At 49.8% G+C, this 69,703-nt stretch overlaps 1 protein-coding gene across 2 annotated transcripts; it reads left to right on the top strand.

The window, feature by feature from the left end:
* The first annotated feature begins 10,613 nt into the window (after nt 1-10,613).
* On the top strand, nt 10,614-65,868 carry FAM53A (family with sequence similarity 53 member A). Of its 2 annotated transcripts, none has more exons than XM_068149570.1 (5): nt 10,614-10,699; nt 30,229-30,477; nt 34,636-34,690; nt 37,360-38,159; nt 64,484-65,868. In XM_068149570.1, the coding sequence occupies exons 2-5, from the start codon at nt 30,400-30,402 to the stop codon at nt 64,805-64,807; spliced, it is 1,257 nt and encodes a 418-aa protein (XP_068005671.1). In that variant the 5' UTR covers nt 10,614-10,699; nt 30,229-30,399; the 3' UTR covers nt 64,808-65,868. The 2 variants fall into 2 exon arrangements, with proteins under 2 accessions (XP_068005671.1, XP_068005672.1); XM_068149571.1 differs by lacking the exon at nt 10,614-10,699 and adding an exon at nt 22,022-22,206.
* Nucleotides 65,869-69,703: the final 3,835 nt, after the last annotated feature.

Here is a 69,703-nt window from a genome sequence, read left to right as displayed (position 1 = left end):
TAGGTTGGGTTGGAAGGGACTTTTAAAGATCACCTAACCAACCCCCCTGCCATGGACACCTTCCACTAGATCAGGTTGCCCAAGAGCTCATCCAACCTGGCCTTGAACACCTCCAGGGAGGTGGCATCCACAACCTCCCTGGGCAACCTGTTCCACTGTCTCACCACCATCCCTGAAAAGAATTTCTTCCTAATCTCCAGTCTAAATCTCCCCTCTATCAGATCAAAGCCAACACCCCTCAGCCTATCACTATAAGCCCTTGTGAAAAGTCCCTTCCCCAGCTTCCCTGCAGCCCCTCCAGTTACTGGAAGTCTGGTCTAAGGTCTCCCTGGAGCCTTCTCTTCTCCAGGCTGAACAGCCCCAACTCTCTCAGCCTTGCCCCATAGGGGAGGTTCTCCAGCCCCCTGATCAATTTTGTGGCCTCCTCTGGACTTGCTCCAACAGCTCCACATCCTTCTTGTGTTGTCCTCCTTATCTTAGAAACACAGCATTTTACCATTTTGAGTCTCAAGACCTTTTCCACCACCCCCTCAGCCTATTTTGTGGTTGCACCCCAAGTGAAGCAGAGGCAGCCCCTGGAGCTCGTGTCCAATGCATCTCACGGCACCCGCTTGGGCTTTGTAACTGGGGCCCGTCCTTGGGCTCTAAATCAGGACAGGAGTGAGCTGCACGGAGTGATCCCATTAATATAAATAGAACTGAAGTTAAAAGCAGGCCTGGGTGAAAGGACTTTGGATCCAGTGGCTGCTGTGGCCCTGGAGTCAGCAGGTGGCATTCCAGAACAATCAGACATCAGCAAAGCCTGGCGGTGTCCCCAGCCCTGGGCGCGCAGCAGAATGAGCATGAAGCTGCCTGTTCAGAGCCGAGCAGGACACACAATGGCCACTTGCCAATTAGGGCTGGGACCATTGTCTGCTAAAGGTCAAGTGTTGGCCCTGCTGAAATCCTTCAGAGATGGGAATTTAATGGATTCCAAGGGGCTGGAAAGCAGCCTGGCCCTTCCCCATGTGCTGGGAAACCTCGGGAGGGAGGAACCTGGCTACCACCTCCTGCCTGTGGGTGCTGCAGAAGCGAGCCTGCTGGCAGGGCAGGAGGGAAGGAGGTGGTTTGGCACGGGGGGCAAGGGGAGGATGTTTGGGCCGGGGTTTGTTTCACCATCTCCCAAGAGATTCTCTTTGTGAGCCGGGTGGTACATGTTGGTACAGCTTACTGCCTTCAGTAGCTGTCACTTGAAAAGAAAAGATGGTCTAGATACAGGGGAAAACATCTGCAAGCAGCAACACGCAGCCAACCTGGAGAGAACTTTCCCATGAAACACTCCAGCCATACAGATTCATAGAATCCTAGAATGGGCTAGGTTGGAAGGGACCTTCAAGACCATACAGCTCCAAGCCCCTGCCATGTGCAGGGACACCATCCACTAGCCCAGCTTGCTCAAGGCCTCATCCAACCTGGCCTTGAACACCTCCAGGGAGGGGGCATCCACAACCTCCCTGGGCAACCTGTTCCAGTGACTCACCACCCTCACTGGAAACAATTATCTGGATGTGTTCCTGTGTGACCTGCCCTAGGTGATCCTGCCTTAGCAGGGGGGTTGGACTCAATGATCTCCAGGGGTCCCTTCCACTCCCTACTATTCTGTGTGATTCTGTGCTGGTGGCAAGAGCCACAGGCTGGCACTGAGCATTGCCCACATACCTGAGCAGTCACCTCTGAGCTGTGTGACTTTGGGAGGGTGGGCACTGACCCGGAGCTGGGCCACAGCCCCAGGTAGTGGTGCAACACATGGTTTCAACACGCTCATGCCCCAGGTCTGCACTACCTGTGCTCTGTGTGTGTGGTCCTGAGAACTCACCAGTCTACTTGCAAAGAAAAGGAAAACCAACAACCAAAGACATTTTATAACATTTGCCCATTTGTTACCAAGGTGATGAAGGAGTGTGGGACAAAAGAAAGATCTTCTGGTTGCCCCAGGCCTGTGAAGGAGCAGAATCAGAGAGAGGTGGTGAGAATGTGCTGTTAATTGTAACCAGAAACTCTACAAGGAGTCAGCCACCATCCTGCAAAGTGTTCCTCAAACCCTCTTTCATCTCCTGCCATTGCAAAACACAGCTGGGTGACAAAGCACAGGACAGCTGGACCTCCATTGTGCCAGGCTAGGCTTGGCCCATAAATTAAGCAAAGTGAAAGTCCAGCCTTGTTCCCTCAAGGGATTCATTCTCCTCGTTATCGATAAGCTGGCATGGGCAGATCTTGAAGGAAATGTTATCTTGGAGCTGCCAGGACTTGCAGGGGTGCTGGAGGGGGGAGGCAGAGCTGCTGACTCACAGAGATAACAGGTGGAATGCAACAGGCCCTGCTTTTGTCTGCCAGAACTTCCAGCTTCAGTTCTGCTGGACCCCACATCTCCAGTGTTCTTCACTGACCAAGAAACACCAGAAAAAAGCCATCAGCTTTTCTTTATGCTCTCCTAGCCTGGTGCTTTTGTACAGCAGGAGCAGCAACATGGCATTTTAGAATGGAATGGAATGGAATGGAATGGAATGGAATGGAATAGAATAGAATAGAATAGAATAGAATAGAATAGAATAGAATAGAATAGAATAGAATAGAATAGAATAGAATAGAATAGAATAGAATAGAATTAATCAGGTTGGAAAAGGCCTTTGAGGTCATCGAGTCCAACCTATCACCCAACACCACCTAATCAACTAAACCATGGCACCAAGCACCCCATCCAGTCTCTTCCTAAACACCTCCAATGATGGTGACTCCATCACTTCCCTGGGCAGCACATTCCAATGGCCAAATACTCTATCTGTGAAGAACTTCTTCCTAATATCCAGCCTAAACCTCACCCTGGCACAGCTTGAGAATGTGTCCTCTTGTTCTGGTGCTGGTTGCCTGGGAGAAGAGACCAACCCCCACCTGGCTACAACCTCCCTTCAGGTAGTTGCAGAGAGCAAGAAGGTCACCCCTGAGCCTCCTCTTCTCCAGGCTAAGCAACCCCAGCTCCCTCAGCCTCTCCTCACAGGGCTGTGCTCCAAACCCCTCCCCAGCTTTGTTGCCCTTCTCTGGACACATTCCAGCAAGTCAACATCTTTCCTAAACTGAGGGGCCCAGAACTGGACACAGGACTCAAGGTGTGGCCTAACCAGTGCTGAGTACAGGGCAGAATGACCTCTCTGCTCCTGCTTGCCACATTATTCCTGATACAGGTCAGGATGCCATTGGCCTTCTTGGCCACCTGGGCACACCGCTGGCACTGTTGAGCCTACTATCAACCAGTACCCTGTACATGTATCGATATGTACAGGATAGATGTGTGGAACCATCAGGTGGGAGGCTGAATCTGTAGGTGTCACATCGCCATTGTTCACAGGCCTTTGCTAAAGCAAAGGTCAGTCCCATCCTCAGTCCTAAGTGTTTAGGAGTTGAAGAATACCCCAGGACTGGCAGAATGCTGCAGAGAAGATCTGCTCCTAAGCCCTACTCAAGAGCTGTTATGAGTAACAGGCCACAGCACTTCCCATTGTTCTATTTCAGTCCTGTTTTAGAGACTCAAAGAGTGAGGTCATAAGAGGGAGAAACTTGTTATGGACACAGATGCAAAGCTGAACACAAGGAGAAGAGCTGTGATAAGGGCTTTGGATGCAGAGATGGGTAATTCAATCAGGGGAGAACATGCCGGATGAAAGACTTTGTTGGCTCTCTTTATACATGTCTCAGAAATCCTACCCCTGTGCAGAGAGGCACACACTGGGCTGCAAGCAAATTGCTGCAATTGCCATCATTCACCCCGTTGAGAGTGGCCCTTTTGGTCTTGAATCAGACAAAATGTGAGCCCAAGAGGAAATGAAGCAACCAAGCACAAGCAGGAAACTCCCTCGGGTGGCTTAGCCAGGGGAATGCCACTGCTGTCCTCAAAGTGAGACTCCAAAGGGGCTGAACTGCAGGCAGATTTCTTCTCAGAGCAGCTTAATGTGCTTTTAATTTGTGTCTGCAGAGGAGCCCAGCAGAGGCATCGCTGCTGTGAAGTTTGCTGTGAGTTGTTTTTGCATTGGGCCTCAGCACACACACACTCACCACACACACACACACACACACATCTGCCATCAGCTCAGAGATGCACCCCTTGCAAAGGCACTCGAGCAGCTATCTTGATGAGAAAGTTTGAGATGCTGGTGATAAATGAAGTGCCCACTGGCTTTACAACATTCAAAATGGACTGAAACAGGAAACACACACAGACTGCTCTGCTTTCCCCCCCAAAAAAAAACAGACTTCATGATAGCTCCTGGGGCAAGGGGGAGGGAAAGATTATTAGGAGCAGTCAGCATGGATTCCTGAAAGGGAAGTCATGCCTGACCAAGCCGATGGCCTTCTGTGATGGTGGGAATGGTTGGGTAGGTGGGCACAGAGTGGTGGATGGTGTCTACCTTGACTTCAGCAAGGCTTTGGACACTGTCTCCCAGAACACCCTCCTAGGGAAGCTGAGGAAGTATGGGTTAGATGAGTGGACAGTGAGGAGGGCTGAGTACAGGCAGCACATGCTGGATATTGCAAAAGGAAGGAGGCACTTGAGAATGTTTGTGGGGAGGACTGGAAAATTGAATTACAGAGAATCACAGAATGGTAGAGGTTGGAAGGGACCCCTGAAGATCATTGAGTCCAACCCCACTGCCAGAGCAGGATCACCTAGAGCTGGTCACACACAGGAACACACCCAGGTAGAGTTCAGATGCTTTGCCTGAACCCTCAGCAATTAAGTCCCCACCAGTGGGACTGTTCTAGGGGCAGCAGTGGAGAGCAGAACAATGCTGAACCAGCTCAGCACCTGGAGCTTGGTTTGCCCTTTTGGAAATCGTGCGGCTAATCTATACCCTGCCAAATGAAGGCTGTCCTGGCCAGGCAGCTCAGCTGAAGATGCAGCAGGTAATGGAGGTGAGAGGCTGGGTGTAGGGAAAGTCAGCTGTGTGCAGAGAGCATGGGATGGAGTCACCCTTCCATGAAAGCAAATAAAACCTGGTCTGGTTGTGATTAACTCAACATTTTCAGACCCCTTTTAAGAGTTCACAGAGAACATAATATCTGGTCTAGGAGGGACCCCTGACTCCAGCATCGCACTATGTCAGCCCTCTGCTTGTTTCTGACTGTGATGCTGAACACTGCTTTGCTTCTCAAATCCACCTGGTTTATTTAGCAGTATCATTGCTTCATCTCAATTATCACAAGCCCTGGAACATAAGGAAATGTCCATTATGCAGTGTCTCATCTGTCTGAGGAGTCTGAGCAAAGCATACCACCACCTGATTAGTGGCAGAATTTCCTCTTGTGCCCAGAACCTGTATGCTCAGCTGTGAAACCGCTAACCAGAGAGAAGGGAGATGTTGTGAAAAGCATCTTTGGTGAGGCTCAGCCATGCTCAGCCGTCCCTTCAAAGCACACAGGATATCACAGGCCCCCTTGATACTTCAGCAGAGTCTTCTCTACCTGCTTTTTGTTGGACTCCAAGGTCACAGAATTATAGAATCACACACAGAATAGTTTGGGTTGGAAAGGGACCTTCAAGATCACCTGCCATGGGCAGGGACACCTTTCACTAGACCAGCTTGCTCAAGGTCCCATCCAACTGCCAGGCTTGGAGCCTCCACAGCTTCTCTGGGCAACCTGTTCCAGTGCCTCACCACCCTTCTGGGGAAGAATTTCCTCTTCAAGTCTCATCTCAATCCAGCTTCTTCCAGTCCAAAGCCATCACCCCTCATCCTGTCACTCCATGCCTTTGTCAAAAGTCCCTCCCCAGCTCTCCTGTAGCCACCTTCAAATCCTGGAAAGCTGTTCTCGGGTCTCCCTGGAGCCTTCTCTTCTCCAGGCCAAACAACCCCAACTCTCTCAAGCCTGTCTTCATAGCAGAGGCCCCTTCCATCCCAAAGCATGCCATGATTGTATGATTCCGATTGCACCTATTTCAGCCTGAGCTTCACTGCAAAGACAGCTTTGTGTCTCACTTTGGGGTTTGGGTTTATTTAAATTTAGAAACCTGTCTACACTGATGTCTGACTGTTTTGTTGGAAACAGATGGCCCTTCCTGGAGACACACAGTTGAGTGAGCAGACACCAACCACTTTAACACATGGTAGCATGTTTGTAATGAGATATTTAAAGTGCTAGACAATTACTATCAAACCTTGTCACGAGGGAAGTTCAGCTCTGTGTTTACCAAGATCTGAATTATAAACTGGATCCCTGCCAAAGCTTTACTCTTGGGTATAAAAGAAAAGAAGACCATGGCTGAGTGCTGAGTGACATTGATTACAGCTCCCACCTGCCCCGTTTCAGACACAGCCGCTCGCTCCCATCTCCCACCCCAGCCCCTTGGGGTTTTGTTGACCGTTGGATGTGATGTGCCCACGGAATAAATTTTGGGATGCAACCAGCTGATTGCAGGAGATATCAGCCCTGTAGCAGCACTAGTTTAAGGCTCAGCTTCCCACCTGCTTTTGGACTACAGGCAGGTAAAAACAGCTCCACCTCTAAAGAAGAGATTATCGGCCATTGTCACAATGGAAAGAAAGCTGATAAGGTTGGGGGAAAGAACAGAAAGTGAGAAAAGAAATCAGGAGAGAAATTACAGGGGAGCATTACAGCAGGAGAGAAAGGAGACTGAGGAGTTACCTAATCCACACCATAATCTATCTGCTGGTAGTGATAGGACTAGGGGGAATGGGATGAAGCTGGAGGTGGGGAGATTCAGGCTGGAGGTGAGGAGGAGGTTCTTCACCATGAGAGTGGTAAAACCCTGGAATGGGCTGTCCAGGGAGGTGGTTGAGGCCCCGTCCCTGGAGGTGTTTAAGCCCAGGCTGGACGAGGCTCTGTCCAGCCTGATCTAGTGTGGGGTGTCCCTGCCCATGGCAGGGGGGTTGGAACTAGATGATCCTTGTGGTCCCTTCCAACCCTGAATGATACTATGATACTATGGTACAAGCTGGGTGGCTGCGTTGATACTGGAAGGGTTTTACCCTAGTTGGAAGTATCCAGCCTGTGAAAGCTGAGAGCAGGAGCACTGAGTGCTGGGGGAGTGTGGTTGCAGCTCCCTTCAGAGGAGTCACAATCAAGCTCCTTCTGCAAACAGTCCCAATCAAGAGCTCTGCTTCAGCCACACAAAACCACTGGCAGCAGAACCAGAGCAGGAGGCTGGGGGAAAGTAGTGGGGCTTAATGGATAGAAACATCAATGAGTCACAGCTCTAAGAATGGTTGAGCTCGTAGGTAAGGAAAAACCAGTTTTGCCTCAAAATCTGAGGACTCCAGTGGAACACTCAGCTACAGTGGTTGTGAAAGAGAAAATTATCTTATGACTTCATTTTTTTTTCCCCCCCCTAAAAACTAAATTGTTAATTCTCCATCGGGATAAGGATTTAGCAATGAAATGCTCCAGGGGGAACTTGGGTTCGGTGGAGAATTCTGGGCGCAAAACTGATTACAGGATGGAGTCAAATCCCTGCCAAGGCTCAGGAAAGCAGATGAACGACGATTTCCCAGGCACTAGAACTCACAATAAGGCCAGGAGCAAAATGAGCACAAGCAGAAAGTCATTCCAGAGCCAGGGCTGAGCTCTGGGAGCAAGCTGTGTGCTTTTCTCTTCACGCCTTTAATCGCTCACAAGATCTCTCCAAAGGAAGGTAGGTGTTGATCTGACAGGGAACGACTCGTACGCTCATTTAAATATTCATTGTATAATTTGGGCAAGGTGTCTTGGAGAACCATCTGAAAGAATCTCAGCCTAAGGTTTAGCAAAAAAAAATAAACAGCCAAACACTTGCAAGAAACTGGCGGCTGCTGCTGCTGCTGTTGCTGCAAGGCTGTACAGGGTGCGAAAGATGAGGGGACAGCAACGAAGACCAAGCAGCAAAGCCCGGGAACGCTGCTTTCAAGGAAAATTTGGTTTGCTTTGCCAGTTTCTTAAGGTTAGAATCTGAGAGCCTAGAAAGTCAGCAAGCCAAAGTAGCCAGCAACACAATTTTGGGTTGCACAGGCACAAGCCAACCTCATGAAGTTCAATAAGAGCAAGGGCAGGGTCCTGCATCTGGGTCGAGGCAATCCCAGGCACAAATCCAGGCTGGGCAGGGACTGGCTGGAAAGTAGCCCTGAGGAGAGAGACTTGGGGGTGCTGGTGGACAAGAACCTCAACAGGAGCTCTCAGTGTGCACTTGCAGCCCGCAAAGCCAATCAGATCCTGGGCTGCATCAGGAGAAGTGTGGCCAGCAGGTCGAGGGAGGTGATCCTCCCCCTCTACTCAGCCCTGGTGAGACCCCACCTGGAGTACTGTGTCCAGTTCTGGAGCCCCTATTACAAGAGGGATGTGGAGGTGCTGGAAGGTGTCCAGAGAAGGGCCACAAGGATGATCAGAGGGCTGGAGCACCTCTCCTGTGAGGACAGACTGAAGGAGTTGGGGCTGTTCAGTCTGGAGAAGAGAAGGCTCAGAAGTGACCTAATTGTGGCCTTCCAGTATCTGAAGGGGGAGATTCAGACTGGATGTGGGGAGGAGGTTCTTCACCATGAGAGTGGTGAGACCCTGGAATGGGTTATCCAGGGAGGTGGTTGAGGCCCTGTCCCCGGAGGTGTTTAGGACCAGGCTGGATGAGGTTCTGTCCAGCCTGATCTAGTGTGGGGTGTCCCTGCCCATGGCAGGGGGGTTGGAACTAGATGATCCTTGTGGTCCCTTCCAACCCTGAATGATACTATGATACCATTTCGGCTTGTGCTCTGCATTGCAACGTTAACTCAGGCACCTTCTGCAGCATCCTCTTGTAACTCAGCAGAAATCTTACAGAGTAGTAAAATAAAGTCAGCTGAAAACCTTCTGGGTCACAGGAAAGGTGAGGGAGTGAAATACAACTCCATGTGCAAACACTGAGGAACAGATTGCAGCAGGGTGAAATAACAGATGCTTGTGAAAGGGCTGAGAAGCAATAGTTACCATTAACAAAAAATACCTGTGCCTCAGTAACGTTAGGCCTGTAGGCAACAGTAAATCAGGGTTTGGTTTCTCATGATGTTAAGCATTATGCATCCACACAAAGCAGTTTCTGCCCTGACAAGTGTACAAGGTAATTGTTGTCCAAACATATCCCACTTCCTCACCAGAGCTGACTCATAAATGCTTTTGAGAAACTCCCATAGGAACATTTCTCGCAGGGTAAGAAGCAGATGTTGGGGTTGGGTTTTTTTTTTGGTGGTGGTTGCTTTTTATTAGTTTCCTCTCCCCCCCCCCCTCCGCCCCCAGCCTCCATTTTGAGAGACAAGGGGAAAGATGGCACCAGTTTGGGTCCATGCAGGAGCCCTGTGGGAGGTGGAGCTGAGGTATCTACAGCAGCTGGGTCAGGAGGCTGCCAGCTGAGAGAGTGGGGAGCAGGCAAGCAGAGGGCAGTGTAACCACACGGTTAGCGCAGGGCAGCACCTCCAGCAAGGGAGCTGGGGAGAACCTGCTCTGGGGAAAGCAATGCAGGCAGTGGGAGCTGCTTAGACCACGCTGATGGCTTATGGGGGAAGCCCCAGCTGCCACCCCTGCTCCCTCTGGGGCCACCACAACAGCCCCAGGTGCCTGCAAATCCTGTCAGCCTTTCTGTGGAGAGAGGTGCTGCCAGCAGCGCCAGGTTGGGTGCAACCAGCTGGGCTGGGCCAGCTCTGAGCAGATCTCACCCACACACCGACAGGCACAGACTCAGCAGGGTGGCCTTGACTGGCATGGGCTGGGCGAGGGGCAGCCTCCACACCTGGCCAGGCCCCAGCCTCACAACCCTGAGGCGGGGAAGCACTGCCATCACCACAGGGGCCGCCGAGGGAGCTGGGTTTGTTCAGCCTGCAGAAGAGGAGGCGCAGGGCAACCGTCTGGCTCCCTACAGCTCTCAGAAAGCAGGCTGGAGCGAGGCAGAGCTTGATCTGCCTAGGAAGAAGTGATAGCATAAGAGGAAATAGCCTCAGGTTGCATGAGGGGAGGTTTAGGTTGGGTATTAAGAAAAGCTTTTTCTACTGGGTGGGTTGTCAAGGCCTGGAACAGGCTCCCAAGGGATAGGAAGGTGCTCCCACCCCTGCCGGCACAGAGAGGCAGAGCTGCGATGCTGAGGGACATGGCTTAGCACCAGCCTTAGCAGAGTCAAGAGAACGGTTGGACTGAATGATCGAGCCCAAAGGTCTTTTCTACCCAAACCCATCCTGATGCCATGACTCCCGGTGCGCATGACCGGGCATCGGGGTCGCGCACACGCACAGCGGAGCCGCCAGGGCTGCGCCACGAGCACGCCCTCGCCCTCCTTGCGGCTCCATCCGGGGACGCGATGACGTCATAGCCTCTCCGCGCGAGGAGCGCGTCTCTACCCTCCCACGCTCCGCGGTCAGCCAATGAGCGCAGACTGGGTCCGCAAAGCCTCCTGGGGGTTGCAGTCCGTGGCATCTTCTCCGCCTCTGCCGGCGCCGCCGCCGCGGGTCCCTACCGGGAGCGAGCCCGCGCCGCGCCCCCTGTGGGCCGGGCCTGCGGACCCCGCCGCCCTATAGCAGAGCGGGTCAAAGGTCGGAAGCGAGCAGGCACAGCCAATGGGAGAGGGCTGGCGGCCAGAGGGGCGGGGCCGGTTGTGTTTTGTTCAATTGCCATTGAGCAGCCTCGGCCATAGGCGCAGGGGAGGCGGCCCGGTCGGGCGCAGGTATGGGTGACCAGCGCTACGGTGAGGGGTGGGGGGGCAACGTGAGAGGCCGCAGGTGCAGCTCCCGGCCGAGGAGAACGAGCGCAGCTGGTAGCTCAAACAGCCGTTCTGGCGGCCCCGAGGCAGTGCCCGAGCGGAGAGAAGGCTGCCAGGCCCGCACCCGTTTCTTTACAAGAGCCCCGGTTGTTGCGGGGACCGGACAGCTCTCGGCGGGCAGGGGAGCGAGCGTCGGCCGTGCCTGCACGGCAGGGGGGACCCTGCGTGGTGAGAGTGTCATCGGGAAGCTGCCCTTCGTCGCGACAGCGGCCTCTGGCTGCCGCAGATCTGCGGGCTGCTCATCTCTTTAATTATGGGATAAATAAGCCTCGGTGTTGCGTTTTTATTGTTGTTATGGGCGCTCAGGCTTCGGGCCGCGCTGATCCATCACGGCCGGAGGCAGAGGTTAGCTGCCTTGCGCCCTGCCATTAGCCGGGGACTCGGTGTGGAAGCGCAGCGGCGGCTCTGCGCAGCCCCGCTAGAAGAAAGGAGAAGCCCTGAACCCCCAACTTCCCGGCGGCAATAATCGTCGCTCGGGCTGGGAACGGGGCCGGCTGCGCAGCGCGGCCGTGTCTCCCAGCGGGGCTGCTCCAGACGAGGGCCCCGGCCTGGCTCGGCGGGCGGGGAGGAAAGGTGCCCGGGATCGGCGGGGCGCGGACGCTGCTTTGTGGCGCTGCCCGGCAGGACACCCATCTGCGGGCGCAAACCCCGGCGCTTTGGGCGCGATTCTCCCCTCCGTTGCCCGAGGATAGAGTTACGTCAGGGTAGGGTAGGTGCGTGGTTTTCCACAATAGCTGCCTGGCACAGAGATTCCGGCTGAAAACGGGGATGATTTTCTGCCTTCCCTTCCCTCAGCAATAGGAAAGTTGGTTCCGAATTTATACCCCCAAAAGTGTAATGACCACTTGGGTTCAAGAGTCCGAAATCGGCAGTGAATGGGCTCTTTGTGCTAGTCTGGCTTATGGGTTTTTTTAAGGGCATTAGCGTGGCTTTGTTCTAATTATTTGGCTTATTAAATGTCTTCCTGGCTGCATGAGGGTTAAACAGAAATATCTGCTGGCAATTTGGGATGCTATTTGAGGAGGTGGCTGTAGGGTCCCGTGAGCCGGAGAGGCTGGCCCCGGTGGCTGATCCTCTGGCACAGCGTTGCGTCAGTTACCTGAATCCTCTGGCAGGGAGCTGCGAGTGAAGGCGTTTGCCTTCAGGATGAGGATCCATCCCTCCTAACCGGCCACAAAACAGCCGAGACAGTGCCCTGGAGTAGCACCGGCGCTTGCAGGCTGCAGGGTTGAGGGTGGCTTGGTGAGTCAGAACAGATAAGACACTGGCTTTTAACCTGCCTTCTAACCTAGACCTTCCAGGCCTCGGGATGAGCTGAGCCAGCTGGTCAGATCTATTTTCTGGTTCACTGTGCTTACATTAAAATTAGCTCCTGAGAACAGTCCTTGCAGCTTTTGCTGTTACATTGCCTCCCGTTCACAAGCCTGCCTGTTAGGAAATATTTTCATCAAAGCCATTTTTGGCAAGAAGCAGGAAGTTTGTGTATCTTGTGGCAAGCTCCAATGTTTCTGGATGTGTTCGAGTTGTGAATAGTGTGTGTTTGCTTCCAGTTGGGCTTATGAAATCCTCAGCACAAGGCTTGCTGAAGCGCTGAAACTTTCCTGATGGAAGCATGGGACTCGGTTTGGTTTTGTTGGAGATGCAGGGGACGTGATGGGGCCCAGAGTGCTTGTGTCTTAGTTATTCTGCTTCTGAAAATACCTGCAACAATCAGGCAGAGAGGCAGGAGATCAGTGTGTGGAGGGAGCTAATGTTTCAGGTAGTTCTACAGGCAGAACTTTAACTCTACATGGTGGAACTCTCAACTAGAAAATGAGGTGTTTTTTCTCATGTTGAATTCGTGGGAAATACATTCATATTGTTGTATCTCTTATTTTCAATCATCCCTATCTGTTTGTTTGGTCAGCAACGAGATGCTGCTCTTCACCCTGTGCAAATGCACGCTGCCAGTTAGACAAACTTAAACCACAGATCTGCGAGCTCATCCCCCTCACCGGAGCCTTGCAGGATGTTCCAGGCTGTTGTTTGTAATCTGCCTGTCCTCTGGTGGCCTTTACCTGCCTGGTGGGTGACCCCCGCAGTCGTTGTCTCTTTAACTTGAGACTTAAAGTCGATGGAGTAATTGTGAAAGGATATCTTACATTTGCTGTCGTTAAACTTGCCTGCTTCCCCTTGAGAAGCTGCTTTCCTGCAGGGTGCTGTGATTCACAAGAAGGAGGAATGAAAGCAGAAACATGACTGAGTTTTGAAACCATTGTGTTAAGTTCAGTGTAGGCACCAGGCTGTTCTTATGAAAATGTGGTGGGCAGATAAACTGAAAGCTTCACATGACTGAGGTGACTGCAATTTATTGCATGGATTGCTTTATTTAAACAACAACCAAAAAAAAAAAAACCACCATGAAGGATTTATTTTCCTATAGGAATTCCTAGAGAGTCTGGTAGCCATTACTGCAGCTCCCTGGTTGAGTTCCTTCTCCTTTTCCCTTCCCTGTTCTTTCTCTCCCCCTTCCTCTCTTGCCTCCCCCCAGTCCACATTCCTTTGTGTTAGCAGTGATGATGGCAGTTCTAGTCACCTCCTGTGGTTTGATAGATTATTCCCTTCAGAAGCATGGTGTACTTAAAACTTCCCAAACACCCAGCCTTTCCTCACTCTTGCACTCTTTATTTGTGTTTTTAATGCTGGTTCGAGTTTTGCTCTAAGAATTTGCCCTTTCTGGTTCTGCTTGGAGTTTTCCTAAAGGCTACTGAGAGGCCTCATTAAAGCTTTGCTGGAAAAAGGTATTTCTGTTATCATTTGCATTCCTTTTTGTGTATTGTGATGGTCAGGATACAAGCAGAAACTTCTCCCTTTTGGCAGCAGTGAGCGTCCCTCTCCCCTGCAAGCTCAAGTCTTGTGCTATCTTATGGAGAACTGTGCTTGCTTTAAGCTTTTATTTCTCTTAACACAAACCTCTTGGACTAATTTTAGATTCCCACATTCTTCAGAATTGATATTTGCATAAGAATATTCACAGGACCTTGTCTTTAGTCTTGCACAATCGAGCTGTACAATAGCACTTCAAACATTGGAGTAGAACAGGGAAGAGAAGTCTTGCATCTGCTAGAAAAATGTTGCAGTTGAGAAACTTCCTGAGTTATAAACCCTGAACTGATAGATGTGGACTGGAGAGGAGGAAGAAATTCCTTGCAGTGAGGGTGGTGAGACACTGGAACAGGTTGCCCAGGGTGGCTGTGGCTCCCCTCTCCCTGGAGGTGTTCAAGGCCAGGTTGGATGAGGCCTTGAGCTGGTGGAAGGTGTTGCAGCCCAGGGCAGGGGGTTGGAAGTAGATGATCTTGAAGGTCCCTTCCAACCCAAACCATCCTCTGAGTCTATAATTGGCCTTCCCCTGTTTGAGCTTGATTATGTTTTAGTGAAATTCAGGCCATAGCTTGTTGGGTGTTAACAGGGAGATCAAGGGTTCTGATTACCTCCTTGGTGCTCTGAGTTTGGTGTGATGACACTGGTTTAAGTTCCTGTGGAAATGAAACTCTGGTGCTGTACAGGGAAAAATGCTGTCAGTAGGAGATGAAATTACAGGCCTAGGGCTTTGGGCATGCAGTGCCAGCGCTGGCAATTGCTCTCCAGTGTGTGGAAGTCTGTGCAACTAGAGCTAGGAGTGTGAAATCAAACAATATTTTGCCTAGAGCTGGCATCAGAAGTGGCATTTGCAAAACTGGCTGGGAAAAGCAAGACCTAAATGATGTTGTGGGGAAGGTAGAAGACAGCCATTTGCTGGGCTGTAGAGTAGGAACCCAGCTGACACAGGAAAGAATCATAGAATCAATAAGGTTGGAAAAGACCTCAAAGATCATCAAGTCCAACCTGTCACCCAGCACCTCATGACTACGAAAGCATGGCACCAAGTGCCACATCCAATCCCCTCTTGAACACCTCCAGGGATGGGGACTCCACCACCTCCCTGGGCAGCACATTCCAATGGCCAATCACTCTCTCTGGGAAGAACTTTTTCCTCACCTCCAGCCTAAACTTCCCCTGGCACATCTTGAGACTGTGTCCTCTTGTTCTGGTGCTGGTTGCCAGAGCAAGAGTTGGGAGTAGCTGCAGCACCTCTATCCTTTTGTGCTTTAGAGTGTGGTCTGTAGTGCTGGAAGGCGGCATCTGAATTCCCTTCTTCTGAAGAATCAGGCTAGGGTCAGAGTGGCTGGAGAGGGGCCAGGCAGAGAGGGACCTGGGGGTGCTGGTCGATGGTAGGATGAACATGAGCCTGCAGTGTGCCCAGGTAGCCCGGAGGGCCAATGGCATCCTGGCCTGCATCAGGAACAGTGTGGCCAGCAGGAGCAGGGAGGTCATTCTGCCCCTGTACACTGCACTGGTTAGGCCACACCTCGAGTCCTGTGTCCAGTTCTGGGCCCCTCAGTTTAGGAAAGATGTTGACTTGCTGGAGTGTGTCCAGAGAAGGGCAACGAAGTTGGTGAGGGGTTTGGAACACAAGCCCTATGAGGAGAGGCTGAGGGAGCTGGGGCTGCTTAGCCTGGAGAAGAGGAGACGCAGGGGTGACCTTATTGCTCTCTACAACTACCTGAAGGGAGGTTGTAGACAGGCGGATGATGGTCTCTTCTCTCAGGCAGCCAGTACCAGAACAAGAGGACACAGTCTCAGGCTGTGCCAGCAGGGCTTCAGGCTGGAGGTTAGGAGGAAGTTTTACACAGAGAGTGTGATTGCCCATTGGAATGTGCTGCCCAGGGAGGTGGTGGAGTCACCATCACTGGAGGTGTTCAGGAGGAGACTTGACAGGGTGCTTGGTTGCATGGGTTAGTTGATTAGGTGGTGTTGGATGATAGGTTGGATGCGATGATCTTGAAGGTCTCTTCCAACCTGGTTTATTCTATTCTAATACACCCTTCAGCCAGCCAGCCTTGGCAGCTGACTTGTTCTTTTGTTAATGCACTTGCATGTGGAAGGGAAGTTAGACATGGGTGGAATTCTACCCTGAAGTTGGGATGGATTAACTTGGAAAACTGAAGCAAGCCCCTTTACTGTCCTGAAAAGACCTGCTGCAACCAGACTGTGGCTTCTCTTCTACTGTCCCCTCCCCTTGAGCCATGAATGGAAATAATAGGAACTTCTGTTGGCCTTATATTAACTTTAAGTCTCCAATTTGCATCTCAAATAACATTGTGAGCAGCATTAATGCCTCTGAGGGCTTTGGGAGGGTTTTTAATTTGTAGGGTAAATGTGTTTTTTAACCTAATTGGGCAGTTGAACTGATGATTGCAGCATGTGTAATTTTTACTCTCTGCAGTTGGTGTTGGTTATCAGGGGCATGAAATCATTCCTTCAGTGCTGGCCACGTGGGTTCTGTTCCACCTTCTCAGCTGTGGCTGTAATGAAATATACTCCATTTCACATAGTTGCTGCTGTGTGATGTTTGTGTTCTCTGTTCCACCCTCCAAAGCTTGTTGGTGGGGAAGATTCTTATTGTAAAGATGCTGCTTTCCCAATGGAAACTGTGCTCCTTTCCTGTCTTCTTCGGTGACAGATTGGACCTGATGATCTTTGAGGTCTTGTCCAACCTTATTGATTCTCTGATTCCTTTAAGATGTCTGTTGATTTGACCTCTTGATTTTAGAGGGGTGAGAAGTGAGCAGGTTTAAGGAGGGATGCAAATGACAGGAGCTGTTTGTCAGCTGAACCATGCTGCTTGAGCAGCTTCCATGCTCCAAAAGCAGTGTGCAGAAGGTGAAAAGGGTTGAAGTTTGAAGCCTCACATGGGATGTAGATGGTGAATCAACAGCTGTGGAGGACTGCTGGGCTCTAGGGCTGCGGGGCTCTGTCTCTTGCAGCTCAGCATTTTAGTTAGCAGGGAGGTTGTAGGTGCCCCCTCCCTGGAGGTTTCCAAGGCCAGGTTGGATGAGGCCTGGAACAACCTGGTCCAGTGGAAGGTGTCCCTGCCCATGGCTTTAGAACTAGGTGATTTTGAAGGTCCCTTCCAACCCAAACCATTCTGTGATTCTATGTGGATGGCCCCTAAGCCTGCAGGTGGGTTCTGTACCCTGGTACAACCCCACTTTGTGTTTATCATATAGGAGACTTCAGTTGTTACAGACTGCCTGAGGGTGTGATTTGAAGTGTGTTGTCTCTATTCAGATCCCCAGGATCTGCTTGGCTGGGCAGTTGGGGTTTTTTTAAATGAAATGACAGAATTGCAATTCTAGTTTGGGGAGGGGGGGGAGGAAGGAATCTTTTTGCTCAATTATCCCAGTCTAATAGCTGTGGCAAATAATTCTTCATTATGTCCTGTTAGGAATGGAGTGTAGTGGTGTGTAAGCCTGCCTCAAGACTCCTGCTGTGCTCCAGAGTGTAATTCGATGCAATATTTAGTAAGTGAGGAGGAGAGTAGCAATGAAAATAGCATTCAATAACTGCTTGGTTGATTTGGGTAAAACACAGGATCTGTTTCTTCTGGTGGGAAGAGGAATTGGGAGCCTAGGACCTTATCTTTTCAAATGTTAAAAGTGAGGTCCTGGGGGTGCATGGTTTAGCTCCAGACTTGGTAAGATTAGAGAATGGTTGGACTTGATCTTTAAGGTCTTTTATCAACTCAAATAATTCTATGAAATGGAAGAGCAAAGTTAAAACTTGATGACTGAGGAGTGTGAGGAACTCAGGGGCCAAGCTGAGGTGCTGTTGCCTGCTGTAAGGGGCTACCAAGGGTTAGGACATGATAGGGTTGCTGGTTGAAAGATGATGCGTGGGAGCAGGACTGAGACTGTTCATGCATGGTAGTCCACTTGAGCTTGGCTCTGTGTGTGACTGCTTACCTCATCCTCTTCCATTAAGACTCCATCCTGACCAGACCTGTCTGGTTCAATATTTGGATAAGAAATTGCTGAGCTTGTGGAGAGGAAGATGGGCTTCTGCTGCTTTCATTTTTGTTTCACAGATCAGAGGGATGGTGTTGAAACAAAGCAAGCAAGTACCTGGGTAAATGCTTGCAGTGCCAAAATGAATACAGAGGATGCAAAAGGAGAGCATTTTGTCTTTGTGTGCATCTTAGGTGTCCTGTTTGTGCTTGAGCTCTTAGGAGTTAATTCTTCTGTGCTTCAGGGACTTCAGGTTTTGCAGCTTCTGTGAAGATGGAACTTCTCAGGCACAGATCTCCTCTGACTGCCTGGAACTACCACTGCCTGCTTCAGCTCCCCAGTTGTAAAACCCTGCATGTCTTGGTTTGTCCTGTGGAGTATTTGGGTTGTGTGCAGCATTTTCCATCCTCAAGAAGTCCAGGCCTGAGGCTATAGCTGTAGTAAAAGGTCGTGCATATGTTGGTGTGACAGTGCTTTGACAGCACATCAATGGCAGCTATTACATCACTGCTCCAGGTCGTTAGAAGGCTGAGCACGCTCCTCTTTCTGAAGCAATCAGCTTCTGGGTTCTGCTGCTCAGAGGAGAAGGATACAACAGGATACTGCTGAAATGTGCCTACTGCCACAGAAGGTGATTGGACCTGATCTATTTCTGCATGAAGAGTGAGGCAGGTGTGACTTTTTGTCCATGGTAAAAGACCCTGAATGTACAAGTTCTGGAATTTTCATTTGAAGCATTTGCAAAGTGGCCTCGGCTTGCCCTAGACACAGTCTCAAGCTGTGCCAGGGGAGGTTCAGGCTGGATATTAGGAAGAGATTCTTCACAGAAAGACAGATTGACCATTGGAATGTGCTGCCCAGGGAGGTGGTGGAGTAACCATCCCTGGAGGTGTTTAGGAAGAGAGTGGCTGGGGTGCTTGGTGCCATGGTTTAGTTAATTAGATGGTGTTGGGTGATAGATTGGACTTGATGATGTCAAAGGTCTTTTCCAACCTGGTTTGTTCTGTTCCAGACTGAGTTGCTCAGAGCCCCAGCCAGCCTGCCCAGGGGCCTTTTCCAGGCTTGAGCTCATCGATTCCTAGGATGGTTTGGGTTGGAAGTGACCTCCGAGATCATTCAGTTCCAACCCCCTGCCACTGGCAGGGACACCTTCCACTGGCACAGCTTGCTCAAGGTCTCATCCAACTTAGCCTTGAACACCACCAGGGTGGGGGCATCCACAGCCTTTCCTGGCACCCTGCTCCAGTGTCTCAGCACCCTCACTACAGAATGCCTATATCTGCCCTCTACATGCACAGGTAGATGAGTCCTGCTGTCAGTGATGCTGTTGGGCAAGCCTGGCTGTGGAGACTACCGCAGAAGCTGGTGGAGGTGGAACTGCTCAGGGTGGTCCAGTGCTTGGCTGTGGGAGTTTTTCCTGTACCAAGTATAATGCTCAAATTCTAGTGCTAGAATCAGTTGCAAAATAACCATGTATCCCTGGGACTAAACTTTCCAGTTGTTAGATAAACAGCCTTACACTTTGGAACTGGTTCAGGAGGACCTTCCCTTCCCCCTCACCCTGTTCTCGCTTGAGCAGGAGATCTGAGAGCGCTGAACAAAACCCAAACCTATTTCTAAATCCTGAAGTAGCTGTTGAACTGATTGTTAAGCCCAGCCCAACTGAAACGAGGTAAATGCCTCTTGCACCTGCAGAGCAAGGCTGCAGCTGTCAGAAGCTTGTTTATCACTTCAGTGCTTGGTGGGTCCAGGTGCTTGGGCGCAGTGACTTCCCCCAGCGTGGTGGTTTGATGTTTTAGATCTTCAGCAGGAAAGATGTCCTTGCTTTATGCAGCAGCCTGTATGCTTAACCTTTGCATGAGTGAAGCTGCCAGGAAGCCAGATGTCATTTCAGAGGCTTATTTTAAAGTGTGCTTAGATAAAGCACTCCTCTTATCAGCCCTGAAAGCTGATTTGAAAGATGGGAAATTTTCAGGTGAAGAACTGAAAGGACATTCTTTTACTGTTGACTTTATCAGGTAAATCTTTACTGTTTTGTCCTTCAACTTGGTTACCAGAAGCTGATCTTGTCAGAATGCAGTCATCTGTAAAGGGAATTGCCCAAGTGGGAGGACACATGGTTCTGTCCTCTTTTGCACTGTTGTTGTCTGCAGATGTTACGTGCTTGACTTGCCTTACCTGCTGCCATTTAAAGCTGCTAGCTTTCTGTCCCAGGCAGTGAAGATTAAACTGGAGGCTCTCCCCCTTCTGTTTTTTTTTAACCTGGTATTTTTATGCTCAAATAAAACTGAGCTATTTTTCCATGTAGTAATTGGAGTGGAGCCCATTTTACTTGGTTACTGACTGACACCTTCTGCCCCTTTGCTGCCCACGCAGGAGCTTTCATAGATTCATTTCCTTGCTACTTGGGCTCTTCTTTTAATGGCTCATGGAACTAGATGGGTGTTGTATAACTGGAGGCCTTTCAGTGTGCCATCTTTTGAGGTGGTGTCTCCTGCCAGATGAATTCAAGTTCCTTGGCTAGCAAATTACAGATGGTCAGCGACGATTGAGAAGACATTTGGGCCTTGAGAGGGAGCTTGGTTGTCTGTTGGGCACCCTATCTCCTATCTATTCAGAGCACTTTCATGCTCTCAAAAGGCAGATAATACAGCAGAAGGCTTTAGCCATGCTATGCAAGCCTGCACAGAACCTTAGTCTTGCATAGCTCTTACTCCAAGTGACTTTGGGGGTTTATGTGAAAATAGGTATTTGTGATGAACTGCTGAAATAAGGATAGGCACAACTGGGAGCTCATTCATACATCAGGGCTGGAGCAGCTCTCCTGTGAGGGTAGGCTGAGAGTGTTGAGGCTGTTCAGCCTGGAAAAGGGAAGGCTCCAAGGAGACCTTAGAGTTGGATTCCAGTATCTGAAAGGGACCTACAGGAAGCCTGGGGAGGGACTGTCTAGTAGAAGGGCTTGTGGTGATAGGATGAGGGGTAATGGTTTGAAACTGGAGGAGGGGAGATTTAGGTTGAACGTTAGGAGAAAGCTCTTGACAATGAGGGTGGTGAAATGTTAGAACAGTTGCCTGGAGATATGATGGAGGCCTCATCCCTGGTGACTTTCAAGGTCAAACTTGATGGAGCACCAAGCAACCTGATCTAGTTGGAGATGTCCCTGCTGACTGCTTGGGGCTTGGACGAGAAGGCCTTGGAGAGTCCCTTCCAACTTGATGCATTCTGTGGTTCAGTGCAGCTGCACAATGCTCTTCTGCAGAGGTAGAATTTTGAGCCAAAGACTGAAAGTTCTCTTGCACCACTAAATTGGGTGTAATATTTTGTCATGAGAGGGAAATGTTAGTTGTAGAATGAAGAATTAGGACAGCAAGGCTCGGGGGAAGTGTATTTCATGTGACTGCGAGCACTGAGATGTATGGATATTTACAGAACACTGCTAAGCACTTGAGCTCTAAATTTAGCTTGAGCTGCAGTTCACCAGCTGTACTATTTACTGAAAAATATTTGGCCTGCCATAGGTTCCTTGTTTTTAATTTCCATAGTTGTACTCAAGCTAAGGTTAGGAAGACTTCCCTGGCTGAGGATGACTGAGCTCATTAGTTCCCTGAAATACCAAGCAGCAGCAGGTTAACTCCAGAGCTTTTCACCTGGCCCGAGGCCTCCAGCAAGAACATGTCACGCCTGGGATCATAAAACCAAACCTACCAGCTGGGCTTTGTATCTTAAACTCTTCAGGATGAACCTGAAAGCAAACAGGAGAAGGTTTATTAGCTCTGTGTGTTTGGGGAGCAGGTTGCATGCGTGCCACTGGTGAGGCCGCACCTCAAACACTGGCTTCAGTTTTGGGCCACTCATGCCAAGAAGGGCATTGAGGGGCTGGAGCAAGTCCAGAGGAAGGCAACAAAGTTGGTGAAGGGGCTAAAGAACAGGTCTGGTGAGGAGCAGCTGAGGGAACTGGGGGTTTTCAATCTGGAGAAGAGGAGGCTGAGGGGAGACACCATTGCTCTCTACAGCTCCCTGAAGGGAGGTTGCAGTGAGGTGAGGCTTGGTCAGTTCTCCCTAGTATCAGATGATAGAAGGAGAGGAAATGGCCTGAAACTGTGCCAGGGAAGCTTTAGGTTGGAGACTAGGAAAAATTTCTTTGCAAGAGTGGTCAGAAATTGGAAGAGGCTGCCCATGGAGCTGGTGGCATCCCCATCCCTGGAAGTGTTGAAGAAACGTGTGGCCATGGCATTCTGTGATGTGGTTTAATGCCCGTGGTGGTGGTGGGCTGCTGGTTGGACTCACTGGCAGCTCATCTGCCTTTAAAAATTTTAGTAACCAGTTTAGGTCTTTATTTTGTGTGTTTCTCAGTGAAGTTGGATGAGTTCTGCCCCCGAAGACTGCGACATCTTGCTCACCAAAGTGGTGTTACCTTTTCTCCAGCACATGACCTGGCTGTGAGTTCTGCAGACTGGAAGCCACCATCTTAACCCAGGATGTTGTTCGCTGCTGCTGCTGCTTCTTGCAGCTTTTCTCCATCTCACTGAGAAGGCTTTTCACAAGGTCTGCTTTTCCAGTTGGGAAACTCTGAGCACTCCTTGTTCCCTCTGACTTGAAGGGATTTGCTGCAATGGGTTTAATTAAGATGGGCTCCCAAGGCTGTGTGTGATGGTTGAGGCTTGGCTTCCTCCTACTCAGAGCACTCACCTCTGAAGTGTGGGAGATGGAGTAGAACGGAGTGCAGGATGCAGCCTGATTTTAGTGATGGTGTCTATTTTGTCACAGCTGTCTCAGGGACCAGTTGCTGTTAGAATTAAGATGGTTTAGGGTCAAAACAGTGAAATCCTGGGCTCCATAGTGATTTGAGGCGACTGAGGCAAGCAGCCCTCGTATCTATTCTTGTCTGTCTCTGGAGGCAGTAACAACCCAAATCCCAGTTTTTCAACCTCAAAAGTGGTGAACTCTAGTCCTGTCTTGCATGTTAACTGAGGGATGTTCTTCAGTAGACACTCTTCAGCTCTTGCTATTCCTGCTTCTGGAGCATGTGGAGTAGCTGAGAAACTTGACTTCAGTGGCCGTCACAATGCCTTCTAACCTATTTTTCTTGTCCCTGTTTGCAGTTCTGTGCTGGACTTGTGACAGCCTTAATCCAGGCTTCAACACCTCCGAAGATTGAGGCTTCCTTCTAATAAACTGGCTTATGAAAGCCTTGTGTGGAGAAAGCTGAGAGAATCTGTAGCTGAAGAAATCTCTTTAGTCTTGAAAAAGAAACTCTGAATTGCTAATGATGGAGCTAACAATTTGAGTTTGAGCCTGTGCAGAGAGTGTTGTTGAGCCTTCCCTTATTTTGTCACAGCTGAACTTTTCAGGGAGAGGAGCTCCTGTTTAAGTTGGCTTTGCTAGACAATTGTGAAACAGTTTCAACAGAGCCACAGAATGGCTTAGGTTGGAAGAAACTCTTAGAGATCATCTACTCCAAGCTTCCCACCATAGGCAGGGATGCCTCTCAACTAGACTCAGCCATTCAAGGCTTCATCTAACCTGGCCTTGAACCTCCTCAGTGAGGAGGCACCCACAACCTCCCTGGGCAGCCTGTTCCAGAGTCTCACCAGCCTCATACTGAAGAACTTCTTCCTCAGATCCAGTCTAACCCTGCTCTCCCTCAGCTTCAAACCATTCCCCTTTGTCCTGTTGCTAGACACTTATGAAAAGTTCCTCTCCAGCCTTCCTGTAGGATCCCTTCAGGTATTGGAAGGCAGCCTGGAGTCTTCTCCAGGCTGAACAACCCCAGGTCTCTCAGCCTATCTTCATAGCAGAAGTGTTTCAGCCTTTGAATCTTCTCTGTGGTCCTCCTCTGGACTCACTCCTGCAGCTCTGTGTCCTTCTTAATGCTGGGGACATAAGAAGTGGAACACAGTATTTGAGGTGGAAATTTCAGTTTGGAAAGGTTTCTTGGACACTGCACAAAGTGCTGGGAGGCCAAAACGAAAACCCCACCCAGCCCACATCTTTCATCTAGGGTCCAGTAGCAAAGCAGATGTAGATCTGGAGTTAGTACAGCAGGCCTGATTAGCTGCTTTGGCTTGCTGAAGCAGATATAATATTTTAAAGGACCTATTTATCCCAGTTGGAATTTTGACTCCAGCTAATCCTTCTGCTGGGAGCTGGCTAAGTATGGGATTGTTGGTAATAAGGGTTCCATGTAGCTCTCTGAAGAGCAGGAAATAAAGGAACAGCAAAGCAAGAACAACCTTGTGTGTTTACACTGGATAATTTTATCATAGTATCAGTCAGGGCTGGAAGGCACCACAAGGATCATAGAGTTCCAACCTTCCTGCCATGGACAGGGACACCCCACACTAGATCAGGCTGGCCAGAGCCTCATCCAGCCTGGGCTTAAACACCTAAAACAATTTTAGTGGAGTAGGCAGAAAGAAATGGGGTTGTGCTCATGAGGAAGCACCTACATTGATGTTATCTGAAATCTTGGGTCTTCTCTGCTTTATCCAAGATGGAGCTGCCAGAGAAGTGTTTCAAGTGTTCCAAACAGCCCTGGAGCAGGCAGCCCAGAGAGGTTTTGGAGTCTCCTTCTCTGGAGACTTAGAAGATCTCTCAGTGCGTTCCTGTGTGACCTGCTCTAGGTGATGCTGCTCTGGCTGGGGGGTCGAACTGGCTGATCTTTAGAGGTGCCTTCTAACCCCTACCATTCTGATTGTGTGAAATTTTCCCAGTGAGCTGAGCTGTTGCTGGAACATTTTGTCCTGCAGGATGCAGAGGAGGAGGAGGAGTGGGTTGGAAATGAGTCTGGCTGCCTTACTTTCTTAGAGCCAAGCAGAGAGGGTTTTTTTTTTGTTGAATTGGCTTTATGTTCTTCATCAGGACTCTTCATCTCTTTGAAAGTAGGTTGTCAAACTGGATGAGCCTCTGACATCCTTTAATTGACTGGGGGTTGGATGATCTGTATTTTTAGTAGTCTTCCCAAAAAAAGGGCCCCAGTGACGTCACTGAGGAGAGAGAGAATTCGTGACAGGAGCATTTCTTCTCTCCCCTTCATTGCAGCAGAGATATTTTTTCCCCCCACTGTCATTACTACTTGTGGCTGAAGTTCTCAAGCAGTAAACCTTCTCTTTACGAGTACTATAGAGATGGAACAAGAAACCTGCGTGTCTCAGACTTCACCATGTGTTATAGAACTGGGAGTGGCCTGCATCAGGAGCAGGGAGGTCATTCTGCCCCTGGACACTGTGCTGGTTAGGCTGCACCTTGAATCCTGTGTCCAGTTCTGGGCCCCTCAGTTTAGGAAGGAGGTTGACTTGCTGGAATGTGTCCAGAGAAGGGCAACAAAGTTGGTGAGGGGCTTGGAGCGCAGCCCTGTGAGGAGAGGCTGAGGGAGCTGGGGTTGCTTAGCCTGGAGAAGAGGAGGCTCAGGGGAGACCTTCTTGCTCTCTACAACTACCTGAAGGGAGGTTGTAGCCAGGTGGGGGTTGGTCTCTTCTCCCAGGCAACCAGCACCAGAACAAGAGGACACAGTCTCAAGCTGTGCCAGGGGAGGTTTATGCTGGAGGTTAGGAGGAAGTTCTACACAGAGAGTGATTTGCCATTGGAATGTGCTGCCCAGGGTTGTGGTGGAGTCACCATCACTGGAGGTGTTCAGGAGGAGACTTGATGGGGTGCTTGGTGCCATGGGTTAGTTGATTAGGTGGTGTTGGATTAGTTGATAGGTTGGACGTGATGATCTTGAAGGTCTCTTCCAACCTGGCTTATTCTATTCTGCAGTGGTGAGGCTGGCTCCATCAGTTCCCATTCTCCAGCTGTGAGCCAGCTCAGCTTTGGCTTGCATTGGGAGTTTCATTTTTACCTTCCATTTATTCCTTATCAGCAGTCCCCAACTTTCAGCAACAGAAGCAGCTTCTCTTCCCCATCACCTCACCTCTACACCCCCATCTTGAGGAGATCCTACTAAGATTAAGGCTGACTCCCATCTTTGGTGGTGTGTGTTTATCTTGGATAGCTCAGTTAGCTCATTGTTCTGCCTCCTCAAGCTCAGGGAAAGGTGGCCCTGGTCTTGTGGGACTTCATCCAACTTGGAGCTCCCAAAGGTGCCTGTTATTACCCCAAGGCTTGGAGGATCTTGGTGTTTGAACTTGCATGGCTTGGCTCAGCTGCTGCCTGTAGAGACTTGGTGACAGCAGAGGTGTGTATCTTTGGAGTGTGCTTGCAGGTTGTGCAGAAAGCAGGGCAGCTACCCACAGTGGTAGGCAAAACTTGCTTGTGCCAAGATCTAGGCCATGAGGCAGATGGGGAAATGCAGGTTCAGCAGGATCTACATTGCCCTGATGTTTGACATGGTCAAATGGTTCCTGTTACTGAAAATCCACCTGGTTTGAAGTGCAGAGCAGTTGGGGAGGGGTTCAGGTTGATGAGCACAAAGCGCATGATAAGGAGAGGCTGAAAATGGAAGTTGGCTGCCTTCAGCCAGCCTTGGGAAGAAGAGATACAGTAACCAGTCTCCTGTCTGTGAGTCCATTAAATAGAGACCAGAAGGTATGGAAACAAACAAAAGCCACACAAGGTTTTTCCATTGCAGAGGAGTAATGGAAGGAACATCCTTGTGTGAAGGATTGGGGGCCAGAAGCTTGTAAGGCTTGGAAGTAATTCTTGGTAGTGTCAATGCCAGCAGGCTAGTGGAGCTGGAGGGACTGCTAAGAATCTCATCTTGTAACAGCCAGTGTGAACTGGGAGCATGGAGGAAAGGGAAGCAATTCCCAGTAAAGGATAAAGAGCTTGACTGGAGTGAACCAGGACTTTGGTCTCTTTGGGTTAAGGTGGTGAGGCTCCAGGGGTGACTTCAAATCATCTTGAGCTGGGAAGTTTCACTAGCCAAAAGAGTGTGCATTGGAGGAGGAAAATAGGAGCAGCTGATGTTCAAACCATGCCTCAGAAGGGGACATCTAATTGGTAATTCTGGTGTGGGACAGGCTGATGCCAGCCAGCTTTCCTCCCTGGCTTTTTGCTTGCTTTCCTCTTTCCTGAGTTGTTGGGCACAGGTGTCCTGGGAAGTTCTCGAAGCAGTGTCACAGTCCCACACCATGCCCACACAAGAGTTTGTCTAGTTCATAGCTAACCAGGCTGGGGAACTGATCCAGCTGGGAAACAACCTTTACCCCAGACAAAAGGAAGTGCTTTGCTTTTATCCAACTGTGCAAATTCCTTGCTCTCATTCTTGGTGTGGCAGCAAACAGCCTTCTGCTGGCATCCTGCAGTGGGTAGCCAAGGAGCTAGAGAGGAAGATGTGCTGGCAGTTGTGATGGCAGCTGAGATACACCAGACTGCAACTTGTATTGGCTTTCATTGGGAGAGTGTGGTGATGGTCATGTTTCTTCATAGAATAGTTTGAGTTGGAAAGGACCTTGAAGATCATCTAGTTCCAACTCACCTGTCATGGGCAGGGACACCTTCCACTAGACAGGTTGCTCAAGGCCCCATCCAGCCTGGCCTTGAACACCTCCAGAGAGGTGGCATCATAAACAGCAAGAAGGACTGCCCAGGAGGAACAGATATTTAGTGTAGAAGAGTCAGTGCTGATGCCCACAGCATATGCCTGATCTGGTGGCTTGCTCTGGATCAGCATTAGCCAAGCACAGGGTGCTGAACAGGGTGCTTGGTGGGCAATTTCTGATTCCTATTCTGGATGTTTAGATCTAGTTTAACCTTCACCAGGTTTAAAAGGGGCTGTGATGATGTTCAGTTGTGCCATGGAAGAAGCTGGATTTAGATGAAACATTAGGAGGAAATTCTTCCTCCTGAGGGTGGAGAGACACTGGAACAAGCTGGCCAGAGCAGTTGTGGAGGCTCCAAACCTGAAGGTGTTATAAAGCAGGCTGGATGGGCCCTGGAGCAGCCTTGTCTAGTAGGAGGTGTCCCTGCCCATGGCAGGGGGGTTGGAACTAGGTGGTCTTGAAGGTCCCTTCCAATCCATGCCATGGTGGTGGTTGGTCCTGCCACTGAATATTGCCCTGTTCCAACCCTTGCCCTTAGCCTTGCAGAGTATTTCTTGAGCCATACTTGGCTTTGGCAGATGCTGACACTGAAAAGGGTGTGTGTAGCTTTTAGTGGTGAGCTTATCAACCCTGAGTGGTTTTGATATTAGACTTGGTGTGAGTTCAGAACAAGATGTGGTAGCAATGCTTCAAGTGGCTGGGTGCTTTCCTGAAAGATAGGACATGCTCAGTAAAAATAGACCAGTGGAATCTTCACATCTCTGGGTAGAGTTATTTGTGGTTGAGGAGCATTTGTAAGCACCTTAGAGCAAATAAAAGTAGGTCTGAGAATGAGGCCAAAACTGGGCAGAGAGTGTCATGATGGGACAGCTCTCAGACCAAGGGAAGCAGTTACACAGCAGACAGCTGTGAAGGTGAAGTGGTTGATGGTTGGTGTAGGAAGATCATGTTCAGCAGGTCAAGGGAGGTTCTTTTTCTCCTCTACCCTGCTCTGGTGAGACCGCAGTTGGACCGTTGTGTCCAGTTCTGGGCTCTCCAGTTCAAGAGGGACAGGGATATACTGCAGTGTCCAACAAAGGCTATGAGGATGATGGTGGGACAGGAACATCTGTCTGAATAGAGGCTGAGAGACCTGGGGCTGTTTAGTCTAGAGAAGAATAGCCTGAGAGGGGAATCTTATTGATACTTGTATCTGAAGGGTTGAGGGCTAGAAGAAGGGGGCAGGCTCTCCAATGGTGTGATAGGACAAGGGGCACACACAAACTGGAACAGAGGAAGTTCCACCTCAACATGAGAGGAAGCTTCCTTAGTGTGAGGGTGCAGGAGCCCAGTGAGGTTGTGGAGTCACCATCCCTGGAGGTGTTCAGGAAACCTCTGCATGTGGCACCTGGTGGCATGGTTTAGTGACCACAGTGCTGTTGGGTTGATGGTTGGACTGGATGGCGTGTCAAACCACCACAGATGGTCTTAGAGGTCTTTTGCAACCACAGCAACTCTGTGATTATGGGAAGGGAGTTGGCTGAAGGTGCTGTGAAGAAATGAGAATGAAAGCTGTTGCAGGGCTTGGGTTTGAAAACTGGAAGTGCACTTGAAAGAACTGTGGTAACTCTGAAAGACTTGATGGTAGAAGGAGGAAAATGAAGAAGTTGAAGTCCTGTGGTTTTGTTCTGGTTCTTGAGAAGTGAAAGAGTGAGGTGGAGTTGAGGAAAGCACAGAGGTCTGTTTGCTGGGGTAGGAATAACCAACTACTAAAGACTGGTGGGAGACAGGAGTGATCCTGCAGCAGCTAAAGGGTTGGTGATGCTGTGGGAGGAGAGGGAGGAGAAGAGATTCTGTAGAGGATGTTTAGGATGGAGAGAGGCAGCTGGTGAACCTGGAGCTTTGGATTTATCTGACTGCTCCCAGGATAAAGATATCTCAGCTTTTGTCAGTGATGCTTTTAGGTGTGTGGTAATCTGGCCTGCTTACACATTTCAGGTGGGGTGTTTGCTGACAGGTAGCAATTATAGAAGCTTTAAAACAGCAAAAAGCACACAGGATCTGTTAGAAGTAGCTGAGGGTTTGGGAAGTGGATGCAGCATTTGAGTTAACTCCCTGCTCCACTCTGCTTGTTAAGAAGGGTTTAGTGATGGAGCAATGTGGTAGAATGGCTGCAAATGGTATTGGACAGGGCAGTGTGGTGGGGGCCTGCATGCTTCATGTGCTGGTCTGGTTTCACCAAATGCCAGGTGGGAGGCCACCCCAAGATCATCTGCTCCAACCTTTCAAGGTGATGGTGTAGTTGAAATGAGCTTGCCCAGCACCCTGTCAAACTGAGTCTTGAAATCATCCCATGGAAGGGATTCCACTGCTTCCTTTGGAAGATGATTCCAGTGTCCAACTCTTCTCCTGGGGAGCCATTCTCTCTGGAGTCCAATGGGAATCTCCTCACCAGGACCTTGTCCTCATCACCACTTGTCTTTTCCATGGGAGTCCTTGTAAAGAGTTTCCACCTTCTTGGTAGCCTCCCTTTCTCTACTGGTGCATGGCAACATAGTATTAAGTTTAGCTGGCAAAGACTTCTGTAGGAGTTGAGGGAAAGCTCCAGTCTTCTGCCCTGGATAATCATCCTAGATAGAATCAGTCAAACAGGAAACAGCCAAATAATATCCTGATCTTTACTGTTTGAGTCCCATCTCCCTCCTGTAATGCATGAGATCTCAACAGGAGTGTTTTTCCATGAATGGAGATGTGGAGGGGAGGCTTAAACTGGAGATGAGGAAGAAGTTCTTGACAGTGAGGCTGGGGAGACACTGGAAGAGGTTGCCCAGGGAGGCTGTGGATGCCCCCTCCCTGGAGGTGTTCACAGCCAGGTTAGATGAGGTTTTGAGCAAGGGGGTTGAACTGCATGGTCTTGAAGTTCCTTTCCAACCCAAACCACTCTGTGAATCTGAGTCTGCAGCAGGAGGCAATGGTCAGAGTGCTCTACCTGCCTGAATGACTGGGCCAAACACTACTGCTGTTACTGCAATGCTAACTGTGAGCTACATAAGAACTTTTCTGACTCTTTTTTTTCTCTCCTGTGTTTTCTGTCCCAATCTTACAGAAAACCAGACATGATACACTGACAGCATTGGGAATAAACCTTGGCAATAAGATGGAAGCATAAATCTCAAGACTTGAAGCCAAACCAGAAAAAATGGCTCATGAGTACTGAAACTGAAGACTGAAGCACCTCCAACACTTCTGTGTGAGCAGTGGAAAAGGAGCAACTACCATGGTAACACTAATAACAGAAAAGCTGCAGAACCAGAGCTTGGATGATCTGACCTGTAAAACCTACAATATCAATCTGGTAAGCATCTGCCAACATACCATTTAATGGCAGTGGGGTGCCAGGGAGAGAGGTGACTGCGAGCTGCACAAGTTCAGGAAGGTAGATCAGCCAGGAGTCAGCTGGTCAAGGCTGGGCTGGAAAATGGGTGAGAATTGTAGCAAGGACACAGAGCACCACACACTGAAGTTTCAGTTCTTAGCCTTTACAAGGCAGGCATTTTGGTGCTGGAGTAGGTCCAGAGAAATTAGTGAAGCTGGCAAAGGGTCTGGAGGACAGGTCTGGTGAGAAGCAGCTGGGGGAACTGGGGTGGTTTAGTCTAAAGGAAAGGAGACTGAGGAGAAAAATGTGATGAAGCTGTTGATGTGGTGCCCTCAGGAAGTGTAAGGATCTGTATGGTGTCCATCTTCCTTGTAGGACAGAATCAGAATCACTTTGGCTGGCAAGTGCTTTAAGATCATCTTGTGCAACCATTCTTTAACTCTCCAAAGGCTGGTGCTAAACCATGGCCCCCAGTACCTCTTTGAAAACACCTCCAGGGATAGGGATTCAACCACCTCCCTAGGCAGCCTGCTCCAGTCTTTGACAACCCTTTCAGGGAAGTATCTTCTAATGTCCAACTGTAAACCTGCCCTGGTGCAACTTGAGGCTGTTTCTTCTCATCTTGTCACTTCTTATTAGTGAAGAGACCAACCCCCCTCACTTCAGTCTCCTTTCAGGGAGTTGTAGAGACTGATGAGGTCTCCCCTCAGGCTTCTCTTCTCCAGGCTGAACACCCCCATTTCCCAATGCACAAGAAGAGGTTCTGCTTTTGAAGAAGCATTTCACCACAGACCCACTTTCTTGCATGAAGCTTGTTTGGTTTACTTTGTGTCTCTCTATCTTAAATGGGCTTTTCTGACCCCAGGAAGCTCTCCAGAGGCACTGGATCTCAGTGGGGTTTTTTAACATCTCTTTTAAAAGCAGGAGATGGCTGTGGCATGACCTCTTGAGTTTGCACTTCAGGAAGACTGCCATGTTGAATAACTTGGCCTTACTGTAAGGAACACTTCCTTGTGGCAGAGGGAGGCAGACTGCTCTGTCAAGGTTCTTCATGACTGCAGTCACTCCTTGAGGGTGATAAAACAGAAAACCCTCTTCATCCAGGAAGCTTCAGGTGGATCCTAACACAAAGGGGATGAGCGGGGGAGGGTAGGGCATAGCCACCCCAGGAGAGCTGATAAACTGGTTCAGTGCCCTGTTAATCATATCTGGAGGGACTTCTGTCATGTGCTGGGTGGATAAAAAGATCCTCCCTTCTCTATAAACAATTTACAGCCTGATAGTCTACTCAAGCTTGGACTTCCAGACATCATTAAAGTACAGCACCAGATAGTGTTTCCAAGTGGTTGTAGTGTGATAGGAAGTCAAGTGTGTATCGTAAAGGAGATCCTTGACTACTTCTCCCTCTTATTTCAGTGCCTTGAGCTTTTACTGGAAACACTGCAGCTTCCTGCCCCTTTCCTTCTTATGATGTCACTTGTGGCATTCTTAGCCCTGGGTTTGGTCTGAATCTCCAAAGAATTAGCCTTCTGTATCTTAAATGGTTGTTGATCCAGAGTCATGTTAAGTTGCAGTGTGTATTGTGTCTGCTTGGTCATGGAGCTGAGCACTGACTTCACCAGGAGCTGATCAGAAGGCTCTGAGGACAGGGTTGCTGTCTGTTACAGAGCACTGTAGCCAGATGGTGTCTGTGATCCCACTTTTTCAATGTCCCCCTTTGGGACATGCTTTAGTGGCCATGGTGGTGTTGGGCTGATGGTTGGACTCAGAGGGCTTTTCCCACCCAAACAGCTCTGTGACTCTGTATTTCTGTAACTGGCAACAGCAGTTGTAAAAAGCAGCCAGTAGCAGTGACTGCTGCTCCTGCTGTCAGGTTGTAGACTTCTGATAGTGTGAGTGATTCATTCCATAAGCTGATGGAGATTCAGACTTGGGGTTCAGTTCAGCTGCTTACTCAAAGTAGCTTTCAGTAAAAGGAAGCTATAAATGCTGCTGCAGATACAAATGCAAAGTGAAAAACAAGTGATTGGTCTCATGCAGATGTTGATCAACCATCTGTTGACTAAAATCCTGTCCTTTCATCAATTCCATTGTTTCCTACCTCTAAAACAGTAGCACCAAGGGAATGTTACCCTGCCTTAGCATTTGTGTCTTGTCTGTGGAGCTGAAGGATATGAAGTTGTCAGCAGCACCCCCTCTGTTGCTATACAGCAGGAAAGAAAAGCTTTGTAGCCCAAGGATGTTTGTTTAAAAATTGACTTTGTCTCTAGGAAGGAAGTGTGTGTGTGTGTGTGTGTGTACAGCACTGTCTGCTCTGCCTGGACACAGAGCAGTGTTCACATCAAGGGTGCTGCTCTCTTCTAAAGCAGCCTTCCTCTCCACCCTGGTGGTGATGGGAGAATGAAGAACTGTTCTTGGGCTCTGATGGAGCCTTCAGCCATTCATGACTCCTCTTGAGCAAGCTCTGTGCTTTGCCTGCAAAACACATCCCATGTAGGAATGCCTTTGTGGTGATATTTTGGAGGTAACCTTAGTTAAGAAAATGGAAAGCACTCTGCACACAAACTTGTCTTGCTGTGCAGCTGCTCCTGGCAAAGCTTCATGGTGAATTCTGAAGCCCTTTTCCACACAAACCTTGCTTTAAGCATGGCTTTTGTTGTTTATTGGTGGTGGTTCCCTCCCCTCACTGTCATTTCCCAAACTGTCAGTCTGCAAAAGGTGATTTTTGGGTAGGAATGATTGGTTTTAGTGGCTCTTTAAGAAACAAGAAAACCTTTTGCTGCACTGAACCTAAGAAAATGTAAAATGCTTGCTAGCAAAGCCTGATGTGGGCAGTGGTCATTCTGGAGACCCTTAGGAGTGAGGGGTTTGGAACACAAGCCTTGTGAGGAGAGACTGAGGGTGCTGGGGTTGCTTAGCCTGGAGAAGAGGAGGAGACTCAGGGGTGACCTTATTGCTCTCTACAACTACCTGAAGGGAGGTTGTAGCCAGGAGGGGGTTGGTCTCTTCTCCCAGGCAGCCAGCACCAGAACAAGAGGACACAGTCTCAGGCTGCACCAGGGGAGGTTTAGGTTGGATGTCAGGAAGGAGTTCTATACAGAGAGAGTGAGAATCCAACCATCAACCCAGCACCACCATCGCCATTAAACCCCAACTGCCATGTCCACAGGTTTCATGAACCCCTCCAGGGATGGGGATTCCACCACCTCCCTGGACAGCCTGTTTCTATCCTGACCACCCTTGCAGCAAAGGCTGAAGGAGCTGAGGTTGCTTGGCCTGGAGAAGAGGAGGCTCAGGGGAGACCTTCTTGCTCTCTACAACTACTTGAAGGGAGGTTGTAGCCAAGTGGGGGTTGGTCTCTTCTCCCAGGCAGCCAGCACCAGAACAAGAGGACACAGTCTTAAGCTGTGCCAGGGGAGGTTTGGGCTGGATGTTAGGAAGAAGTTCTTCCCAGACAGAGAGGTTGTCCATTGGAATGTGCTGCCCAGGGAGGTGGTGGAGTCACCATCACTAGAGGTGTTTAGGAGGAGACTGGATGGGGTGTTTGGTGCCATGGTTTAGTTGTTTAGATGGGTTGGATTGGTGGTTGGGTTGGACACGATCTTGAAGGTCTGGTCTGGTCTATTCTATTTCACAGAAGCCTAGAATGGTTTGGCTTGGGAGGGTCCTTAAAGGTCATCTAGTTCCAAGTCCCTGCCATGGGCAGGGACACCTTTAGATAAGATATTCCCTTCTCTCTGCTTAAGATGAAGTCATTTTGCCTGTTCAAGTTGAAAAGGGCCACCCAATTGTCAGGCTGTAATTTCCTCTCCCCTGAAATGAGGACTGGCTCAAGGATTTTTTTTCATCGGGGTGAATTCTCACTCTTAATTCTGCCTGTTTATTCACATGGGGTAGTGCTGCAACTCTCGAAACCGTTTGGTACTTAGCCATAGATCAGAAAAGCCTCACCATAAGATGCCAGAAAGACGGTTAGAAGGACGAGCTGCTGAGGAATTTCAAAACGACCCAGCAACCCTCTGTCCTAAAGGCGTTTGGAGTGCCCACGCAGGGAAGCTGCGACCTGCCCGCAGGTTCCTTGGGGTGTGTGCGCTCTTTCACACAGTTAAAACTTCTTTTCTTTCTGATTAATTTCAGTACTCATCTGAGAAGCTGAACAAAAGTGGCAGCTTGTTCCCTTTCGAAATCAACGGTAAGTTCTGCAGCAGCCTGAGCTGTGTTTGACTGAGGTAATTGCTATAGCAAGCAGCCTTTCTTTTGTAAATAAGGTGAGGGGGATGGAGCATGCTGCTGTAGAGCCTGCTGCTTTAAGCTGTTCTTTGAACAATACTGGGAATAGCTGGTTGTTAGTTTTGTGCTTGTGATCTGCTTTGCATAGCAAAAGCCCTCGTAACACTTTTTCGGTTCAGTATCTGTGGTGTACAGAAGCAGAGCCATGCTGGTTTGCATGCTGCACATCTCTCTCCTCGGGTTCCTCAGCTGGCAGAAAGCTCTCACATCTTCACACCCCTTAAATGTTTTGCCCCGTGAAACACTCAGCACCGTGTAAACCATAAGCTGAAGTCCAGTGCCTTCAAACCAGTTTGGTTTGCTTTTCCCTCTTCTTGATCCTGCTGGACTGGGTAAATTGTCTGTCAAAAAAAACAACCCTAAAACAGTCAAATCCAAGTTAGTGATAAGTGATGATTTTTTTTGCTGTTTGGTTTGCTTTTCCCTTTCCTTGGTCTCAGTGGAATGAAGAGTAAGTTACCTATCCAAAAACCTTACACATGCCAGTTAGTTGCTACTTGATTAAAGGATGGACTTCAGATTTTGCATGTTCTGTGGGGTTGGTTTTTTTTTTTAAGCATGGAGGATTTGTCTCTGCTCAGTGGGATTCCCTCTGAGTGTGAATCTGGGTTTATGGGAGGTTTCAAAAGGGAAACACTATTTTATCTTAAATACCATTGCCATGTCAACAATGAAAACACAGCCAGCTCTTGGGCTTTTTTTTTTCTTGAACAAACTTTGCAAACCAACCTCCCAGCCTGGGAGAAAGCTTCCTAAAAGGACTTTTTTCTTTACTGTTTTAAATCAGGGCAGCCCAAGCTCGGAAATTGTCCTCCAGCCGACGTTAGGAGTTTCAAACATTATCTGGATCCCATTGTGTTGGCTGTTTTACTTGCATTGAATTATGGATGGTCTCTGCCTTGAAGAGCTTACATGCTTAAGGCAAAGCACAGTATGTGGCTGTACCCATCTGAAAGAATGGAGGAGGAAGGACAGAGGAATTCTAATAAAACATGTTGTTTGAATAGGCCAGCTGTCTGCACAGCTAAATGATTTTGAGACAATAGGGTGTTCTTTAAATAAGGTCCAAATAAACAGGATAATCCACGACATACTTGGGGCATGGAACACGCACAACTATTTGGGTTTGCAGCTTTTCGAGCTGCTCAGCACAAATCTTCTTTATCTGTTGATCACTCCAAAACTGAGTTTAGCCAGAGGAATAGTTAAGTACTTAATGGTTGGGCTGTAGCTAGGTCCTTAATATGCAGAGAGGGGGGGAAAAAAAACTTGAAATGCTCTTTCTTTAAAGCTGGGATCAGTGAAACTTAGTTGGCTAATTGGTTTAAATTAGCAGATTTTCTAACCAAGCATGAAGCACTGTTAGCTGGCCAACGGGGTGGGTGTTTTTCTTTCCCCCTTCTCTTTCCTTTGCTGCTTTTCAATTTGCACATCCAAAGTGCTGTAGCTCTTCTTACACTTCATTGTATAATGTGGAGGAACAGCTGTAAAATGTGCAGAATGTTCTCAAAGAAAGGCTTCACAAAGGAGCGAGGGGCTTCGCTGGCAGCCTGCTTTTAACCCAGCTCTGCCACTTCAGCTGGGAAGTTGGGCACTGTATTCACAGCAAGGCTTGCAGCAGGTTCTTCAGGGATAGTTTTTGTGTTGAATTAAGATTTTTAGGGGGTTAGGGTTGTATTTTTTTCCTCCCCTGCCCTTGGAGGGGGGGGAAATCAGCCTGCAGCCTGATTTCACTTTACACTGTTTGTAATTTCCAGTCCAGTTTTTCACACCACAGAACATGAACTCTTTGTAACATTTCTTGAGTAAGGTGTTAGTAAAACAGCCAAATGAAGGACAGCAGAGATTATCCTGCTCTTTATTTCAAATGGAAAGAAATCAATTCCCTGGTGGGTTCTGGCATGATTGGCTAATCCAATTTGGTTGTCCCTGTTACAGCTTTTCAGTGTCGTGTGTGCTAGGAAGCAGGTAAGGAAGCTGGCCCTGCTGCTCACTAAAACCCTTTCTCTGTAGAGGAGGAAATGTTAACAAGGTACTGGAAATGCCTGGATTGGCTCCTGAAATATTATATCTTCATGGTTTGGGAGTTGCCTACCTCTGTTTGAATGTGGGATTTTGATGAAGCTGAGCATTTGTGGCTCATCCTTCCAGGCAATCATAGAATCAATAAGGTTGGAAAAGACCTCAAGGATCATAAAGTCCAATCTGTCACCCAACACCTCATGACTACTGAACCATGGCACCAAGTGCCGCATCCAATCCCCTCTTGAACACCTCCAGGGATGGTGACTCCACCACCTCCCTGCACAGCACATTCCAATGGCTAACAAGTCTCTCTGGGAAGAACTTTCTCCTCACCTTGAGTCTAAACCTCCCCTGGCACAGCTTGAGACTGTGTCCTCTTGTTCTGGTGCTGATTGCCTGGGAGAAGAGACCAACCCCTTCCTGGCTACAACCTCCCTTCAGGTAGCTGTAGACAGCAGTGGATAAGTGGCTTTACATCGAGCTAGGTATAAAACAAAAGGTCTCTTTCCTTTCTGTCTCTCACCTGCATCTCTCTTGTGTTTTCAGAAGAGAGTCCTTGGAAAGCTTTAAATGGGGGTTGCGCAATCCAGACGGACACAAGGAGTTCAGCCTACCCTTTCCCGGTGTGCCCGTTCAGCACCGGCACGGCCAGCAATGGCGCTCTGCAGTGGCAGCAGGACCCTTCCAGCGCCTCGATGGTGTCGGGATGGATAAGCGAACTCAACCTGAACGAGAACTCGGGCCAGCCCTTGGCCCCACCGACCAAACGTCACTGCAGGTCCCTGTCGGAGCCCGACGAGCTGGCCCGCTGCCGCTCCCCGTGGAAGCCCGGCAGCTCCAAGGTCTGGACTCCCGTGTCAAAGAGGCGCTGCAACAGCGGCGGCAGCGCCACCCTGCAGCGCTGCAACAGCCACGGCAGCGCCACCCTGCAGCGAAGCACAAGCATCAGCCTGCCGCAGAACATCCTCTCGCTCAACAACGTCTTCACCGTCACCAGCTTCAACACCTCGCCGGTCCCCAGGCCTTCCTCCGCCAGCAGCGGCTTCGTGGACAGCAGCGAGGGCAGCACCAGCTCCAGCACCCGCTGGAACTCTGGAGGCCCTTGTGACTTTAACCCGAGGCGCCGCCTCTCCCTGTCCCAGGAGCACATCACGGAGACCGGGAACCTCTTGCCTTCAGCCAGCAGCACTCCCACCTCCACGCCCGAGCTGAGCCGGCGGCAGGGGCTGCTGCGGTGCCGCTCCCAGCCCTGCGTGCTCAACGAGAAGAAGAGCCGGCTAAAGCGCAGGCGGGAGGAGGACGTGCGGTGGAACAGGCCCTCCTTGGACTTTTTTAAAATGACACGGGTGAGATTTTGCTTTCCTTGGTCTGGGAAGGGAGCCCTTGCAGAGAGAGCTCCTCACCCTGCAGAGACAGCCAGCTGCTCCTCTGGAGCTGGGAGCTTCCCTTCTCTCCTTGCGCCGCTGTGCGTCACGGCCTCGCACGGAGCGAGGTTTAACCATGCCCGGGGCTGGGTGCCATGCCTGGGTCACAACAACCTCACCAAGGCTCTGGGCTTGGGGTGGAGTGGCTGGAAACTGCCCGGCAGAAAGACCTGGGGGTGCTGGTTGACAGCAGCCAAACGTAAGCCAGTGTGTGCCTAGGTGGCCAAGAAGGCCACCAAGCATCCTGGCCTGGATCAGCAATGATGTGGCCGGCAGGAGCAGGACAAGGATTTGTCCCTCTGTGCTCAGCACTGGTGAGGCCACACCATGAGGACTGGGTTCAGTTTTGGGGACCCCTCACTCCAAGGACATTATGGTGCTGGAGCAGGTCCAGAGAAGGGCAGTGAAGCTGGGGTAGGGTCTGGAGAGCAGGGCTGGTGAGGAGCAACTGGGGTTGTTTAGTCTGGAGAAAAAGGGGCTGAGTGGTAGACCTCATTGCTCTCTACAACTCCCTGAAAGGAGGTTGGAGCCAGGTGGGGCTTGGTCTCTTCTCCCTATGTAGAATGGAGCTGAGTTGCCAGCTGTGGGATGTTCTGTGACTTTTCACACAGTGGTTCCCTTTAGTGTGTCTGCTTGACTGAAGGTCTGTATGATGGCATCTGTCCTTCTCTTGTACCTTTTTGAGACAACTTGCAGCTGGAAGCACTTTCTCCTTGAGAAATAGGTGGGTACTGTGAAGCTGTGGGGTAGGTGGTTGGTTGGTTGGCCACCTGGGATGGTCTGTAGGCTTCTGACAAGGCTGGTTACCAAGTTCTAGGTGTGACTAGGCACTGAGTTTGGGTTAAGAAGCAAGTTTACTGGTTAGCTAATCAGCTCTTGCCTGTTTCTGTGTTAATCGCTGCTCAGATTAGTTTGCTAATCTACTCCAGCAATATTAGAGGGTTTGCCTTTCAGCTGCCCCTGTGGGCAGGTTTCTTGATGTAAACTGAACATACAATGTAAAAGCTGCTCTTTCTGGTGTTTTTCTGGACTTGCTTTTGATGTTACTGAAGTTCAAGAAGCGAGACAGAGCTGCTGAACATTTAGAGTTGATCAGATGCTACACCTAAATAATCCACGAGTATGGAGCAAACTTGCTCTAGCTCTTGTCCATAGGAAGGCTTTGGGACCTTGGTGGAAGGACTTTGGGTGTTGTTGGAAGGGCTTTGGGCCATGTAGATTTTTCTGCTCATTTGAAGGGGACATGGAACTAATACCCAGCCAGTCTTGATTGCTCTTTCTTCCCCTCTGAGACCTGTTTTGAAATGCTGGGGTTTGTGATAAGCTGAGCAGTCTATGCAAAGTTCATTCTGCAGTGTCAAGGCCTGATTGGGGATGGGGGGGTGAGTTTTCCAGCTATTTCAGTAGACTCTGAAGACACTACTGTGTGTCTAATCAAAGGCACAAAGTGTAGCTTGGAAATGCATCTCTGGTTTCCAAACATGCTGCACTTTAGTGAAAACATCTGTTGGAAAACCAAGGAAGTGCTGAAGACATTTGAAGTGAAAAAGAAAATAAAATGGAATGAAGCTTTCAAAAGCTGTTGAGGCTGTCTTATGCTGGCAGCTTGCTTCCCCATGACAGCGTAAGAACTCTTCCATTTCTTCCTACTCTACCTGCTCCATGTGCCCCAAACCTTGCCAGATGTGTGCTTTGAAACTGATACTGTGGCCATCAGTGTCTCTCTCTAGGTTTAAATGAGATTGCTGCTGTGCAAAACATTGTGAGCTAATACTGCAGAAGGGAATGGCTTTGAGCTGGAAGAGGGAAGATTGGCATTGGATGTGAGGAAGAAGCTCTTAATAGTGAGGGTTGGTGAGACACTGGAACAGGTTGCCCAGGGAGGATGTGGATGGCTCCCTCCCTGGAGGTGTTCAAGGCCAGGCTGGATGAGGCCTTGAGCAAGCTGGGCTAGTGGAAGGTGTCCCTGCCCATGGCAGGGGGGTTGGAACTAGGTGATCTTGAAGGTCCATTTCAACCCAGTCTGAAGACATCTGTCACTTGGTTGCCACTGAGTGAAGGTGACATTTAGCCTGGTACCTTTGGCAGGAGTGTACAAGTGTTTCTTTACTGAGAAGCTGAGGAGACTGTTGAGCTTTCACATGTGCTGCTGTGCCGTGAATTCCATCAGTCAGACCTGAGGTGCACCAAGCAAAGAGCAGCCAAGAGGTTGCACATGTTGTGCAGTGTGTGAGCAAGCTCTCCTGTGACAGATTTCATTCTGTTTCCAATCAAACAGCACTGCTGCAGTTTTGAAGCCTTTCCGGTGTTTAACATTCTTGTGCTGCTCCTCCCCCAGTGCTGGGGCATGGAGGTGTGGGGGGAAGGAAGAAACCATCTTTGTGTGGAGCTTCTTTCAACGTGTGCTCTGAAGTGGGCATTGGTCTGGTTTGAAAGAGTTAATGCAGAGTAGCTGCTTTTATATAAGAGAGGAGTGGTCTACCTCCTCGGTGCTGTGGGGTCTCTTCCTTTGGGTAAGAGCACAGTGAAAGTTCTAAGACTCTCCAAGCAGGGAAGGAATCTGGGGACTGGAGTTGTGATTTCCTAGCATGGGTTGCTTCTGCCTCCTTAGAAATGCTTTGAAGTCATCTGGATTTTATGCTAGCAGATTTTCTTGGTACTAAGAATGATCCCAAGTGCCACCCCGGGTCAGGCCAGACCCTGTAGCCTGGCACCCTGCCTGCCAGCTGCTCTGAGGCATGCAGGAACAATGGATGTGCAACCTGATACTTCCTCCAGCACGATGGCCTGGCTTCAGCCTGGGTGCATCCTGGGGGCTTCAGTGGCTCACATTAACAACTACTGATAGGTCTGTTTCCTGTGAATAATTTAGACTTTAACCTTTAATCTTGGACCTCCACAGCAGCCCACAACAGTTTACTTTTAGTAAGCTCATGTTCATCATCACCCTCTCCAAGCACCTTGATTGATTTTTCTTTCTGAATGGTCTGAAACCAGTCTAAAGCACTCAAAGGTCCCTTCCAACCCAAACCATTCAGTTATTCTATGATCTCATGGAAAGCTTTTCTGCTGTTGGCCTATGCAATGTACTGCTGCATGCCAGAGGCCAAAGACTTCAGCAGTTGGATGATCCTTAAGGCCTCTCCTAACCCAGCCCATTCTGTGATTTCCAAGGTGTGTTGGTTGTTGAAGGGCAGCCTTGTGACATGGAGGACAAATGTCTGGATGGCTGTGGATATAATAAGCAATTTGTGGCTTTCCTGAGCTTCAGCAGTGAGCATAAACTACAGGATTTTGAGTAATGGCATGCAAGTGAGCTCTGAGCTGCTAGAGTTTGGCCAGGCTCTTAAATGTATTCATTGCCAGTTAGAGTTCATAGAATGCTTTGGTTGGCAGGGACCTTCAAGATCATCTAGTTCCAACCTGCCTGACATTGGAAGGGACACCTTTCACTAGACCAGGTGGCTCACAGCTTCAGCCAGCCAGGCCTTCTCTAGAAGCTAGAGAATTGCTGATGCAGGGAAGAACACCTCTTTGGAGGGGAACAGGTATGTGGAAGGCTGGAACAGCTTCTGAAGATGTTGACTTGCTGGAACATGTCCAGAGAACAAAGCTGGGGAGGGGTTTGGAGCACAAGACCTATGAGGAGAGGCTGAGGGAGCTGGGGTTGCTTAGCCTGGAGAAGAGGAGGCTCAGGGGAGACCTTATTGTCCTCCACAACTACCTGAAGGGAGGTTGTAGACAGGCAGAGGTTGGTCTCTTCTCCCAGGCAACCAGCACCAGAACAAGAAGACACAGTCTCAAGCTGCACCAGGGGAAGTTTAGGCTTGAGGTGAGGAGAAAGTTCTTCCCAGAGAGAGTTGTTAGCCATTGGAATGTGCTGCCCAGGGAGGTGGTGGAGTCACCATCACTGGAAGTGTTTAGGAAGAGACTGGATGGGGTGCTTGGTGCCATGGTTTAGTTGATTAGATGGTGTTGGGTGACAGTTTGGACTTGATCTCAAAGGCCTTTTCCAACCTGCTTAATTCTATTCTATTCTACCCCTTGTGTAATGAATGTATGAGAGGGAGAGGCTTTGAGCAAACACCAGTGGCAATCCCAGCCCCTGTTAGGGGTGACACAGCACAGGTGATCTTGAGCTCTTCATGCCTCTCTCTGGATGGTGGTTGTCCAGTAAACTTCCAAGTGTTTTGACTAGGGTTGGAGGCTAAATTGGTTTCTTCCAAGCTGAGCCATCTGCCAGGTAGTGTGGTTATGCCTCCAGTACCCTCAAATCAAACACAAACACAATGCACAGTGGCTTGAGTTGGAGTTTGTGTGAGCAACTCTCTACATCTGGCTTCCTTATCCATCTGTGAAACCAATTGTGGAAATCATGGGCGAGGAAAGAGCTTTTAAATCATCCTGTCTAATGCTCTGTTGATGTGTGATTACTCCCCACAAAGATGTATTTCTCTATTTGGTCCACTCTAGCCTCTTACATGCCTCCAGGGATGTGGTTTCCTTTGCAGATAAAGAGCCTTTTGTGGGAAGCAGAGGCAGCTTCACTTAAGCTATAAAAATTCAAACTCACTTAAATAGTGGCATGTATTTTTGGATCTCTGTCCTACTGCCATGATAACATTTTATGGAAAGAAAAGTTTAAATTTAGCATCTTGGTCCTCTGGTTGATGACTACATGAGCTCTCTTAGGCTCAAGTTGAAAGCAGCTTCTGCAGGAGCTGTAGGTGGGAGAGCAGAGATTCAGAGATTCGTAGAATGGTTTGAGTTGGAAGAGGCCTTAAAGATAACCCAGTTCCAACCTCCCTGTCATGGACCAGCTGCCTAAACATGAGCCAGCAGTGTGCCCAGGTGGCCAAGAAGGCCAATGGCATCCTGGTCTGCATTAGGAATAGTGTGGCCAGCAGGAGCAGGGAAGTCATTGTGCCCCTGTGCTCTGCTTTGGTTAGGCCACACCTTGAGTCCTGTGTCCAGCTCTGGGCCCCTCAGCTGAAGAAGGACATTGAGACTCTTGAACTTGTCCAGAGAAGGGCAATGAGGCTGGGGAGAGGCCTTGAGCACAGCCCTGTGAGGAGAGGCTGAGGGAGCTGGGGTTGCTTAGCCTGGAGAAGAGGAGGCTCAGGGGTGACCTCATTGCTCTCTACAAATACCTGAAGGGAGGTTGTAGCCAGGAAGAGGTTGGTTTCTTCTCTCTAGCAACCAGAACAAGAGGACACAGTCTCAAACTGCACCAGGGGAGGTTTAGACTCCAGGTGAGGGGAAAGTTCTTCACTGAGAGAGTCATTTGTCATTGGAATGTGCTGCGCAGGAAGGTGGTGGAGTCACCATCCCTGGAGGTGTTCAAGAGGGGATTGGATGTGGCACTTGGTGCCATGGGTTAGTCATGAGGTCTGTGGTGCCAGGTTGGACTTGATGATCTTTGAGGTCTCTTCCAACCTTGGTGATAATGTGTGACCAGGGACACCTCCCACCGGACCAACTTGCTCAAGGCCTCATCCAGCCTGACCTTGAACACCTCCAGGGAGGGGGCAGCCACCATCTCCTTGGGCAACCTGTTCCAGGGTCTCCCCACCCTCACTGGCAAGAATTTCTTCCTGATCTCCTGCCTCAGCATACCCACCTCTTAATAATTTAAAGCTCTTCAAAGTGCTGCAGCAAAATAGGTTAATCAAAGTGAATGTCTGGTAGAGAGCAGGGAACCCTTTCAGTCATCTGAAGTTTTATTTACTGTTCTTTGTGAAGTGTTGCACAGATGCTGCTTCCTGTGCTGCACTTCTTCTGCTAGAATAAATAAATCAACTGCTGCTTTTCAAACTGGGGGGGGCAAGGCAAACCCAAATTTCTTAAGCTCTGTTGCATCAGAACACACAACCTGTGTTCCTGCCATCTGCAGTGGAGGTGTGCACAACCAGCAAGTGAAACTGAGCTCCAAACATGGAAAGAACAAACTAAAGCTCCACTAAAAAAACCCATCTCAAATCAACACAACTTTATGCTGTGTTATGGTTGTTCAGTTTTGGGTCCCTCACTCCCAGAATGACATTGAGGGGCTGGAGCAGGTCCAGAGAAGGGCAACAAGACTTGGGGAAGGCTCTGGAGGACAGGTCTGGTGAGGAGCAGCTGAGAGACCTGGGGGTGTTCAGTGTGGAGAAGAGGCTGAAGGGAGATCTCATTGCTCCCTACAGCTCCCAGAAAGGAGGTTGGAGCCAGGTGGGGGTTGGTCTCTTCTTCCCAGAACCAGATGACTGAAGGAGAGGGAATGGCCTGTAATTATGCCAAGGGAGGTTTAGGTTGGAGATTAGGAAAGATTTCTTTGGTGCAAGAGTGGTCAGGGATTGGAAGAAGCTGCCCAGGGAGGTGGTGGAGTCCCCATCCCTGGAGGTGTTCAAGAAATGTGTGGCCATGGCACTTGGGGACTTGGTTTAATGGCCATGGTGGTGCTGGGTTGATGTTTGAATAGGGTGATCTTAGAGGCCCTTTCCAACTGGAACAGTTCTGTGGTTCAGCAGAGGGGAGGTTACATGGGGAGCTGTCTAGATCAAATGTTTTCCTTCTCAAGTAAGATTCCCCAAAAGGGATGAGCAGTAACTTAATGCAGCCAGTGCTGGTTTCTGACTAAAGCCAAGCAAGCCATCCCCTCTGCCAGCTCTGTGCTTCCACTTGGGCTGTGGTGTTGGCTCTGAAGCAGGGATTTGTTCCTGTGCTTGGAGTCATGCATCTTAAATACACCTGCACTTGTTAGCAGCCTTCTGAACTTCATCATGTGTGGCATCCAGTGCTTGTCCCTTGCCATGGCCATCATTTGAGCAGGACCTCAGCTAAGCAGCAGCAGTATTTTCAGGGAGGTGTTAAACTGTGCTTAGTTCACTTAAGTTTCAAGGCAGCTTTCTAACCTTGTTGGAAATCTGTGTTTTCCACGGGGCTCTATGTTACTATCTGACAAAATCAGTTCTGAGCTTGGAATTTGGCATTTCAGGAGGAGTTGTGTGGCTCTTTCATCCTGCTGAACCTAAATAGCTGAGCAGCACATCTGCTGTGTGAAAGGGACGTGGGAAGCCTCTAAATATTTCTATTTCAGGAGTGACTTTGTTACCAGCAGCTAAAAGGCTTAGCTATAATTACCCAGCTCTTACTAAAGCTGTGCTGTTTGAAAACTGGTGGTGGGTTGCTACACCCAGCCTTTCTGAGGTGGGCTTCAATGGGAAGTGCTGGAAAGTCTTGGCATTTTGGTTTAAGAGCCTGTTTGTTATGCTGAAAACTAACAAAGCTATGTAAAACTCGGTTTTTTAGCTTAATTTGGTAAGTTTAGGCACTGTACAAAGTGAACTCCTTCCCTGGAGGTGTTGAAAAGAGTCAGAGACGTGGTGCTGAGGGCCATGGTTTAGCACCAGCCTGGGCAGAGGTAAGAGAATGGTTGGACTGGCTGATCTGAAAGGGCTTTTCCAACCCAAAATGAATCTGGGGAGATGGAATGTTCCTGTTGTGCAGTCACTTAGTCTGCTTTGAAATGAAGAAAGCTTTGGTTATAGAAACCACTTTTTGTTTTTCCCCTTCCACTGCCACCCCTGTGGTTTGAGTTTTGTGCTGAGGACCCAGAGGAAGGAAAGCTGCATTCCTTTGCCTTGTTTTCCTCCTGCACATACAATGGTGATTACAAGGTCTGTATGCAACAGGCATTATATTTTGGTCATGTTTTGTCTCAAAGCAAGTGAGTCATCTTCTGCCTGCCAGGCTTCAGAATATGACAGCCCTGAAGAACTTTCCATGAGAGGAAGCAATAACAGATTTGTGGGATGGCTAATGAGTAATAGATGATTAGTGTCCTCTTCCTGCTGAGCTTTAACACCTAACAGGTAGTTTGCTTTTCAGTGGGAATGGATTTGAGGAGCCTTTTCCATCCCAGTTGATAAATTGATCTAATACATGAATCCTTGAGTTGTCTGTTTCTATGTTGTGGTGCAAAACCAAAGTGAATTGTTCTCCCAGGGTTACCTGGTGGTGCTGGTGGTGTTCCCTTCGTTTCTGACAAGTTCAGTTATAGAAAATCCCAAACACAGAGGGACCTGGGGGTGCTGATCAACAGCCACCTGAACACGAGCCAGCAGTGTGCCCAGGTGGCCAAGAAGGCCAATGGCATCCTGGCTTGCATTAGGAATAGTGTGGCCAGCAGGAGCAGGGAAGTCATTGTGCCCTGTACTCTGCATTGGTTAGGCCACACCTTGAGTCCTGTGTCCAGTTCTGGTCTCCTCAGTTTAAGAAGGACATTGAGCGACTTGAAGGTGTCCAGAGAAGGGCAACAAGGCTGGGGAGAGGCCTTGAGCACAGCCCTGTGAGGAGAGTCTGAGGGAGCTGGGGTTGTTTAGCCTGGAGAAGAGGAGGCTCAGGGGTGACCTCATTGTCCTCTACAACTACCTGAAAGGTGGTTGTAGCCAGGAAGGGGTTGGTCTCTTCTCCCAGGCAACCAGCACCAGAACAAGAGGACACAGTCTCAAGCTGTGCCAGGGGAAGTTTAGGCTGGAGATGAGGAGAAAGTTCTTCACTGAGCGAGTTGTTAGCTGTTGGAATGTGCTGCCCAGGGAGGTGGTGGAGTCACCATCCCTGGACGTGTTCAAGAGGAGATTGGATGCCATGGTCTAGTCACGGGGTCTGTGTTGATAGGTTGGACTCGATGATCTTTGAGGTCTCTTCAACCTTAGTTATACTGTGATACTGTAATCCCAGACTGCTTTGGGTTGGAAGGGACTTTCAAGATCACTTAGTGCCAATCCCCCTGCCATGGGCCGGGACACCTTCCATGAGACCGGCTTGCTTATGGCCTCATCCAATCTCCTTTGAGTGCTTCCAGGCTTGGAGCCTCCACAGCCACGCTGGGCAACCTGTCCCAGTGAGTCCTTGTGAGTTTATTCTGCAGCATCTGAGATGACAGTTTTTTAATCTGCTAAAAAATGACTCCCAAGATATCACAGGGACTAAGTGATGTTTGTCCTTGATTGATGTGCACTGGCTTCATTTTTGGTTTAGATGAGCAGAAGTATCCTTGATGATATTAAGCTGGAGGAGGGGAGATTTAGACTGGAGATTAAAAAGGAATTCTTGGCAGTGAGACACTGGCACAGGCTGCCCAGGGATGCTGTGGATGCTCCTTCTCTGGAGGTGTTCAAGGCCAGGTTGGATGAGGCCTTGAGCAAGCTGGGCTAGTGGAAGGTGTCCCTACCCCTGGTAGGGAGGTTGGAACTAGATGGTCTTTGAGGTCCCTTCCAAGCCAAACCATTCTGTGACTTTGATCAAATGGCAGCTCAGTCTCCTTACACAACACACATCTGTGTTCACTGGGAGCTGGCAAGCCAGCCTGGTGTCTCCTGACTCATTCCACATGTTCTCAAAATGTTTGCCCTCCAAAGTGTTGTCAGCTTCTTTCCCTGGGACTGGCTCAGTGTCCTGCATGTGCTTATGCTTTGTAAGGAAGCTATGGATGATGATTTGCTGCTGTCGAGCTCTCTGGGGCGGGAGGACAGGAGAAGTAAATGTTGGAAGCAGGAGGATTCCTTCTTAGATTGCTGTGTGAAACCAGGGCATGTGCTGAATTAAGTAGTTTACACAGCTTGCTGCTCTTCAGGTCCTGTGTATGACTGCTCTGTAAGCCCCATTTGGCTTTGCTCTGAGCTCTCTCTGCTGCTCTGCCTTGCTCTGCTGCTTTCTGTTTAGGGATTTTTCAAGTTCTTTGGTCCGCTGTCAAAATCCTGTTTGGATTCCTTTGGAGAGAGCCCTGCAGGAAAACAGGGATGCCTCCTGGTGCTGAGCTCTGCTAAACCCTGCTCTCTTTCCATTGGGGCAGTAAGAGGTGTTTTGGACCTTCTCCTGGAAGGATCTAGTGGAACTGAGTTCTTTGATCCTTACGTGACCAACTGTAGCATCTGCAGCCTCTCTGTAAACACAGAGGTGCTCCTGGGCTGCTCTGGGAGCTGCCTTATGCAGGTTACTGAGGTGTTCTCCTGGCACCTGGAGGCCCTGACACTTGCTGGGTGACTCAAGTGTAGTCACAGCATGCTTGGTGGCCAGGCTGCGGAGTTTCAAACATCTTTTGAAGCCATGTGAGACTCTTCAGCATCCTCACCCACCATTCCCTCTTGGCTGCTCCTGCTGTTGTTATAAAAGGGTCGTCCTTCCAGTATCCAAACTGGCTCAGGTATGATAGTCTTTGCTGTTTGTAGAAGTGGGGTTCTTGAGCCAACCCTTGGTTTCAGATGGCTGTTTGTGCTTCAAGAGTGTTTCTTCTTCAGGTGTGAGTCTACTGATACATGCTGGATCTTCTATCCTTAGGCAACACTGAAACATGTTGCTCAGGGAGGTTGTGGATGCCCCCTCCCTGGAGGTGTTCAAGGCCAGGCTGGGTGAGGCCTTGAGCAAGGTGGTCCAGGGGAAGGTCTCCCTGCCCACGGCAGGGGGGTTGGAACTAGATGATCTTGAAGGTCTCTTGCAACTCAAACCATGCCATGAATCTGTGAACTTGGGGGAGCAGTAGGAACTGCAACCTGAATAGGGAAGAGATTGAAGCTAGTGCTCCAGCACATTGTCTGCAGAACAGAACGAGTGACAGGTTTGGGACACTTTGAATTTCTCCTCTGTTTATTTGGGGGGGGGGGGGGTGGTTGGGGGTGTGAATGAAAAGACCTTCTCTCCTTTGATATCTTACAGGAAATACTGCAAGCAGTGCTGCTGGGCTGCTTTAGCTGCTTTCATGCTTGGTATTGGGTTTTTTTTTTCTCCCTTCCCTTGTGGTAAAGTCCTTCCCTTATTACAAAACAGTTTTCATCTCGTGCCTTCTGTGGGGGGATCATTTTGTCTAGGCCCATTCAGGGTGGGGATCAAGCCCAGTTCTGTGGTAATAATAAAGTTTGTGAGGCATATTAGCAGCTTTACCCTGAAATTACAGCAGGAATAACTCAATCCTTGAAGCTCATGCTTGGAAACTGTAAAATTGAGGATTACAGAGAAGGAAAGGAAGAGGAATGGCAGGATGTTGAAAAGCATTTTTAGCAAGCAGTCATATTTGTAATAACCTCTGATCTGCAGAGCAAAGCTCAGTGGAGCTCTTGGCAGACTGCTAAATGCTGCTGTTGACTCCCTGTGCATTGGTTCCTGCTGCTTCCACACATCAGGCCCGGGTCAGGCATAGTTAGAATTCTTTCATCTGGTTCATACCTGTTTTTCACTCCATCCAAAAAGCTTTTGAGTACTTAACCCTAACAAGGTAAAGGGTTTGAGTATCACTTAATTCATTTTAAAGTGACTGTAGGAGGGGTGCCATGCAGGGGGACCTGGACAGCTGGGCTGAGGGGAGTCTCAGGAGGTTCAACAAGGCAAAGTGCAAGGTCCTGCACCTAGGTTGGGGCAATCCTTCAGATCAGTCCAGGTGGGGGGATGAGGAGATGGAGAGCAGCCCTGTGGAGGACTTGAGGGTGCTGGTGGGTGAGAAGCTGGGCAGGAGCCAGTTGGGCTTGATGATCTTGAGAGTCCTTTCCAAGCAGAACAATTCCATGGTATAAAGAAAATGAAGAGCAGTCAAGGAGAGCTGAAGCTTTCAGAGGCTGCTGGTGTCTGCCTTGCTACTCTGCCTTCTGCATGCAGAGACTTGAAAGTTACTGCAAGATGCTTTGCTTTGGGTCCTGCAGCCTTTGGTTTTTTGACTTCTGGAGTAATTCTCCAGTCTGATTCCTTTCCATGTATGCTTAGTAGAAAGAGCCTCTCCCAACTTTGCTTTTCAGAGCCCCAAGATTAAAAGCAGCAGTTTGTGGGGGTGGGGAGGGGAATACCCTGATTGTGTTTGGGCAACTCAGGGTGAAGCTGGGGCTTGTGTGTTGTTTGGGTACCAGGAGGTGTTGCAGCTTTTCTCTAGCTGTTGTCATGGTTATAGTTTCTCTGCACTGCTCCAAGTACTGGGGATCACACCATAGATGTTGATGTTGCTCTGCCACGTGAACACATCTGCTGCTAGGTTGTGTGTCTGACTGTCAGGAGCACACTTTGATCAGACCTCACCTGTCTGATTTCAAGATGCAGTTAAATAGCTCAAGTAAATATTTGCATTAACCAGCAAATAAGAGGGTACCTTGCAGATGAGGTCTCTTGTACTGGAACTGTTAGAGCTGGGCCAGAGGAGGCTGCAAAGATGATGGAATGCCTCTGCTATGGGGACTGGCTGAGAGATTTGGGGGTTGTTCAGCCTGGAGAAGAGAAGGCTCCTTAAAACAGCCTTTCACTACCTGAAGGGGGCTACAGGAGAGCTGGGAGGGACTCTGTACAAAGGCATGGAGGGACAGCATGAAGGGTGATGGCTTCAAACTGGAAGAAGCTGGACTGAGATCAGACAGGAGGAGGAAATTCTTTCCATGAGGGTGGTGAGGTACTGGAAAGGGTTGCCCAGAGAAGCTGTGGAGGCTCCAAGCCTGGCAGTGTTCAAAAGCAGGTTGAATGGAGCTTTGAGCAAGCTGGTCTGGTAGGAAGTGTCCTTGCCCATGGCAGGAGGGGTTGGGACTTAGATGATCTTGAAGGTCCCTTCCAACCCCAACTGTTCTGTGGTTCTGTAATGAAGTGATGGAGAGCAAAATGCAGCTCCTGAACAGGAGTTGTTTGCTCTGAGGTGCAGCAGAAGGTAGCCTGAGATGAAATATGATTTCTAGTCCAAGGCATCAGCAGGACAAGTCACAGATAAGTCTTTGTTTATCAAGCTGAGTTTTGCTAGGTCAGATCCATCCTGCTGATGGTGTGTTTTGATAAACCCCTAGTGATGAAAGCAGTAGTTTGCCTTTTAACAGTCAAACTGCAAGGCTGTGAGGAGCTTCTCCTTTCCTGGGAGTTATTTGAAGTTGCAGGACTGGAGTGATACCCTTCAGGCACTCAGCAGCTTTTACTAATGACTCCTGAGCCTGCAATAATGAAGCAAGTTACCTTAGGTCATTCAGTGGTCTTGGAAATGCCTGTGCCACCAATTTGGGTGTGTGCTGAAGAGTGTAACTGCCTTCAGATGGCTTGGAGAGAACAGCTGAGCAATATCTGCACTCCATCCTGAAAACCAGCATTGCTGGTCAGAGAATCCTAGGGTGGTTTGAGTTGCAAGGGGCTTTCAAGATCCTCTAGTTGCAACCCTCTGCCATGGGGCAGGGCCAGGTTTCTCTCACTTCAGCAGTGAAGTTGTGGACCACAGTTGCTTAGAGCCCGACCAGGCACGAGATGGAAGGGAGAGGTCTCTGTGGGTTAGGATCTAAATGGAGCTTGTGCAGACTCCCCTGGCTTGCCACAGCTCCTTCACTGGCTTCCAGCCAGGTCTCCAGTGGGTATGGACTTGGGAGTTAATCACAAAGTCCTTTCTTTGAGCACTGATTTTGGAGGACAGATAACTGTTTTCTTTCCATGGCCATCTGGTGTGTGAGGGAAGGGTGGCTGGGCAGACCCTAACAAGCCTTCTCCTGCCTCTTTTTGCCATCATCTTCTCCAGTTGTTTTCTGAGACTATCCCTGTAGCCCTGTCTTCATGCAGAACCCTCTGAACAATGCATGTGTGCTAGCTGATGAGGTGTAAAACACAAGGAATAAGGTGGGTTTCATCCTCCAACTCTGTGCAGAGTTGTGTGAGACTGATGCTGAGTGCAGACACTCTCACCCCAGGGTTGGATGCTTTGGTGCAGTGCTTGCAACAAGCTGCCCTTTGAAGGCTGGAGATGAGGAAGCAGTTCTGTACAGTGAGGGTAGGTGGGAGGTTGTGGATGCCCCCTCCCTGGAGGTATGCAAGGCCAGGCTGGGTGAGGCCTTGAGCAAGCTGGGCTAGTGGAAGGTGTCCCTGCCCATGGCAGGGAGTTGGAACTGGATGATCTTCCAGATCCCTTCCAACTCAAACCATTCTGTGAATCTCTAACTTCCAGCTCCTCCAGTGACACTCCAGTTTAATCACCAGTGTGACTTTGTTCTCCTGTTGTAATGTATTTGCAGGTTATGCAACAGCCTTGGGGAGTTCAGTTACAAGCTGCAAGCTCAGTTTTTCCTCTTAAACATATTTGGCAGTAGCTCTCAAATTCACTGTGACAGTTCCTGTGGATGTTGGCTTTTGTCCATGTGCTTTCTATGGCCACCAAAAGTGCTGCAGAGTTTGATTCTCTCCTTTTATTGAAGTCCTCAGCTGGGGCAGGCTGCCCCTTGGAAATGTCCTCTCCAAGCAGCACAGATTGAGAGCTGCTTTTCCCCCTTGAGAGGGACGGGCCACTCAGCACATCAGTTGGTGGCAGCTTAGTCTGGCAGATGGGACACAGCAGTTGCTGCTGGGGGGTGTGGAGATGCTTCTCACCAGGAGCAGGTTTGGTGTCCTGGCTCTGGTGCTGGGGATGGCCTGAGTCTGGAGCAGGCTGCCAGGCAGCCCTTCCATCTACCTGGCTGTTAGAACTGTTGTACCCTGTTTTCTCCACTGGAAAATATGGTGGGAGTGGAAGGAAGCATCCCAAGGGCTGCTGGTGGGACAGCACTGTCAGGTTTGATTTCCTTCACACTAAGATTATTGCCATGACGTCAGTGCCAGATGAACCTTCAAAGTCCTCAGCACTCTGTTGAAACCCCTTAGAATCACAGGATGGTTTGGGTTGGAAGGGACCTTAAAGGCCATCTAGCTGCAAGCCACTGCCATGGGCAAGAATACCTGCTACCAGGCCAGCTTGCTTAAGGCCCCATCCAGCCTGCCTTTGAGTACTTGCCAGGCTTGGAGCCTCCACAGCTTCTCTGGGCAAACTGTTCCAGTGCCTCACCACCTTCATGGAAAGAATTTCCTCCTCATGTCTGATCTCACATCCAGCTTCTTCCAGTTTGAAGCCATCATCCCTCATCCTGTCACTTCATGCCTCTATTAAGAAAGTCCCTCCCCAGCTCTCCTGTAGCCTGCTTCATGTACTGGCAGGCTGCTCTAAGGTCTCCTGGAGCCTTCTCCAGGCTGAACAGCCTCAACTCTCCCAGCAGAGCTGCTCCAGCCCTCTGATCACCTTCATGGCCTCCTGGCCAAGCCCTTCCCAGTTCCATCAGTGCTGCTTATTTGTCTGTTGTGCATTTGTAGAATTGGATTTTGGCCCAGTGCCTACCTGTTGGGATTTATTCCTGGGTTTAGCTGCATGTCTTCCACTGCCCAGGAATGCTCAAGCAGTAAAGCAGCTTGAGGCCCTGACTGCTGCTGCCCCTTGCAAGGAGGAAGGACTCCACGAGCTCACATTTCAGATGAGGCTTCTGCCTTGCTCTCAAGTACAGTTTCTTCATCTGACACAACAGGAAAGCTTTCAAATATTTGTGCTACTATTTCATGTGAAAAGGAAACTTCTGTGAGTCAGGAGGACAGGTGAAGAAACTGCTCATAGCCAGAGTGTTTGAGAACTGAATCAGCCTGCAAGGCCCCAGAGCCTTGCTCCCCTGGAGATCAAGCAACCAGCAACCCCTTCACTCCCTACCTCTTGTCATGCTGCAGGGGCCACCTGTGTCATGCCCCGTGCTAAAAGCAGCATGTAAATGTAAGCTTAAAAGGTAATTTGAGGTTTTGGGGGGACCTTTGGACTGGGTGGCAGCTGCAGCTTGAAACATCTCCTCTTGCAAGGTGCCTGCAGCAGCTGCTTGTGATCTGCCTCCCCTCCAACAGCAGCCTGGCTTGTGACAAAAGGGCTGAGAGTTTAATGAGGGTGAAACTTGGCAGCTAGCAGAAAAGCACTGCCAGGAGTGTGTGAACACTTCTCAGGTGGCTTCATGCAGTTAAGGATCAGTTGTTTCTTTCCAGATACAACCTTGTGTGCAGCACACTGCCCCTTGCATTCACAGGCTTTAGCTGGAGGCACCACACGCTGCTGCACCAGCCCGAGGCTGCCTTTGCTCAGCAGCTCTGGTTTCCAAATCATGATTAGGAGGCCTGCTGGGCAAGAAATACTCAGTGTGATCCTTACTTGGACTTTGTAGGCTCTGTGGGTTCTTTTACATGGGCATGGGAGAGGGAACTGGGTAAAAGTGTGCTGTTGTCTAAGCCAGAAAAGCAGATGGTGCTAAAAATAGTTTATTACCAAGGTCTAAATATGGCTCTGATTTTTTTTTCTCCCCCTTATAAATAATGCAGCCATAAATCCTGCTGGATATCAATAAGTATTGAATTAACTGCAAACTGCTGAGTGCTACAGAACCTTTTGGCAGCTTTCCAAGCTTGGTGTTGCCCTTCATTCATAGGATCAACGTTTAATTCCTTAACAGGGGAAACCTGAGGAATTCATCCTCTCTGAATGGAAACAGAGATGCAGGGAGCTTGAATGAGTAGCTACAGGGGAAGGCATCCCACTGGAATGGAAGGGGAGCCGTGCTTGATGAGTTCCTGCTAGGTCACAGCCAGGATGAATCTCCTCCTTTCTTTGCCTTGATGCATGAACAATCAAAGGCTCCTTTTTTATCTATTGTTGCCATGGAGGGCATCCATTTAAAGTTCAAATTCCTGCAGGCTTGGGAAGAAGGAAAGGAGATAGGAGTAGGCTGGGCTGGGAGATGATAGGCAAGCATCAAAAGTGGGCTGAAGACAAGCCAGCACTTTGTCCTGTGACAGGACAGAGCAGGCTGGGGGTGCTTGGTTTTGAATGGATGACTGGAGTTGTTGTGGCCTGGTGAATGAGGCTGCAGGCACAGAACATCTGGTGTTTGGCATTCTTTGCATCAGCAGCATGGGTCACCATGTAAAATCAGGCCCAGAAGGGGGTGTGATGGAGTGAGGCCTGGTGCTGGAGTATCCCTGGGCTCCCACAGCAAGGGAGGACAGGCCTGGAGGACACAGGGAAGGAAATCTCACTAAGGACAGAGGCTGATCCCTGCTTGTTGTGCATGGCACTCACAGAATTCTTTGGGCTGGAAATGACCTTTCAGATCATTAACCACTACCCCAGCACTGTCAGGTCACCACTAAACCACATCCCTCAGCACTACATCTGTATGGCTTGGAAACCCCTCCAGGGATGTGGACTCCACCACTGCCCTGGGCAGTCTGACACAGGCCTTGACAACCCTCAAAGGGCAGAAATTATTCCTCATCTCCAGCCTGAACCTCACCTGGTGCAACCTGAGGCTGTTTTTTCTTGTCCTATCCCTTGTTCCTTGGGAGAAGAGCCCAATCCCCACCTGGCTGCAGCCTCCTTTCAGGGAGTTCACAGAGCCCTGACTGTTGGCAGAGACCCCAGTAATTGATGCCTTGCAGACAGCTGGAGCTGCTCCAAGCTGTTCAGCACCGTGTTGCTTTGTCCTACCTGAACCTAGCTGTGTGTGTTTGGGGCACTTTGCTGTCAGCAGCGTGCTTGGAAGAGGAGGAGGCAGCTGAATATCTGCTGTGGATTTGTTGTTCCTTTCTGGCAAGTTCCTGCGTGTCCAAGTCAGTGCTTGCTGTTGAAAGACCTAATGAGGACCAGGCCTGCAGTTGACATTGTGAGAAGAGGCCATCTCTTAGCTCAGAGGCCAGCTTTCAGCCAGCTGTGGATATTTTCTCTTTTAATTATTACTTAGGCTGTCATAAAATTGGATTATGCTCCACTGATTGGTGGTGCTGCTCGGGCTGAACGCCGGCGCTGAGCTGGGGCTCGGTGTTACACGCAGGGCACTTTGTGTGCCTGAGCTACAGCAGAGGCTTTAAAGAGGTGAGAGCACTCTTCTCAGGTTTTACCATCTGGGGTTTGGCAGCTGGCAGGTGTTAGGTTCTTTTTTTGCCCTGGCTCTAAATTACAAGAGATGGTGGCAGCAGAAGGGTTGAGTCATGCTCAGCCTTTGATGGGGGAACTGCTTTCCAGAGCTCTTGGCAAATAAATGAGGTTTCAGATGAATTGGGGTAACTTCAAGGGTAATTTGGGGAGAAGGGTTGATTGGAGGTGTTCAGGAGGAGACTTGATGGGGTACTTGGTGCCATGGGTTAGCTGTTTGGGTGGGTTGGATTGGTGGATGGGTTGGACACGATGATCTTGAAGGTCTCTTCCAACCTGGTTTGGTTTATTCTATTCTAAATTCAGAAGGGTTGGGGCTTCTGAAGATGGAGTCAAACCCCTGATTGAGGCCACCCCTGGAGTACTGGGCTCAGTTTGGGGCCACTCTAAGAAGGGCATTTTGGTGCTAGAGCAGGTCTAGAGAAGAGCAACGAAGCTGATGGAAATCTGGAGAACAGGGCTGGTGAGGAGCAGCTGAGGGAGCTGGGGTTGTTTAGTGTGGAAAAGAGGAGGCTGAAGGGAGACCTCATGCTCTCTACAACTCCCTGAAAGGAGGTTGGAGCCAGGTGGGGGTTGGTCTCTTTTATCTTGTAACAGGTGATAGGAGGAGAAGAAATGGTCTCAAGTTGCCCTAGGGCAGGTTTAGGTTGGACATCAGAAGAAACTTCTTCCCTGAAAAGACTCTCAAGACTGGGACTGCCCAGGGAGGTGGTTGAATCCCCATGCTTGGAGATGTTTCAGAGAGGCAGAGCTGTGGTGCTGAGGGCCATGGTTTAGCACCAGCCTTGCTAGAGTTAGAGAATGGTTGGACTGGATGACCTTAGAGGGCTTTTCCAACCAAAACCATTCTGTGCTTCTATGACTTTACATTTCTCCAACAGTTTCAGCACAGGTTGGCTGAGTATTAAAAGCATGTAGCAGGTTTGCCACTTAATGCCAAGAGCGCTCCCTCAGCCCAGTGTTCAGAATGGTCCAGCATTGGCTGCTAAGCTAGAAAGCTGCAGCAGATAGCAGAGATGGAAAGGGGACCAGTGCTAATTCTGTTCACTCTTAAACAAATGTGTTGTGTTCAACTAGGCTCTGGAAGTAATTAGTGGTGAGAGTCCACCTCCAGTTTGAATTAATGCTCCTACAAGAGTTTGTTGTTAGACTGTGGGGTTTGCATGAGCTGAGCAGATGATTTCCAGCAGGCCATGTACAGGGGGTGTGTGTGTTGCACTTGTAGGTGTAATAGGATCTTCAGGCTTTGCTTTGGACAAGTGTTGCTGTAGTGGAAACTTGGTCTGGAGAAGGGGGAGCTGTTCCTAAGCTGGGATTGTGTTTCCCTTTCTCTCCCACCCCCTTTCCCCTGGCAGAAGTGGACTTTATGGCCCAATTATGGGATCCCCTAAAATGCTGGTTATGATGGAGTGCCAGCATAACCCAATAACAGAGGTGAGGCTGATGGCTGTCAGTACCTAATGAGGGCAGCCTTAGAATCAGCACTTGGGAGTTTCTTCTAAATTTGACCCATTGCTTCAGCTTTGTGTTAGACCTGAGGAGAAACAACAAGCAAGATGCTAGGGTTTGAAGTTGCTTTATGGCTGTACTCTGATCCAGTGGTGGATGGTGTTGCAGCTTGTGGCAGAGCCATGAAGGAACAAGACCTGAGCTAAACTGCTCAGGAAATCAAAGTGCTCTATAAAAACAGGTGAAATAAATGGCAGGAAACAAAGGCAATATGGGCAGGTCTTGAAGCCACAAGGGTTAAATCCTGTCCTCTGGTGCATCATCAGGCACTCCTGGTACTTGAAAGCAGAGTTTGGTAGGAAGTGAATGTCAGAATGTGGCTGTAGCAGTTTGGGGGGAAGCACAGCTACAACTTGTGTGGTTTGAATGTCTTGGGTGACAAGTCATAGAACCAGGGAATAGTTTGGGTTGGAAGGGACCTTCAAGATCATCCAGTCATGGGCAGGGACACCTTCCACTAGGCCAGGTTGCTCAAGGCCTCATCCAACACCTTCCTGGTTCTTTTCCAGCTTGGACTTGATCTTTGAGGTCTCTTCCAACCTTGGTGATTCTGAACACTTCAAGGGGGGAGTCCCTTCCAGCCTGGTATTCTGAAGGTCTGACCTTCCTCTGGGTCAGTTAATGGACTCATTCCCAGCATCTGTAGGAACTGATGCTTGCTGGGCTGGCTTTGGGAGCAGTTGAGACTTGCTCTCCTTAATTACATGCAGGTGAAATGGGCCTGGGCTTTGCAGAGCGTAATTCCACTTTCTTACAATAAAATCCTGAGTGATTTATACTTGGAGGAAAGGGAAAAGGTTGCAGTTCACAAATCCACTGAACTGGGGAGTGTGAGGTGCCAACATCTTAATTAAAATTCCACCCAGTAAACTTGTAAGGATGCAGTTTAATGTCAGCCTGGCTTTTATAAGGGGAAAAGTGCTGTATGTGTTCACCTTCATGGCAGTGCTGGTGTTGGATCCTGGTCCTGACTGCAGTACATGACCAGCTTAGCTTCCAGTTTGTCCTCAGAAACAAACTGCACCCCTGTGGTGAATGGAGCTGGGCTTGCAGAAACTGCTGAGCCCCAGCTGCTGAATTCCCTGCCCTAAACTGCCCCTATCCAACCAAAATTCAGGAAGGGAGGGGTAAAAACCTCTCAGGAGAGTTCTGTCTGCTTAAATTCAGTTTGCAGGCATGCCTCTCGACTGACAAACTTGTCTTTCATCTGCTCCAGCTCCGTAGCTTCTGATGTCACTTCATGTCACAACTTAATTGAGCCCAGGAGGGGTGAGCTGATGGCTCTGCAGGAGCTGTGGGGTTTCTCCTGGGTTGTTAAGATGATCTCAGTGAGCCACTAGAAGGAAGAGGTGTGGAGAGGCTGCTTAGAACAAATGGGAAGTTGAATTTCATATGCTTTGTGCCTGGCCTTGAACACCTCCAGGGAGGGGCCATCCACAACCTCCCTGGGCAACCTGTTCCAGTGTCTCACCACCCTCACTGGAAAGAATTTCTTCCCAATCTCCAGTCTAAATCTCAGAGTTCATCAACAAATTTCAGAAGGCCAGTGTGGCACGATTTTTAGAGTACAAGCATTAAAATCTAGGCCAATAAATAGATCAACCTTTGTGGTAGACTGCAGCAGAAAACTGCAGGCTTACATCTAGAACAGTCTGGCTAGTGGCAGATGAAAGCCTGTTCCTTCACAGTGCTGTTTAGCATCTGATGTGGAGCAAGCTGCTGTCAGTTTGCTTCTCTTCCTGGGCACCTACAGGTGGAAAAAAATTAAAACAACCTTTGAAGATCCAGCAGAGACAAAGTACTGAACAACTTTCAAGTCATAACCACCTTGCTCTGTGCCAGCTTGGGTTGATTTTTAACTGGGTCTGTGGCTTTGCAGCTGGATTACCTTTGACAACAGACTGCAGCAGTCTTCTCTCTGAAGAGGTGAAGAATGGGGATTAGAGGCAAGTGTCTAATTGCATGGCACAGAACCTCTGTTCTTTGCTCTGTCTTGTTCCCATCCAGTGCTTTTTCTGCTGCTAGGTGTAGCTGGTGAAATCAGCATCACGTTTGGGAATGCAAAGGTGGATGTCAAACTTCCAGGGAATCTACAGAGCTACAGAAAGTGAACAGAGCAGGAGAGCAAAGCTGGGGAAGGGGCTGGGGAACAGGTCAGGTGAGGAGCAGCTGAGGGACCCTGGGAGTGTTCAGCCTGGAGAAAAAGAGGCTGAGGGGGGAGACCTCACTACTCTCTACAACTCCTGAACGGAGGTTGGAGCCAGGCGGGGGTTGGTCTCTTCTCCCTAGAATCAGGTGACAGGAGGAGAGAGAATGGCCTCAAAATGTGCCAGGGGAGGTTTTGGTTGGAGATTAGGAAACATTTCTTTGCTGCAAGAGTGGTCAGGGACTGGAAGAGGCTGCCCAGGGAGGTGGTGGAGTCCCCATCCCTGGAGGTGTTCAAGCAACGTGTGGCCACGGCACTTGGGGACACAGTTTAATGGCCGTGGTGGTGCTGGGTTGATGGTTGGACTGGATGAGCTTAGAGGGCTTTTCTAACCAAAAGCAGCTCCAGGCAGAAGCCTCAGGATGGGACAGAAAGCAAGCCAGGTAACTGCTCTAATTAATTATCCTGACGAATTCCTTCTGTTTGTGAGCCTGTGCCTTGAGGGAGCAGCCCAGCCCCTCATGGTGCTGAGAAGCAGGAGGATGGGCTTTGGGCTCCTGGTGGCTTCAGGCTTCCTCTGCTGCTCGCTTTGTGCCAGCTGCTGCAGCTGCACCTCTTCAGAGCAGCTGTATCTGCCAGCCCCAGTCAGGAATGGGGGGAGAGCTGGGGGCACCGGGGTCTGTGATGTTGGGGGGAGGGGGGGAGCACACAGGGAAGCAGCCTGAGAGCTGCTGCCGCCACTGTGGCCTGGGTTTGAGCACACACCAGCGACTTGCTTTGCTCTTGCCTGCTGCAGCAGAGGCTGCAGTCCTGTTAGCAAACCAAACCCAACCTTTTTTCGTGCTTTTTATAGCTGGAAAGTGATGTGCTGGGGGCTTCTGCGCTGGGGGGGTTGGTTAGCCCAGAGTACAGACATTAGCTTCCTTTCAGGCTGCTCTGGGCCTTTCTTGTTTGCTTTCTATGGCAAGGGTCTAGAGAGATTTCTTTGATTTCCTTCCCCACCATTGTTTTCAGGACAAAGTTGGGTGGGTTTTTGTTGTTTTGTGGGTGGTTGGGGTGGGTTTTTTTTTTTCCTCTCTCCCCTTAATATTCAGACATTTTATCGCCTCACTTCATTTCAAACTCCCAGTTTCTTTCTTTTTTTTTCCTCCCCCCCTTCTTCTTCTTCTCTTTTTTTTTTTTCTCCTTCTCCCATCACACAAAAGAATACTTTTAGCTGATTGAGTTCCATCCATTGCCAACTGTGGACTCTTTTGTCGTCTTAGTCCAGCGTCCTTTATGAAAGCAGGACCATTGAGCAAGTACTGCTAGGCTCCCCACTGGGCACAATTGTGCCTGGAAGGTGTGGTACTGTAGCAAGGCCCAGCTCAGGGGCCTGAATGCTTTGCAATTTCTACCTTTCTGCTTGCTGAAAGGAGCGGGATTGTGCTGGGAGATAATAAATCCACCTATTTTTAGCCCGGTGGCTGTGACATGTTGGGGGGCGGGGGGAGAGAGAGAGAGACAACAAAACAAAGAACCAGTTGAATGCTTCTGCTGCTGTGTTGAAACCGGTTAAAAGTCCCCATTCAAGTGGTTTCAGCACAGCTAGCAGGCAGCTCTCCAGCTCTGCACCCAACCTGCCAGCAGGACAGCTGGCTGCCTGGGCTGGCTCCCAGCGCTGCAGCCAGTCAAAGGTGCTTTTGAGGAGGAACTTTGGGGATTCCTCCCTAAAACACCCAGAGCAGAACTTCCAAAGCTTGCTTCAGTGTGATCCCTTTGCTTCCCAGGGCCAGGTGGGGCTTGGTGTCTTGTGCCTAGTAACAAGTGTCAGGATGAGGGCTTGTAGTGACAGGATAAGGTGGGGAATGGATTGAAGGTGAAAGAGGGGAGATTTGGACTGGAGATTAGGAAGAAGTTCTTTCCAGTGGGGGTGGTGAGACACTGGAACAGGTTGCCCAGGGAGGTTGTGGATGTTCCCTCCCTGAAGGTGTTCAAGGCCTTGAGCATCCTGGGCTAGTGGAAGATGTCCCTGGCAGAGGGGTTGGAAGTAGATGATCTTGAAGGCCCCTTCCAACCCAAACCATTCTGTGAATCTATGAAAATGCCCCAAGTTGCACAAGGGGAGGTTTAGGTTGGATAACAGAGGAAACTTCCTCCCTGGAAGGGTTCTCAAAGACTGGAGCAGGCTTCCCAGGGCAGTGGCTGCATCCCTATCGCTGGAGGTGTTTCAAAGAGGCAGAGATGTGGTGCTGAGGGCCATGGTTTAGCACCAGCCTTGGTAGGGTTAGAGAGAGGTTGGACTGGATGGTCTGAAAGGGCTTTTCAAACCAAAGAAATACTCTATGAACAGAAGATTTCAAGGCCTGAAAATGCTGTCTGGAGATACACAACAACTTTCAGAGACATGAGATAGGTTTGGATTCAAATCCCCTCTTAGGCTGTGTACTCCAAAACTCTACTGGTTTGATTTCAGTGAAATGAGAGAAATTCTCACCCCTTAGCCAGCTCAACTGTTTGCACTTGGGTAAGCTGTGAGCAACAGAGAAATGTTTGGGAAACAGGAATGTGTTTCATACCAGAACTGGCTTTGTAGGGGAGTGAAATTTAGAGGTGGAGAGCTCTCTGATTGCACAACACTGTCGGTGTTTTGGATGCTACTTACACACACAACTGGATATGGGTTCCAACCCCAGCCAGCAAAGGCTTTGGTCACTTCCTCCTGACAGAGCTATGGTAACAGCCTCTGCTTGGGTGGTTGCTTTGATCTTGGGGTGCAGGTCTTGGAGATGCATCTCCTAAATCCTTGAGGGCTCATTTGTGTCTGTCCAAACTAGATTGTCATTGTGGCCTGAAAGCTGTGGCTTGTTAACTACTCTGACATGGAGTGATGGAATGGTGTTGGTTGGAAAAGCCCTTTCAGATCATCCAGTCCAACCCTACTCTAACCCTACCAAGGCTGGTGCTGAACCATGGCCCTCAGCACCACACAGAAAATATCCCCAGGGATGGGGTTTCAGCCACCTGCCTGGGCAGCCTGTTCCAGTGCTTGGGAGCCCTTTCAGGGAAGAAGTTTCTTCTGATGGAATGTAACACAAGCTGTGAAAGGTGCTGGAGCAGGAGCAGGGCTGTGCAACAGACTCAGAGCAGAGGGAAGTGCCACACTGACCTGTCCTCAGGGGATGCTGCTGCAGTGTCTCACCCATGGAGGGACACTGACCATGCTGAGCCGCCATCCCATGGCAGTACTGCTGTCCACTCCTCAGCCTGGTTGTGCTGTGGTTGGACTCTAAACCTCAACTGTGTTGCCTTTTACCTTTACCCAAACCCTCCCTCCAATAAACTTCCCCTGTAGGTTTGCTGGAGGGATGTCCAAAGAGCTTCATGAACTTGCAGAGTTCATGGGCTTGTCTGCAAGATGTTCTATGTCAGACATTGACCCCAGGGGGCAGGCAGATCTCCTCAGTGAGGTTTCCTCACTCTCCATCATCCAGTTGTCTGCAGGCAAGGCTGACTCCAGCTTTCTTCTGAAGATGTGAAGTTTTGTGTATGCAAACGCCCAGAGCTCTTGGAAAGCTGCTCCTGTGGCTGCTGCCATGCACTGATGAAGTGGGAAGATGATCCAGTGCTCTGGAAGAATGAGCATCTGGAATGTGGTGCTCTGGGAGTGTTGCAATGTTCCTGCTTCCTCTGAATCCATCAACAAACACAGAATACTTAGTAAATGACAAACTGGGGGAGGAAGCTGAAGATGGGTGTGAAAGTTGGGTTTGCTCCCTGTGGATCTGCTTGCAATGAAGCCATTGCTGTGAGAGGCAGGAGTCACTTCCCCAACACACTGAAAGCTAACATAGCTTTGTTCTCCTGCCTCTTAGCACCTCCGAGAGGAGCCCTGGCTTGGTTCCCCCCTCCTCTCACTCTGTGATTTGAATGTGGCACAACTGAACAGCTCTTCACTTGTTAAGATCTTTGTTCTGCTGCCTGTTCCTCTCTTAAATGCTGCTTCTGGAGTCTCCACAAGGCTCTCAGTTATATGAGGGGCCTGGGCACTTCAGCCCTTTAGCTGAGGGACAGAGGTATCACATGCCCCCTCCCTGGAGATCTCAAGGTGTGGCCTAATCAGTGCAGTGAGCAGGGAGGTGATTCTCCTGCTGTACCCTGAGCTGGTTAGGCCACACCTCGAGTCCTGTGTCCAGTTCTGGGCCCCTCAGTTTAGGAAAGATGTTGACTTGCTGGAACGTGTCCAGAGAAGGGCAACAAAGTTGGTGAGGGGCTTGGAACACAGCCCTGTGAGGAGAGGCTGAGGGAGCTGGGACTGCTTAGCCTGGAGAAGAGGAGGCTCAGGGGTGACCTTACTGCTCTCTAAAACTACCTGAAGGGAGGTTGTAGCCAGGTGGGGTTGGTCTCTTCTCCCAGGCAACCAGCACCAGAACAAGAGGACACAGTCTCAGGCTGTGCCAGAGGAGGTTTGGGTTGGATGTTAGGAAGAAGTTCTATACAGAGAGAGTGATTGCCCATTGGAATGTGCTGCCTGGGGAGGTGGTGGAGTCGCCGTCACTGGAGGTGTTCAGGAGGAGACTTGATGGGGTGCTTGGTGCCATGGGTTAGTTGTTTAGGTGGTGTTGGATGATAGGTTGGATGTGATGATCACGGAGGTCTCTTCCAACCTGGTCTGTTCTATTCTATCTGCAAGGCCAGGCTGGATGAGGCCTTGAGCAGCCTGGGCTAGTGGAAGGTGTCCCTGCCCATGGCAGGGGGGCTGGAACTGGATGCTCTTGAAGGTCCCTTCTGCCCCATCCCATTCTGTGAATTTACTCTGCTCCTCTCCCCTCCTGGTTAATATTTTCTTTTGTTTTTTTTATCCTTGTGTGATTGCAGACTTTAAAAAATTCCAAAAGTCTCTGCTCCCTTGACTACGAGGATGAGGACGACGACACGCAGATGAAGACCATCGTCTCCTCCCCCTGTGACTCAAACGACCTCATGAGCATCATCACGCCGGGCTCCAGCCCCGCGAAAGAGCAGCTGGATGAGGTCAGGCACCACGGCCCCTGCCAAGGGAGCTTCCAGGCGAGGGATTACAAGCAAGCAGCTGCAGTCTGTGAGAGTGACGAGGACACGAGCGATTGTGAGAGCACTGAGGAAGGCATCTTCCCTCTAGACTGTGGGGACTTGGACCTGGAGCAGATCGAAAACAACTGAGGCTCCGAGAGAGTTTGGTGTGCTAGGAGCAGAGTCATGCTAAAGTCAACTGCTAGAGGATTACCTTTGCCATGCATAATCCATGTCCCTGACTCTTGCCTGGTTTGGGGGCCTCTCTTACAGGTGTTTCAGGTGGGGGGAGTGGGGTGGGGGAGGGAGGGGGGGAAAAAAAAACCAAACCACAATAAAAACAGAACCCAACATGAAGCATTTGTTACCTGGTTTGAGTCTGTTGCTGAGCAATCCTATGGCTGACAACACCAGGGAGGAGGAGGGTGAAATGTTATTTTTTTGAGGGGGGGGGAACATTTAAGGCCTAATTCTGACTCCAAAGTTAACCTACCAAGATATTCTGCATTTTTATGGCTTTTACAGTTCTGGAGGGAAAAAAGAGAAAAGGGGGGGGGGGTGGGGAAAAGGCCAAAAGAGAAGAGATTCAAAGGCATTTCTAATTTGAAATGAGTTTTCAGAGGGCATTCCCTAAACCACCACTCTGTCTACAGTGATTCTGCTGCAGGCCTCTGTTGCTGTTGTTGGAAGAGCTTCATGTGAGAAGTGAAATCGCATCCCGGAAGGGGGAGACTAAACCTCCACTGCTCCAACCTCCTTTAAACTGCCACCACCTTTTAGAGGCTCTGGTTTAATATCCCCTTCCCCAACAGCTCCAGATCTTCTTTGCCATACATTCAGGACCCCCTCTATTTTTTTTTCCCCCACCCCCTGTTTTGCTCAAAAGCTGGCAGTGACCTTAAAGGTTAACATTTTTGTTTCCCACTCTTTCACTTACTTGAATTGTTTTCTAGCCTGAAGCAAGGCCAGGGTGGGATACAACTGCAAGCAGCTGCCCACCTCTGTGGTCATTAGGGGTTGGGGTTATTTTTCCCTTTCTTTATCTCTCTCTCTGTGGTTCAAAAAGAATGTACAACACAAGCACTTGAACTTTTAGATAGGGACTTTGTACTGATCAGTTCCCCAGGAGGTGATCCCTTCAGCAATACTAGAAGGCAAATAGTCCTTGAAAGAGAATAAAAAAAAGATGACATTTTTGCTTTGCATTTGGTGTCTGCTGCTGAATTGCACCACTGGGAAATGGGGTGGGGTTGGTGGGGGGTTTCTGGGGTAGGTTCTGGGATGTGGTCTTGAGGAGGGGAGGTTTAGAGTGAAGAGGAGGAAGAAATTCACGACAGGGTGGTGAGACGCTGGAACAGGTTGCCCAGGAAGGTTGTGGATGTGCCTTCCCTGGAGGTGCTCAAGGCCAGGCTGGATGAGGCCTTGAGCAAGGTGGGCCAGTGGCAAAGTCTCCCTGCCTGTGGCAGGAGGTTGGGACTACATGATCTTTGCGGTCACTTCCATCTCAAATCATTCCATGAGTTATGTGCAGGATGGGTGGAGGGAGGAGGGCAGGTTCCTGGTCATCTGCAGGGAAAGTGACCTCAGGTCTGGGGAGCTGGGGAATAGCTCATGCTGGATCCCCAGCTCTCAGTGATTCCATGTCCATGTGATCTTCTCAGCTGTCTTACGTATTCATCACAGGGCTGCAGAGATACTGAGGGGACTGGAACGTCCCTCTGGTGAGGAAAGCCTGGGAAAGGCTTTCTAGCCTGGAAAAGAGCAGACTGAGGAGGGATCTCATCAATACTGATCAGTACTTAAGGGGTGGGTGGCAGCAGGATGGGACCAGGCTGTTTTTTCACTGAATGTTAGGGGTGGGAAGGGACCTTGAAAGATCACCTAGTCCAACCCCCCTCCCACAGCAGCTCCCCCAGGAACACATCCAGATAGGTTTGGATGGTGGTGGAGTCACCGTCCCTGGAGGTGTTCCAAAAGAGATTAGATGTGGCACTTGGTGCCATGGTTTAGTAGTCCTGAGGTGTTGGGTGGCAGGTTGGACTTGGTGATGTCTGAGGTCTTTTCCAACCTTATTAATTCTCTGATTGTCTCCAGAGGAGACTTCACAACCTCTCTGGGCAGCCTACTCCAGGGCTCTGCCACCCGCACGGTGAAACAGGTTATGCTGGTGTGGAACCTCCTGTGCTCCAGCTTGCACCCAATGCCCCTTGTCCTGGCATTGTCTGTCACTGACGGTTGGACTCGATCCTAGAGGGCTTTTCCAACCCAAACAATTCTCTGCTTCTGTGGTCTGCAGCCTGTGCCTTTCATGGCTGTGGTGATGCAGTAGTGGGGGTTTGTTGGTATCACGTTTGAGCCATGGTGTAAAGCTTTGCAGCAGCAGCATGATCCAGAGCAGCTGCAGAAGCCCCTAGCTGACAGCAGGATACTCTTCTGCCCTCTATTTTTATAGAGGCTTCAGTAATTAACCTCCCAAATAAAGAAATGAAGTGGATAGAGGTAGAAGAGAAGCAGCCAGTTCCAGACAGTTTCTACCCATCAGAAACTGCCCTGAAAGGAGTGCTCTGGATATTCCTGCAGCACCCTGGGTGGTTTTGAACCTGTCATTCCTTTGCTGAACTAAGGCAAGCCAAGACATCCAATTCCTTGAGAAGAGGCAAATTCCCTCTTTGTCCTGAACTCCCTGGAATAACCCCAGCCCCTGCCCTCCACCCCCTGATGGAGCATGGCCTGGTGGGTTGCTGAGTGCAGGGGCTGCCAGGGATTCCTGTTGCCTTCCCCAATCATTTCTGCATTTTCCTTCAGCCCTTTCACCCTATGGACAAGAAACTCTCTTTGAGTCTTCTAGCCACCACACCTGCTTTAAACTTGCCCATGACACAAGGGGTGGGATTCACATCCCAGGCTGGGGTGGGGCAGAAGGTATCTGAATTCCCACTGCACTCAGTGGAAATCCCCACAGGCAGGGAGATCTGGGGAGGAGCTCTGTGCTTAGCAGGGTGAATCCCAGCAACCCCCTTGAGTATCTCCTTTTGCAGAGAAGTGGATCCAGTGTCCTGCATCAGGAAGAGAGCTCTGCTTGCAGGGAGAGGAACAGAATCCTACAGAGAATTTTCCAAGGAAATGACTCCACAGACATTGCTCTCTCTAACAAAATGTCTCCTCGGGACCATACAGGAAGCAGTCAGAGAATCACTTTGGTTGGGAAAGCCCTTTCAGATCATCCATGCCAACCATTCCCTAGCTACCAAGGCTGGGGCTAAACCATAGCCCTCAGCACCACGTCTCTGCCTCTTTGACACACCCTCAGGGAGGGGGATTCAACCACCTCCCTGGGCAGCCTCTTCCAGTCTTTGAGAACCATTTCAGGGAAGAAGTTTCATCTAATGTCCAAACTAAACCTCCCCGGCACAGTTTTCTTCAGCAGTTAAATCAGGCCACAAAAGAGGAGCCCCTTCCCTGCTGTCCTCACTGAAGCACTGACTGCCACCAGCTGAGGACATGTCCTGCCTGGTCCCAGCAGGAGGTGGGCTCCCTTCTGAAGCCAACCCAGTCCATTTGTGTCACACACACACACACACTGCTTGGCCAGGGCCATCCCTTTTCTGCTGCCTGTGCCCATTTGGCAGCCCCCTTGGCCCTCCCCCCCCAGGCTGTGCTGCTGTCACCGTGGGCTGCAGGTGCAGATCACAGCCTGAGCACTGCTTTGGCACTTCCAGTGCCCAGCACCTGTTCTGAAGGCTGACAGATAGTGACAAGCACAGTGACAGTTCCCACTGAAGGCTGGTCCTGCCAGCCAGCCAGCTCTGCCAGTGCTTCTGATGGGCTTCTGATGCACCCTCAGCACTGTGCAAGACAGCTCCAGCACCCTGCATTTTGGGAAGACCATCACCTTTTCTTTGTCTCCTTCCCAGTGGCCAGCAGCTCCCAGTGCCACCCCTTGCTGTGCCAAGGCGCTGCATCAGAGACACATAGAATGGTTTGAGTTGGAAGAGACCTCACAGATCATCTAGTTCCAGCCCTGTGTCAGAGGCAGGGACACCTTCCACTAGAGCAGCTTGCTCAAGGTCCCATCTAACCTGCCCTTGAGCACTGCCAGGCTTGGAGCCTCCACAGCTTCTCTGGACAACCTATTCCAGTGCCTCACCACCCTCATGGGGAAAAAATTCTCATCTCAGTCCAGCTTCTTCCAGCTTGAAGCCATCACCCCTCAGCCTGTCATTCCATGCCTTTGCACAAGTTCCTCTGGATTTTTCACCATCTGCCCCACGAGATGCGTCTCCTACTTGGACCATGGGGTGGGAGACAGGTCACAGAACATACCCCAGAAATGCAGGTAGTGGTGGCCTAACCACCTGTTCACACCAGCTCATGGTCCAGTTGCTCCTGCTGTGGTCCTGAGACCCCTCCGCAGGCTGGAGCAGTGGCACAAAGAGGCTGTGGTGGACACTCAGGGCTCTGAACGGCTCAGCAGATGAGTCCACAGGAGGGAACAGGTTATTTAGGGGGTGCTTGCTCAGGCTGTGCACCAGCAAGGCTCTGCTTGGAGGCTGCCAGCCCTCCTTGGGAGAGCAGTCTGAGCTGAGGAGATAGGTGCCAAGTTCTCAGCAGCCTTTTCCAGGCACTGCATGGCTGCTAAATTTAACCCCAACCTGCTCCTGTCCGTTCTAGGAGCCCTGCTGTCCCCCGTCTCTCTGGGTGTCCTAAACTTGAGACACCCTCCAGGTCTTTATTTATTCCTTTATGTGCAGTTGGTTCACCAGGTGACCACCCAGCCCTCCACACATCCCATGACCAGGGGCACCCAGCCACCACTGCTTGAGAAAGGTTGGAAGAATAAGGTTGCTGATGTGGTGCCCTCAGGCTCCCCAGGAAGTGCCAGGATCTGTGTGGTGTCCAGCTCTCCTGCAGGGCAGGATGGTACTGGCTGGAAAAGCCCTTGGAGATCATCAAATCCAACCATTCTCTACCAAGGCTGCTGCTCAACCATGGCCCTCAGCACCACAGCTCTGCCTCTCTGAAACACCTCCAGGGATGGGGATTCAG

The sequence above is a fragment of the Melanerpes formicivorus genome, unplaced genomic scaffold (genome assembly GCF_026170545.1).
Source record: "Melanerpes formicivorus ecotype bairdi unplaced genomic scaffold, bMelFor1.0.p_v2 SCAF_18, whole genome shotgun sequence".
Lineage (NCBI taxonomy): Eukaryota > Metazoa > Chordata > Aves > Piciformes > Picidae > Melanerpes > Melanerpes formicivorus.
The sequence above is the reverse complement of the archived record's forward strand: the minus strand, read 5'-3'. Positions and strand labels throughout refer to the sequence as shown.

What these genes read in the sequence shown, in the direction of transcription:
- FAM53A (XM_068149570.1), top strand. Translation starts at nt 30,400, where the DNA reads ATGGTAACACTAATAACAGAAAAGCTGCAGAACCAGAGCTTGGATGAT. An exon ending in GTTCCCTTTCGAAATCAACG is followed by an intron (nt 34,691 to 37,359) that starts GTAAGTTCTGCA and finishes TTGTGTTTTCAG; the next exon opens with AAGAGAGTCCTTGGAAAGCT. An exon ending in ACTTTTTTAAAATGACACGG is followed by an intron (nt 38,160 to 64,483) that starts GTGAGATTTTGC and finishes GTGTGATTGCAG; the next exon opens with ACTTTAAAAAATTCCAAAAG.